The sequence below is a fragment of the Oryzias latipes genome, chromosome 3 (genome assembly GCF_053564925.1).
Source record: "Oryzias latipes strain Hd-rR chromosome 3, Olatipes_Hd-rR_3.1".
NCBI classification, from domain to species: Eukaryota; Metazoa; Chordata; class Actinopteri; order Beloniformes; family Adrianichthyidae; genus Oryzias; species Oryzias latipes.
The window spans coordinates 23,127,351-23,199,439 of NC_136239.1; the positions used below are offsets into that span (position 1 = coordinate 23,127,351).

The window sequence follows — 72,089 nt, forward strand, 5'->3', positions numbered from 1 at the left end:
AGTGCTCGATGTTTTTTCATAAAGAAGGCAATTTTTTCTAACAATCAATTACAATCCATTTCCCCCTATGTGTTAGCACTAATAGCTCCTGTCTGTGCACATAGTGGGGCATGTCTCGTAAATATACAGTGTTTTCCTTTTAAATGTCTTATAATATGCACAGGGAACACAGAAACACACTATGACAGAGGGCTGGGGCATTAAAGCTGGAGAAGCAATTCAGAGCTTCTGCGTCAAAGAACTGAGAATGGAGCCATTTGTGGCTTTTTTCCCATTAGCCAGATTGAATTACTGTGTTTTACTCTTAAGGGCCATCTGTTCTGGTTTAATTCATATTTCTAAATCTGTCATGTTGTGCACGGATGTGTGTGTATGGCAATGTGTTTGTGTGTCGAAAATGCTTCTTTGAAAAAAATGCTAAAAGTTCTTTTTGAAGAAAATCAAGAGAATGTATGTAACTATTGTGACAACTGCAAATGACATAAATGCTGTTACTGTGTGCGCTCCGTTTGTGATCAGCACATCCCACACTTCTTCTTGTTATAGCAGCTGAGAGCGATCTGTTATCAATAAATTCAAAGTACATTTTTTATCATCTGTCACTTTTTCAATATGGAACAAAACACAAAAAGGTTTGTCCCATTTCTGCTCGCATAAATAATAAAAAAGGCAAAAAAGATGGAGAGAGCAGAATGACAACGCAGACAGAGGAATGTTCTCTTAAAGGCGGGGATGCAAGACCTTTGAATACATTAAAAATGAGACAAGCAAGATGATGTGTTAAAACAAAATGTTTAACAAATATTTACTTTATGTGACTTGCATCATTTTGGTTGATGAGGTGTCTGTTGCTGTTTGGAGAAAATAGCATTGCCCCTTCAGAAGGTGGGTTACCTCTGCTGTATCATTTTTAGACAACAATCACATTATAAACTCTATTTGAGCTATCAAAAAGTCAAAAAGATGTCCCAGATGTGAAAATATGAATGACCATACAACACTACTGTTAACTTGGAAGACTTTTTAAAATATTTATAATTTTGCATAAATGTATATATTTCTTTTTTCTTTCCAACCATCCAGGATATCAAAATGAAGGGGAAAGTCCTCAGCTAAATGGTTGTAGGAAGCATTGACACACACAAACAACAGAATTGAAACCACAACCCAGTATGTAAACAAACATAAGAAATGCAGACACATTTTTCATTTTTAATCTGGTGTGTTTTTTTCACAGAAAGCATTTGACTGCTGTCATTCCCAAAGAGTATATAAGAAAGTATTGAGTTTAACTTTTGTTTTGACCAAATACATATTTTACACCATAATTAGCAAATAAATTCTTTAAAAACCAGTCAATGTGATTTTCTGGAATTTTCCTCGTTTTGTCTCTCATAGTTGAGGTGTACATACCTATGAAGAAAATTATAGGCCTCTCAGCTTTTTAAGTGGGAGAACTTGCACAATTGATGGCTGACTAAATACTTTTTAGCCCTACTGTATATTCTAGTCACATTTTCTTCATTCAGTTCATTCAGTAAGCAGATGTTTTACATTGATTTGATTTCATTTTTTCACAAGGTAAATCCAGGCCATTCCGTTTGCAGATTGTGAGGATTCATGCCTCTTTTTTGTTCTGCTACATTTCTGTTTTTTGTGTCAGGTTATTTAATTCAAGTTGCGTGTTCCAGCTGTGTTTACTGGTTTTCTCTGTTCCCCCCTGCACCATAAGCACACCTGGGTTACTTTTTTAATGATCACAGCTGCTTTTTGTTAGCTAATTATTCCTCAGTATTTAAGCCCAAACTTTTCCTTCACAGTTTCAGATTCTCTCTTTTGGAACTTGTTTTTGGTGACCTGGGTTTTATAAATGTCAAACTCCGATTTCTGTACTTTACCTTTTGTCAAGTGAAGGTTTTGGTTTTTTTCCAATAGGAGGGTCTCTTGCATTTGGGTTATTCAACCACAATTCCTGACACTCCTTCCTATTGGTTTACTTTATTTTCTTCCAGCCTGTTCCTTGTTCCTGCTCCTGCTGATATCATCATTTAAGCTTGTTAGCTTGAACTGAAGCAACCCAAAAGAGTTTATGTTAAGAGCAGAAAAAGCTGCAAATTTACCCTATCCAGAAAATGGCTGCATCCTTGTGTGTGTGTGTGTGTGTGTGTGTGTGCACATAAATACATTAAACTTCACATAAAAACAAAAAAGCAGTGAGGGAGAATGACAAATTGAATGATAAGGGGACCACTATGCATATAAAAAAGGTTTTATTAAAACTGTGATTTCTCTCTTTAAAAAGTTTAAGGGATTCTTTTGCATTTGGGAAGTTTAGGAAATAGTTCTTTTATTTTTATTTTTTTACAAATGCCTGTCAGAGTGGCACAGAAACCAAGAAAATGTGCACGAAAACATATTTAAGATTATTATCAGGGCTGCACAATGGTGCTGTGGTTAGCACTCTTGCCTCACAGCAAGAAGGCCCCCAGTTCAAGTCCCAGCTGGGGGACCTGAAACAGAACATCAATGTGGGACCTTTCTGTGTGGAGTTTGCATGTTCTCCCCGTGCATGTGTGGGTTCCCTCCGTGGTCTCCGGCTTCCTCCCACCGTCCAAAAACATGCTTCGTAGGTTAATTGGTTAATCTAAATTGTCCGTGAATGTGAATGGGTGTGTGACTGTGGCCCTGCGACAGACTGGGGAACTGTTCAGGGTGTCCCCTGCCTTCGCCCACAAGTAGCCGGGATAGGCTCCGGTGACCGGAACGGCAGAAGATGAATGAATTTTCTTATCATTGCTCTGCTTCTTTGTTAAAAGAATTCTCAATCTTTGAAGTTTCTAAAAGATTGTCAAAGACTTAAGTTCACTTTCTTTTAAATATCCAAAAAAAACGCTGAACAAGGAGTTTTTTAATACACAACCCCTTTCCCCTCAAATCTATAATTTGAAATACTTGATGTCAACAAAAATTTCTGGAATGTTTTAAAACAAATGAATGTCAGCAAATTCATTGGTGTACAGAATGTGATCCAAAGAATGAGTAGTAATTCTATTTGCAACATTAAGGAGAGTAGATGAATAAGGGGATTGATAAATGCAGAAAGAAAAAAACCTTTCTTCAGGTTTTACTATTTACTTCAAAACATTACCAATGTTGTTGGGCTTTATGTTGAGCCATTTGTCTGTATACCTATTGTCTTTTGAAGTGTGGCTGAATTTGGAAGAGTCAGTAAAAGATTAGAGATCCACTGTGAGCTGCAGAGATGATGGTGCGGCTTTGGGTGGACAAACCATTTCCCTGCCAACCGAAAGACTACCGAACAACCTCTTCACCCGCCCAGCAGTACTGTCACCGAGTCCTACGATTGAATTGAATGGTCCACAGATTACTCAATTATTTCTATACCAGCCTTCCATGGCAGACTAAAGGCCTATTATTGGAGGAACTGAGACCATAGGAACTTATTACATGTGTGACCTTTTAAAGCCTTTCACCGTGATGGATCTCAGGTGAGAATTTACTGGAATCAATTTTTATCTGAAAGCTCGATGCTTGCTCACCAGCACAACCCTGTGAAACATTCACTTTATAAGGGGGGGTTAAAAAAGCGGAAAAGCAAAAGACAAACCCTGGAAAAAAAGACAAACTGCTGGAAACAGGTAAAAATTTTAAGGCACTCAAAATGCCTCTGTCCTTTTCTCCCAAATTATAGAGACTTTGAAAAAGAGAGCTGGTGTAAGTGCAGGTGTATTGCACTTAATCAAGGTAGAAATACAAAGGCAAAGCCAGCTCCCCAAAGGTTCACATCAAAAGGTGCATTCTACTTTGAGAGCTATTTAATCAGTTAAAACACAGATGGCAGGCTGCTGCAATTAATTAATCATATATGAGGCATCCTGTACTTGCTTGCAGAAAGTGTGTCAGAGCTGCAGAGATCTCCTTTGGATTTCATTGTTCATCTGAGCTACCATAATAATTGCTGAAAATGCAAAAGATTGGCTTTCTTCCCCCCAATTTTTTTTTTTTACATTTAAAAAAAAAAACTATTCTGGAGTTAATTTTTAGAAGTAGATCCAGCATGTTCCATGCGTGTGTGTTCTCTTCTGTTGTGTGGTATAAACAGTTTAAGAACTCTATGGAGGCAAAGCCTCTTTATGCAAACAAAGGATAGACCCAAATGCCAAAAACACAAGTGCTAGACGCTTCATCACATTTTTATCCAATACGTTCTAAACAGCGCCCTCTGCAATCCGCGTTCAAGTGACCACTTTCAGTGAAAATTCTGCATAAAAGAGTGAAAATGCGAGTTTTGGACTTTTGTGTTCAAAACTCTTGCATTCACACGTTGTTATGGAAATTTGACCTTTGACTATGAACTTTTCCGGGCTTTAAAACCTACACAAATGCAGGTTAAAAGTTAAATAAGATTGAACTTTGACCAATCAGGGACTCAGATTTGGTCGTGACGTTTGGATAGCGTCCATTTTTAGTTCTCAGAAGTGCCAACTGAAAATTGATCATGAAGGAGAAATTAATGAATGCGGTTTTCTGTCCTGCCTAATTTATGACAAGTCTTTCATATATTGGAATAGAGCTGTGAAAGAAAAAGCCTGGAGCTGAATTCACGAGATTTGCACCACCTCGACATCTCACACGCTAGTAAACAGCAGAAAAAGAAAAAGAAGTCCCTCCCTGCCTGTCCAGTGTGAACTACATGGGCCATACACACATTCAAGAATGCGGGTTTAGTGCATTCAAGAACGTGGATCACACATAAAATACTGTAAACAGTCAATGTAATTTCTGATTTCCTGCAACATCATTTTTGTTCTGGTCTTTTTGTCTGAACTCTACATGTCTTTCTGTTCACCAGTGAATATGGTGGAAATGTTCAGGTACGTAATAATGGCTCAAAAGACTTCCTTGGGAGGCCTTGTCTAACATTTTCAACCTGAATAGCTGTCTCCACTTTTCCTCAGGTCGGCGTTGTAGACAGAACCCCCCCCCCAATCATCCCACTGCTCCTCGCTCACCATCTCATGCAGGGAAAGTGCATCTCCTGCGAAAACGCTCTTGCTGTGAAGTAAATGTGTGAACAGTAGCTGTAAGAAAGTTCTGTATCAAATTGTTTCTGGGTTTTTCTGAACATCCTCTGTTTTCATGATTAGAAAATGGCATTTGATCAATCTTTTGGGGAGTATTTGCTGTTAGGTTTACATGGATGCCTGGCTCAGAAATGGAGACATATGTCCTGGTACAAACATGTTGGTTGTGCCATGTTGACTTTTTTTAAGCTGTTAAACATCCACTTCAATGAAAAAGATGATTTAGGTGTTTTCAACATGTACTAGTGGCATTTGTTTCATGATGGAGGACATATTTAAGGAGAATTAAGCTCAACTGTCCATTTTTGAGTATTTCCTTTTTTCAAATAGTGAATCAGGAGCAGACGAAAAATGCAGTTTATAAAGCTTGTAAGTGTGAATATTAGAAGCTACAATTGGCAGGCCACAAGCTTTCTGCTCAGCTTCATTCAGGTCCATGTACATCTTTGTTTTCCTCGCCGTAGGTGGCATCTGCCTCAAAGCTGTATGACTGGATAGCTATATTTTTGTTATACTGTAATTTTGGGTTGGGGTTATGAGGGTCTGTAAACTAGCGAGAGAGCGTTTAAACAGATGGATGACAGGAAGTGGGGGTGGGCTTACCCAGCGTTCTGTCCTGTCCAACATTATCTATGTTCTAGAAAACAGCAGGTTGTTTTTGTTCTGACTTTGTTGTTTTGGCTAAAAACGTCATAATATCCTATAAAAAAAAACACTGAACACTTTTACAATAGTTCAAAAGATGATTCGAGGGAGACTTTGAATTAATCCCAAATTTTTGCCAATTTTGTTATTTAACAATCAGAAGGTGGATTCCTAAAAACCTAGAGATACCTCTATATGCAAGGGATCAGCCTAAAATGACCCTTGTACAGTGTTGATGGTTTGGACATCAGAAGCTTTAGGTAAAAAATAGTAAAATTAGAGTCCATTAATGTAAAACAATTGCATTTTTTTCCTCTTTTTTTGTGTTTCCATTTTGTCAGTTACAGTTACAGTTCATTGAGACAGCAACGTCAGTAATCAAACCTTCTTCAGTTTCTGTGGAGAATATAAAAAGACGAGGATCCAGACATGATGTACTGGCTGAAAGAATTCTGATTATGTGTGTTGTTGGTTTTTTTTTATCTTGCAGATTCTGACTCAATTTTATGTTTTCAGTTTTTTTTATGGCTCCAATAAAATATTTTGCAATCACCGTTGCTCATTTTTACTTCAGTGTTGTCACACTTTGTTATTGTTTGCTCAAGTCCTTTCTGTTCATCAAGTGAGCAAAAATTCCTGCAGATGTTTTAATCGTAATGTGTTTATATATTGATTTCATACCTGAAATGTTTGCGTTTCTGTGCCATTGTGTCTGTCCCTTCAAACTCAAGGAGACGGCATCAAAATTAAAATAGGAAAATAACTTGCATCCCATGCACACTCAATAAAGTACAAACATGTCTTTGAGAGATAAAAAAAATGCACTTGCAATAAAATCCAATTTCATATTTTATCCAGAGAACTACAATAAACACAAAACAAGCAGTAAATAACCTTTTCAGAAAGCTGATTACCAATGCAATTTATTGCTCACTCCAGGACTCTGCTTAAGCAAAACAGTGAAGGGGCCCACAATCCAAATCTCCTCTCCCTCAAGCTCTTTGCTTGCTATGTTATTAGCTGGGCTGCTTGGTGAGGAGCCTCTCTGATCAACTTATTATACTTTCCAACACCCCAGCTTCTGCTGAAAAGAGAAGAACAAAAAGACGAGGAAGAAAGGCTTTTGATTGAGGTCATCCTTTCATTCATCAGAATGCGGAGCTAAGCTACGCCTCCTACTGCATCAAGGCTATTTTCAATATTAGGATCAGTCACCAGACAAATCTCAACAGTCACAATCCTAATGTCATTAAATACTTGAAGATTCTTGATGTAGCTCAAAATGTTTACTTTTCATCATTCCTGTGCAACACTGAAAGAGAATGATCAACCTCTAAAGAAAGATTGCGCGGGGATGACAATGTTTCTGCTATCAGACACAAAAGGTTTGGCAACTTGTGAATATATCTGATTACTTTTACCCTCACTGACATTTTCCATCAGATAGATTAAAAAAACAGCAAATGAAAAATGCTTCATTTTTTTATTTTTGAAGGGGTGCAGCATTTTTATACCTTAAATTAGCTGCAGCTGAAGAAAGTGATGATGAAGGAATAAGCAAAGAAAGTAAAAACTCTGCATAATGTTTTGGAATATAAATTTAGGCTCTGATGGCACAGGAGAAAAAGCTATGTGGGGATTATTCACAGTTATATAATGTCAGGAAGAAAACCAGGCGCTTCTCATTTTGGTCACTTATCCCTCATTGTAAAGGTCTGTATATTTCATTGCTGGTGCAGCAGCTTAGGGGATACATTTCAAAGCAGCAAATAAAAATTGGCTAAACTTCCAAAATTAGCACTTCAAAGTCAAACATGATTTGCAGTGAGGGAAGGGGTGGAAGCAGTGTGACTGTGAAAGTGTGTTTGTAAAGGCTAGCTGTGTGTGTGTGTGTGAGAGAGAGAATGTGTGTGGGAGCTGACATGCAGAGTTCAACATTAGGCCTTAGAACCAATTTCTAGGCAAATTGGTTTCATTTAAGAATGAGATCACAGAGTAAGCAAACCTCTTTTGGGGCAAGTTCATGCATCTGTAGCCGTTTATTGCAGTTTTATATGCACTGCTTGTAGGTAGAATATGCATAATCTTCGCCATAGGCAACATTCTATAGTTAGCATGTTCACATTTACCTGCTATTACTAGGAATTTAAATAGTTTCCTTCATTATATTGCATTTTGTCAGGAAGAGCTTCACCACTAATTAAGTTTTTTTGTTTCCTGTGTGGCCTGCAGCTTTATTATGGAATCAGTACTAATCAAAGCAACATGTAATTCATCTGATTGCCCTCTCTAATCTCTTTCTGAAAACCCAGGCAGGTTCATGTAGAATCACATCAAATCCGGTTGGGTTTATTAAAAAAAATACTGCTTTGTTTTTGAAAAGTCACACAAAGCCTCCATCACAACTGCCCTCACCGGTGGATGCTGGCTGTCTACAGGTGAAAAAGAAAAAAACGAATCCTGTGTGGGGCACGCAGGTGACCCACAGGAAATTTTAAGGTTGCAGACAACCTGGTGAGCCTGTAAGGCGACAATGTTCATCTACAGTTTTCTACGAGCTTGCAGCGGCCATCAGGTTGTATTGAACACTTAGGCAACATGTAAGGGTAAGTAAAGGGGAAGTAAATGAGATGCAGGCGTCTCGTACACATTTTTGTTTTTTAATCCCCCCAAACAATGTGAAGGAAGCCCATTAGTGCTGGTAAAGTGAAAGGTGCACACTCATCTTGCATCCCTTGCACGCAGTATGACTGCTAGAAAATAGAACTTAGTAAATTAGACAGAGTGTAGTTTGTGTGAGCATCCTACGGACATCTTACAGGCATCTTACAGGCACCCGCTTATAACAAGATACCTTTCTGAGCGGTCAGTAAGGAGCCAGTTCACACACCTCACTAACGACTGGAGTGTTTTGCGGAAAGGGTGCCGTGCGACAGCATCACACATACGTCATAAGTGTGTTTAAATTACATTATCCAGACCAATACTTCAAGATTCACTTATCACAAGTAGAACAATGCTCCATTTAATGAGGTGGTCACACAAACCTCAGGGCAACTGCAAGACTTACCTACGCTCCCCTTAAGATGCAGCCCCTCCTGTCTACGGCCTTCTACACACAACCCAAAAACCTGCAGCACCAGTACAAGGGTGCATACTAAGGCTTAACTACTGAGAGAATCTTTGTACATTTGTTTCATTGTGTCAAGTAACTATTGGGAAAAAAAAGCTGAAGCTTTATCTAACAGATGGTTCCCCTGTTAAGTCTGGTTCTGCAGCGGGTTTCTTCCTCTTCACAAGGAGTTTTCTTCTGGAGCCATCCAAGCAGAAAAGAAGTGGCACAGCCAAACAAAGAAACATTAAAGGCTGAAAAGGGAGAAGAACTATTTTTAAAGAATGACAGCATTTTATGCTCTTGATAGATAATTGCAAGAATCAAGAAATCCTAAACGTTTTACCTCTAACCTTACCAGTAATAGAACCATTAAGACATCAGTTTATTCAAGAGTCAATAGGACAGAACAGCAACAGGTTATCATAATCCAACCAAAAAATGCCACAGCCTGTGCTTCTCTTTGGAGATGTGTCAACACCAGATGACCCACTTTTGAGATGTCGCCACATCCTCAGATCTTGTGGGACAATCTGTATCGTAAAACAAAATAAAACATTCAGAAAGTGCAGCACCCACGTGTCCATGACAACTTCAGAGGGCTCTACTGTAACTTACTCTGTTCTTTACAACGGATGGTGATTTATAAAATCGAGTTTAGGATGTCAATATTTCGCTTTTCATCTATGTTGTCCATGTTGCTTAGGTTATTTAGAGAACAATAAATAAAATGCACATGTAGTTTTTTTTTATGTAAAAACAAATCCTACTTCCTGCTTGTAATTGTGTAAATTGCCACGTCCTCTCCAAAAGAATTTATTCAGTAAAAAAAAATAAAAAATTCTGAGGTGGGATAGGAACAATGTCGGAATTGTGTTCTGTCCAATTCAACAGCATTCCAACATCAGACGACTTGGTGGGACAAAGAACAGCAGGTGTTTTGGACATGCTCATAACAATGCACAGTCCAAATTGTTGATTTGAAAAACTATTTACATCATAAATAAACCTGAAACATATTTTTTAAACCAGACTTTACATTTACATTTTGTTGTTATAAAATGTACGTTTTTGACATCAGGTTAGTGGGAATTTATTCCGTTTTGGTACCTGCCTTTAGTGGTCAATTCAGGTTTTGCAACATTATGTACTTATTGGTTCACTTCAGATTCTGGAAGCTAATAGTGCAGGTTGATCCAGCATGACTATTCTGACTGATTGCAGTGGTCTCCTAATCAAGTAGTGCCTCTTTTACTTTGGACTGCTGCATGACTGTATTGAAAACAGGTTTGTTATAACAAGCTGAAACTAAGACGAGGGAGCATCCCACACACTGTCTAAACCAGGAAAAATTTACAAAACTACAAAAAAGATCATCATGTACAAGCACATTCACTTGCATTTTGCAGGTTTACATACATAAAAAGACAACTTTAAATAGCTTGGGCCACATTTGAAATCTCAGTGACCAAGCCTGTTTTTTGTCATGGTTTGGGTTTCTTTGTATTGGTTTTTGCTTTCTGTTTTTTTCCCATCATGTTTGAGTTCTGTTTCCTGTTTTATTTTATAAAGGTTTACTGTTATGTCATGGTTTTGAGTTCTACTTCCCTAGTCTCAGATCTCTCCTGATCATGTTCACCTGTGTCTTGTCAGTGCTGTTTGTATTTAAGTCTTGTCTGTGACTTCCTCTTGTGCTGGTCCATTCCGTCTCTTCCCTGACCGTCTTCTGCCATGTTTTCTTGTTTAGCCCACAGTAAGTTTAGTTTTGTTTTCCTGCTCTGCAGAGCTTTTGTTAGTTTAATAAACCCCTTGCCCTGGAACTGTGTGCCTTCTGTCTCTGCATTTTGGGTCCTTAATGCTCATCAGCCTTCCCTACCTGACAGTTTTAGGATTTAAAAGGTGATATTTTTGTTTTGTCTTTTTTATTTTTATTTTTTCATATAGTTTTTTTTTTTTTTTTTTTTTTTTTTACAAAAACACATCAAAAATTGTTACAGGAGCTCAAATGTCTAAAATATGGTATTTAATGCAAATTTTGCAGTTGTCTAATGAAAGCAGTGGTACCCCTGCTATGCTAAAGAAGAGACCTCTATGCTTTCCAAACTGGTAATAGAACTGTTGTGATTAGATGGGAGCAAAGGCTGTGGCAAAATTTTAGAAAACGTTGAACTAAGGTCAAACAAAACATTTCAGTCTAACATAGAAGTTCCATTTCTTGTAACCTGGTCTGAAGTGTTGAAAACAGATCATCTGAAGCAGCTTGTTTTGCTGCGACTTTATAAAGTGCTGTGCGCAGCTAGATGGGGGGGGGGTATTTTGTTTGTGATGCCATGCTGATGACCTTTATCAACTAAATGCACTTACTGTCGCTTCAAAAAGTTGTATAAACTGAGATTTTAGTTAAGACATGTCCAAGCATTTTTGAGCAGTTGAGCATTTTCATGATCAGTTTTCTATTTGGACTAGTTTTTGTCCTTTCTATTGAGGCTTCAAGACAAGTTCCAACTGTGGCCTATATGGGTAAGGTGGATCTCTATTTTTCTGTTTGCTAATTGGTTGACAGGATTGTCACTTCTGATTTTTCGGTGGGGGAAACAAAAAAAAATGCCATGCTGAGATTTATGAGCAGCTGCATGAAAAAAGAAAATACCAGCAACTCTGTTCGGTTTTTGTTGTTGCCCTTACCTGATCTGTAATATTTATCGTTAAACTTTGAGGGTTTTGTGGAGTTGCACTCTTGTTACTAACACAGATTTGTAAATGAGCCAACTTTTCAACACACTTGAGCCAAAACAAGGCTTTGTATTCCATCCAACCCAATTGCTAGCTAATGTATAATAGCTCTACTGCACAAAACATGACAAATAATGCAAATCTGTTATGATTAAACATGAAAAAGCATGCACATTTTTACTCATTTGCACAATGCATGAACACATGTCTGCAAGTGTGGATTTTCTAGCTAAACTATTGGGAGTTTTCAGTGTTTTTTACCATTAGGACATAATTTCCTATTGAAGCTCTTTAAAAGAGGAAACACTTCCAGACTGCAGTCTCAGCCTCCCACCAAGAAAACTGATGAAAACATTGTTATGCAGCTAATTATCAGCATTTTTCATGTCACAATAATTAGATTAGTTCCTCACCGAGATTTGGATTACATTCTACTTCAGAAAATAATCTGGTACACGATTTTATCAGTATAACCTGTAGTGATCAAAAATACATGCTCCCCTGTCATTTCATTTTTTACCCCCAAAAAAGCTCTCAAGCACAAAATTAAATTTAACATAATTGGAACTGCTGTAGTGCTGATGGATCCAGAGTGAAATGCAGAACCATAGTTTTGCTTAAAGAGTTTGGCAGCATTTCTACCAATCTTTTTTTTTTCCTCTCCTGCAGCTCCTTTTCTGTGTGCACCCTTTATGACCGCACTCTGCTGACAGTCGCCCCTATGTCAATATGAGTGCCTGTCAAGAGAGATTATGCATCACATGTATCGAGGCAGATAATGAGCAAGAAGGAAGGGCACTTCTTAACACCCCCTTGTGTGCAACATATGACACCAGCCAAGCTAATTGAACAGATGCCATAATGCAGTAATCGGGAACACCGAAGAGGCAGGAGAATTCACAAACTTGAGTCATAACAGCGCAACATTTGGTGCTTAAAAACTTCTCCACCAACACAAACAGATGGGAATGCCAAGCTGCATTGCAGGTGTGTGTACATAAACCGCAAGGGTGTGGGTCATGTTTTTTTAATTGCTGATCTGCACATGTCTTTATTGTAATCTTAGTTTGCATTGCATTGCGAGCACATCATTAGAAAACGCACACACTGATATAAACATACACCCACATATATGTGTTCGAGCTCAGGGGCAAAGCAGAATATTTGAATTGGTGTCTATCTGTGTGAGCCTAAAACTTGAACAGGGTTACCTGTTTTGTTGGGGTTTCTCATTATTCCATGGGCGAATGAGCAATCAGGCTTACTGCATGAAGCCTGATTGTTCCCCTCTGTAAATCAATTCGGGAATTGCAATTAAAATGTTCTCTTATGTGGTATAATTGATGTCTACCTAATCCTTTATTTGCACACCTGCCAGTGAGTCTGAATTTTTAATGAATTTCTAATTAATGCTCTTTGCACACTTAATTTATGTGTTGGCGAATTATATTGCCTTTCTGTGTTCTGCTGGCAGGGAAGCGCTTACAGAATGTCACACCTGGGTTGAAAAATTAAGTTTGCTCTTTTTTGTCAGAATAACACTTTTTTTTTTTTTTTTTTTTTTTTTTTTTTTTTTTTTTTTAACTTGTCCTGTCCAACAGCTAGGCAAACAGATGAGAGCTGAGGGCCTCTTGTGTTGGACATATTTTATTTTAACAAGAGGGGTTATTCATCTTCAGACAAACCAAAGGTATGTCTGAATAAACCCCTTTTGTAATTGAGGCCAAAATTTATTAATTTCAATCATGTTTGAAAATCTTTGGTGTTGGACCGGACGGAAAGGGAAAGAGGGGAAGAAGAGAGAGGGACGTTAGAGAGAGGGGGGGGTAGGAGGGTGATAATAGGAGGGGAAGGGGGGTAAGACCATGAAGCAGCATAGAGCAGACAGGTTTACTGGTTGTTTATCGTTACGGTACGGTTCAAATGTAGTACAAAAAGGGCGGGGCCTGTTCACACACACTCAAATATTATCAACACACCTGCTAGCCGCAAAAATGTCCACATGTCAACATGCACACAAAACAGATAGTGTTCACGAACGCATACCTATGCCTTTAAACCAACTAGTGTGAAATCTTTCATTCATTCAATCATGCAAACTATTAGTGCAAAGGTGAGCTAACACCTGTGCTCAGGTGAGTGTTTATGTTCTTCTAAAATGGATGGTGGAATGTGAAAAGAAGGAGGAGGAGCGCCCAGCCACCCCCACACCCATACCCCCGCCGCAGCAGCAGCGGCAGCCGGAATTCCCCCAACGCCACACGGGAACAGGCAGGGAACAACCGCCCCCCGGGCGACCAAGACCGCCACCCAGGCCAGGGCCAGCCGGACCGCCGCGAGGCCCCCAGAGCCAGAGAGCAGGGAGGCGCAGAGGGAAAGAGAGCGCCGCCCCAGCCCAGCCAGGAAAGCAGCCCCCCGCCGCGCCGGAAGAGCCCAACGCAGGGCCCCACCGGAGAGGGACGCCCACAGCCCCAGACGAGCACCCCACCACCACCCAGGAGTTCCGGGCATCCCCCCGCCCCGACCCCAGGTACGAGCCAGGACCCCCCAAGGGAGACCCGCTCCGCACTCCAGGCAGCCACCCACCCGGCCCACGGTTGGTCCAGGTAGGAGCAAGGCAGGGGCCCGCCGCCCCCGCCCAGGAGGGGGGAACCCCGGGGAAAAAAGGGCGGCCCACAAGGGATGTTATAAATATGGCCCGACCAGGCTCGGCCATGTTGGAAGTTTGGCGGGGCCCAGCGCCCAGGGGCAAGGACCAGGACCCACCCCCCAGGGACACGAACACCCCCGGCTCAGGTGTAATATGAACCCCCCCACCGTGCGGAGAGAGCACCGCCGGGCCCAGGGAGCCGGCACCCAAGGGACACGGCCGCCATCGCCAAGGGGCCCGCACCCCCCACCAGGGAAGGGGTAGGGGACAGATGGACCCAGGTCCCACCTTCCTTGTAAAATGTGTGTGCGTGTATGGGTGTTTGAGAGGGTGTTTGTGTGCATGTGTGTGTGTTTATGTTTGAATGTATATATTGAAGGGGGAGGGGTGTGTGTACTAAGGGGGGTGCAGTTAAAATTGGCGAGTAGGGCACTAAGGGGACATCTCCTGATTACTCACAGTGATGTCCCCTCACCCTCCACACCAAGGGGCCCTAAATGTCTAAGGTGCGGTTAAAATTGGCGGGTAGGGTGCCAGGAGGACATCTGCTGCTTGCTTGCAGTGATGTCCAAGCACCCCCCCTACCAAGGACCCTACATGTCTAAGGTGCAAATAAAACCGAAAGAGGGGGGGCCCACTCCATACGGCAACCATAGGAGGGGGGCCACTCCCAAGTAGCCCCCCCCCAAGGCGCATCGCAGGCTAGACCCCCCACCCCCTCACCCTAATATGAGGTTATATAAGGAAGGGGGTAAGTTGGGGACAGCTGGTAGACTGTCCCCCGGTGGTCAAACAGCCGTCCCCCAGCCCACCCCCAGCAAAGGGGCCAGGGCCACCCAGCCCAGGGGCCCACCCCCGGAGGCGCCGACACCCCAGGCCCGGCACCACCCGCCCCACACAGAGAGAGAGGAGCCAGAAAGCGTCGCCCCCCCCCCGGAGCAAGCCCAGGCCCCCACCCCCAGACGCCGGCCCTAGAATCAACACTTTAACACTTTAACACTTTGTTGAAAAGTGCAGAGACAATCTATGAAAGCCTTACAACACTTCTACTCAAACAGTAACAATTGCTCTCATTGGACAGCTGTGAATTAGGAGGTGGAGCAACTGACCACTGAACGTGAGATAGTTGTTAGTAGGGCGAGGAGATGAAGACATGTAGTCTCACCAGCCCTAGAGGCCTGGTTTTGCACACCCCTGGTCTGCAGAGATCTCTGCAATTATTGAAGGCTGCTTTAAAGGGGTCCATCAAATCCTGTAACTGTACAGCAAGCCCCATAGAAATAGCTTAAAATTTGAGAAATGTTTATTAAATATGCAAGAAATTCTGCCAATGGGGTAAGAAAAATTCTCTTGCCAAGAATTTTGAATTTAAGAAAAAAATTCCAGTCACTTAGGTTTTCTTAAAACAAGATTGTCTTGCCACTGAAAAAAAAAACTTTAATAAGATTATTTCCATAAAAAGTACCATGTAAGTACCCTGAAAGTACCCAGTAGTTACACAATAAGTACCATGTAAATACCACTTAAGTGCACTGTAAGTACTGTACTGTAAAAGAAAGCGTTACCTTTTTTTCTTGTAAGACATAAAACAAAACCCTTTTTCTACATCTACATTATAGATGTAATATATAACAATATAACAATTCTTTGAAAAATCTGCAGATACAAATATTCTAAGAAAGTAACCACCTGTGATATGCGTAAGGGACATGTGTAATCATGTTTTTTTGCTTAGCTCAACTTAGCATTTTCTGATAATTTTTAAAGCTAAAATTAAAAAACTTTTCAAATTAAACATTTTATTGATGGATGAGGTGCAGATTTGACAGCTCTACTTTACTTTTTTCCACTGGCTCTTTGTCTGCGTTTTAGAAAAAAACTCGTCTGACAAACCGACATGGCCACAAATCTCCATTAACGAAGCCTTCTGGGAAAACTGCAGCTCTGCACTTCTGTGGTTGATGAGTTTGAATAAGTTTGAACTCAATGAGCATTTATTTTCTCTCATTTATTTGCTGTTTCATTTCATTTCCGAACCTCATAATCAGATGGCAATTAGTGAGGCATGAATCACAGAGCAGCTCATGGTTGACACCTGCATGGTCTAAGTATGAACTATTGACAAAGCTACTTTTTAGTTCAATAAAAAGCTTTACTTATTTTATTTTTGCACAACAAAACTGATTGTAGATCTGCATAAAAGCATCTTAAAAAATTTCAGTTCTTAAGTTGACTTTTCAGCCAAACTCTTTCCACAACTTTGGCTTTAATGGAAGAGAAAAAACAAACAAACTGTGAACATTTAAGAATCTTTAATTCACACTAGTAATAAAATTGCATTACATTTCATAAAATAAATGTTCCGGTTTATATATACAGAGAAAACAGACTGTACATACCCTCCAGTGAACCATTTCTTCAAGAAAAGGAAAAACAAACCTGAACAAATTTCACAAAACATACAAGCAATACAGTGCTCAGCTAAGCAGGCACAACTGTACATCAAAATTTGTAACTGCTCAATGTTGGGGGCAAAGGGATGACGGGGGCGTGGGAGGGGCAAAAAGTTGAACATTTACAATACAGTCCTTAAGGACTGATAAAGGTGTCTTAAAAAGTATTGCAGGCAAGCAGACGGACGCTTGTCTTTTTCTAAGTGCAGCAGAACATCCATCTGGCGTGTAAGGTGTGAAGCCGACTGTTGCTGCATGAAGGTTCCAACTATTGAACCTGCGTCTCAAAGCTGCCGTTCAGTTGGCCTTCTTCATAGTCCATTTGACACAAAATCATGTTGTTTTTTAGGAAAAACTTGTCCCCCACGCAAAACCTGTTGGTAAACAAAACAAGAAGCCATCCTCATTAGACACAAAACTACTGGAATTAATTAAAAATGGTGTTCGTGTGTGTGTGTGTGTTTGGCAGTAAGAGCAGCAGATGATGATTCTGTTTGACAGTACAGAGATGTTTCACATCACACAGACCACAGAATCACAGATTCAAAGCCCGTTTTCATGGTCATCATGAATGGGTGACCTCAAATAAAACTATTTCAAATGACTTCAAATAAAAAAAAAACGTCCTATTTGAAAGCAAACAGACACGACCATTGGCATCCAATGAAAGGCAGGTCAACTCTCTTTTTGGCTTGGTAATACGCTAAGGCGCCGCAGGAGTCTCACAGGAAATGGTTAGCTTTTTTACACACCAGTTTAGCTCGAGTGCTCAAAACCATTTTTTCCCCTCTCAAACTCTAAGTCAACTGAAGAGGGAAAATAACCCACAGCAGCCTGGCACCCCCTTTTTATACTCTGCTGTTTGTGTGACACAGTGGACACAGCTCCATAATGTGACTTACGGAGAGGGAAGATAAGAGCATGGCTGAAAACAGCTTGCCTCAGTAATATGCCAAGCTTATAACACATTAAAAACAAACCCAAAAAGCTGGTAACAGCCACAGCCATGGCAATGCTCTGCCAGATGAGCCCCGGCTGCATGTCTGCCAGCTGAGAAGAGAGACAGGGGTCATAATTCCCTTACAGCAGGTGTTCACTATGGTAACTGAATCTAGACTGCACAAGGTTAATGGGCTTATGCTGTGTGAAGGAAGAGGGTCACAGCACCCCTGACAAGCATGCAAAGGATGCTCCGCTTTGAGACCAGGACCATTACCTACAAAATATTAGGAGTCAAAAGCAAAATTCGGATATGTCATATTCTATAGATGTCACACCATTGGCTTTGTGTTCTCTGTGGGATTTATATTAGATACTGCCCCTTTGGTAAAACTGTACTATAGCTGTGAAGTTCTTTTTTTGTCCTTTTGTTAAGCAAGACATATGTTTGGAAGTTCAATCCAACTTTGAACTTCATTCCTGCCTCATATAAATTAATTTAAAGACTCACTCTAATGAAAGAGTGGGTTTTTGGTGTTTTTAACTTGTTCTTCTAGCATTTATCTCATGATGGAGGTCATATATACAGATTATTAAGCTTAAAACTGCATGTCAGAGTATTTCTTTATTCAAATCGTTGTAAATCAGGAGCAAATGAAAAAAATCTGTCGGAAAAAGCTTTTAGGAGGGACACAAGTGTTACAGTTGGCAGGCCACACTCTCTCTGACTAGCTTCATGTACGTCATTGTTTCCTTGTCCGAGTTGGCATCTGACTCATAACTGTACGGCTGGAAAGCTCCAACATGGCCCCCTTATTTTTGTTGCAGTGCTAATGTTAGATTGGGGTTGTATGGTGCTGTAAGCTAGTGGGAGAGAGTGTAAACAAGGGGATGATGGGAAATGAGGGCAGATTTACGCTGCCAATATAGTCCCTCGCAGAACTTTAGAGCCAAAGTATTGATGGATGCCTGCTGCTCTGCAGAAACTACTGTATATCCTAGAAAACTACAGTTTAAAAAAATGTTTTTGGCTGAAAATATTTAAAAGACCACTGGGAATGCTTTTACAATAGATCATCGATGATCAGAGAGGAACTTTAAATGTATTTCTTTTGGGTGTCACCACATGTGTTATTGCAAAATCTAAAACCTTAGTTTTAGCTGAAAGAATGAAATCCAGTTACAATTTTGCTCATTTACTTGTATAAATTGGCTTAAGGGCAATACCAGCTTTAAGTCCCAACATTACGTTGGTAATTATTTGTTTGCCCTTTAATGTTAACTATACCTTTATCAAATAAAAAAAAAAAAAAAAATCCTACAGATCTGGTATAGAAGCTACTAGCCATTTCTTTTCTTTTTATTGTTGATTTAAGCGACCCATTCTTACCTCTGGTTACAAAGCTGACAGGCAAAACAGTCCAAATGGTAAACATTATCTCTGGCTCTCATCACCATTTCAAAGGCTGGGATCAATTTACTGCACGCTGCACAGTTCCCTGTTGTACCAAAGAGCCTGCAAGGCAGAAAGGAAAAAGAAGTCAGAGATCAACCCACCTCTTTTTACTTGTTTTGTAATAAAAGAACGAGCCGGTGTGGCACAGCAGCAGCGACAGGGATGCTAAAAACATGTATGCATGTTAAGGAACGTCAAAAACAAAATTTACAACTTGACTAGTATTTTTAAAAAGTTATTTTAATTTAAAAAAAATGTAGTTTTTTGCTTCACGCAATCATCAGAAATACATACAAAACACGCACAAATTGAGACCAAAAAAAGCCAGTTAAAATTTCACACACATCTGTAATGTGACTTTAATAGTGTAATAATTTTTTTGGCATCAAGAATTTTTAATTTCGCTGTTGCCAACAATGAAAAATGTTAAAAAAAAATTTAGTTTTCACTCTGAGTTACAATTTATTGGTGCAAAAACAAAAATACAACAGGATTGTAAGGGAGGAGGCAAGCGAGGCAAGTGTTAAAGGTCAAAATGCAAAAAGAAAGATGGGATAGAGCTTTTCTCTCCCCAAAGCAGAGCAAATTCACAATTCTTTTCCCAGCCAGATTTACATTCTCATTGTTTAAGCTTCTGTCTGTGTTTAATTTGGAGATTTGGGATCACAGATAGATTTATATATTCTGCAGCAGGAGAAGGATCGCTTCACAGCTTTGCATGAGGCGATAAGGCAACTGCAGATTGTCATTCCAGCAGTATGTTAAACACTTTTCGCCAAACTTGTGTGGCTTTGACAGGAGAGCCGGAGTGTTGATATTCTGCCTCGTTTGTGCTTGTCCCATTCAGCTCCCTTCACCTTGTTAAAGGAAACGTCTATCCAACAGCTCTGCTTCTAATTAGGGGCCACTGCCCCATAGTTGCAGTAGAGACAGAAACAGAGAAAGCTTGTTATGTTTCATGAGAGGGATTCACAGGGTGTTAAACTGAGACATTGTTACAACTTGTTACTGAATCAGTAAAAGAAAGGAAGAAAGAAAAAGAAAAGCTGTGTTCTCATACATTTGGCATCTGCCACCCCAAGAAGACTCAGTTATGCAGGGAATGTGTTTTTTTTTCCCCTTATGAACCCAACAGCTTTTGCTTTTACCAAATGTCTTATTTTATCAGATAACTGCACCAATTATCTTGCTACAAAGCTGACCTTCATTTCATCGTTTTCCACCATTCATCCCCAAATGTGTGAATTCTTAAATTGTCCTTTTGATTTTATAACTCTTGATTTACAATAAACAACTTTGTGTGGCACTAAATGTAACCTGCTGCTCTGGATTATCTGAGCTGTATACTGGACATAAAAGCATTTTTCTTTCTAACTGAAATTATCCCAGACAACCTCATAAATGAGCAAACAAATGTACAAACTCAACTATCTGCTGTCCTGCATTTTTTTTCTTTAGTACAGAAAGTAACCATTATTTAATTTGGAAGTTAGACCATTAACACCGGAACCCACAATATATCTAATTTAAATAAAAAAAAAAAAAAACTTTCAGGTCGTAACATGGGAATCTAACGATCTAATTATGACATGCATGAAAAATTTCTTGACCTAATATTTAATGAGACACTGATGCTCTTTTAATGGGAATTTACTGGAGCCAGAGATGTCGGGGTGTTTTTCCAACAGAGCAGTTGACCCATCTCAGGATTAATCCTTTCTGATTTGACTGCCAAAGCACTGGCTGCAGGCCAGCAGAGAGTTGGTGCAACAGTGGTGCCAAAGAACTAGTTGCATGGGGAGGGGGTCTAGAAGTGATGGAGACCAACCAGAACTAAATTTGTAAGGACCACATTGTAGCCTGAAGAGTATCATTCCAGATAGAACTTTCAGCATTATGTGAGTTATTTATACACACTGCCATGTGACTTATTTTTCTTTACAGATCAATTTCAGTATTTCTGAATAGAATTGAGTGTCTAAATCATAGGCTACCAGCATATTCAGGATTTTTGTTTAAAATGATGAAATAGAACAGCGATACAGGTAGATCATCTGTATTTACATATTTTAACACTTAGCAGAAATCAGAAATACAGACCTGATGTTGATTAACCGTAACTTTAAAGACCCACTCCAATGAAAATTGTGTTTTTGGTGTGTCTAACATGTTCTTGTGGCATTTTTTTGATGATGGAGGACATATATAAAGAAAACTAAGATTAAATTTGTGTTTCTGAGTATTACTTCATTTAAATTGTTATAAATCAGGAGCAGATGAAAAAATGCCACAAGAAAAAGCTTGTAGTAGTGACGTAGATGCTACAATCGGCGGGCTACAAGCTTCATTCTGATGCATTACAGACAAATGGATCCATGCATGTCTTTGTCTTCCTTGTCTGAGCTGGTATCTGGCTCAGAACTTCACAGCTGGATAGCTCCAATGATGCTCGCCATTTGTGTCGCACTGCTAATGTTAGATTGGGGTTGTGAGGGGCTGTAAACTAATAGGAAAGGGTGGGCTTACTTCACGCCAACAGTCCCCCCCCACAACTCGAACGCGAATTTCTCATAAACTACTGCTACTGTGTAGAAACTGTCCTACAACAGTTTTTTGATTTTGCCTTCACAAAACATAATCATAATGATGAAAACACCACTGGGAACACTTTTGCAATAGATCAAGAGATGATTGGTGTGGGACTTTAGGTAAAGGAATGACTCAACAGCCCAACAATGGTCTAATTTGCACTTTGCTTGCTGACAAGTGATATGTTATTTTTCTTATAATAAAATTTAATTTTTATATAAGGCATCTACTAAATGTCAAAACATTCTTCAAGTAATTGTTTTGTGACTATGATTATGTAGAAGTAGTGTAATCTGCATAAAAACATGAAAATTAGCTAAAAGGTTTACTGTGGACACATGCCTTTAAAAACGGAAATGGCTTAATGAGAGCAGACGTGGATAATTCCAGGTTGCATTTAGTCATCATCACTTACTAGTGTTTGTAGTTCACATACTTTTTTTTTACAATAACTTAATAAATCGTAAAAATGATCAGATTCCCCAAAATATTGCACCTTAATACAAACCTAACCCTTTGTTTACAGGAATCAGATAAAACACAAATTGGCATAAAACGTAAAAATGAGCAAAAAATAAAAATCCTTGTTGGTATATCTGCAATGGAAAAAAATAAATATATATTGGGCATTAGACATCTTTAAAGGAAAGGTCAAACTATCAACAAAAAAATCAAATATCCCGCAAACTGATTATTTTCTATGCATCAAAATCTTTTTTTTTTTTATTAGTGACAGAGCTGCATCATGACTAGTTGGTTCATACCAAGAAACTCTGCCATATTTCACCAAATCTTGGCTGACAGGAGTCCCATGTAATAAAGTCCTTTTTTCTCCCTCTCATAAAAAAAGAGTCTATTAAGGAACTGAACCAACATTTGTCACCTACATAGACTGGTATTCACACTCCTATAAAAGCTACTAAGATTATCGTAAGCTGTCATTGTAGCCTGTCTCTATCATTTGAGGCTGGGCTGCAGACATAGTGCTTAACTGATGCATACAGGTTGGAAAAAATGACTGTTGAGAAAAGTCCAGTTATAGCTGCTGACTCTAAGTTCTACCTTCCAGTAAAGCAATGTGTCAAATCACTGCAAAGGTGTCACTGTACCTCGTCCATATTTGAAAACTGGGTTCGCGTTTTTTTAAATACTGCATTTTATAAATGGTAAAAAAAAAACTCCATAAAGGGCTCAGAGTCTGAAAATAGAAAAAAGGGGTAAATGTTGCACCAAAAATTCAAATGCTTACGTTTGCAAAAAAAAAAAATAACTGCAAATATTCATGCCCTTGGACCACAAAGTTACATTTAAGGCAAAAGTACAACATTTGAATGTATCTTTTTTTGTGTGTGTGAGCAAGTCCTGCTCAATCACCTACAAATCAAGCAGCAGCCCACTTCTTTCCTGCAAACATGATTGCCTTATCATCTATGTGATTTACAATCACAGAAAGAGATTTGGCGCAAAGAAGTTGGAAGAGAAGGAAAAGGCCATGGACATGGCAATGTCCCATTCACACAGTTCCCCAGCCAAGCCTTGAAGCGTCTGGGTTTTAATGGCAAACTAACATATGGCTTAATTAAGCTCTATGTGTTAGGAGAAGATTACAGCGTGAAGGACTCACTAAAACACAGTAGACTTTTTTTTCCCCCTTTGCATGAAGTTATTAGTTATTAGGTGAAGAGACCCTCTGCATACCGTGTAAAAATCAGGTGAGAGCCCACACTAATAAAAAACAGAGACAAATGGAAATTGGTAGATGGTTTTGTTCATTTGAGCTTTTAGATGAGTAGGACATATATATATATAAATATATAAATTCCTGGATAATTGATAAAAAGTCATCATAGACAACTTCAAATCTTCATTAACACCCAGTACATTTGGGATGTCTGAGGTTTAACTTAAGGTCAGATTGTATTTCCTGTTTACATGCTTTTCTCTCAATCAGATTATCCACCTGTGTGATTTGTCTCATTTTCCAGCTATGCTGATGACATACTGATATACTTTCCTTCGATAAACTGTGACCTTAGACTCACTGCTGTGATGACAGCCTTTCTCATGGATAGGAGCTGTTGAGCGGCTCATAAAGCTCAAAATCTGAACAATGGAAAAGGTTATTCACCAAATTCTCAAAGCACTTGCATGACAGCCAGACATTTAAGCATTTCCTTCTTTTCAAATCCCACATAGTGAGTGTGGTCTTGTTTTATTTAACTTAAAAGTTCTCTGAATTGCCATATTTTCCGCACTTAACATACCCCCCCCCTTTTTGTTTAAATGACATTGCACCTTATTATCCAGAGCACTTTATAAATTGATTAATTCTGGTTGTGTGTACTGATGTTGAAGCGATTTGGAGAGGCACACGTCGCTCTGATAATAAAATGTTAGTACGTTTTTTTTTTTACAAGTTGCAAACAATGTTTTTTTTTTTGTAGAAATGCTATTGCAGCTAACGTAGCAATATCAGACACACAGTAACAGTAACGTTTGTTTTAGTGGTTTCAGTCTGTTGTTTTTTGCGTGTTGCAAACAAGGGGTTACAGGTATTGTGTGACTAAGCTAATGTGTAGCATGTCTCAAATGAGTTCTGGAGTTACTGTGAACGCAGGTGATAAAGGCTACGTTCACACTGCAGGGCTTAATGCTCAATTCGGATTTTTTGAAAAAATCGGATTTGTTTGCTATACCGTTCACATTTCCAAGTAAATCCGAACTTTTGTGATCTCCAGTGTGACCGTGACACGACCCAAACGAGACCCGCATGCGCAGAAGCCAGAAGAATACTCAACGGTGAACGACGTCACTTGTTGTTTGCGGAGCAAACGTTAACAATGGATGTCAACAACAGTTTTGTCAAAAGCGGAGCTCTTTTTGTAATATTACATTTATTTTCACGAAGGAGCAGCACAATTACAATCTTCTCATTTTAAGAAGGCAATGGAGTCGGGAGTCCCTCAGAATAAATGCTATGGACTCTTTATTAACCCGTTCTGGAGAATCTAAGGATCAGAACAGGGAGGAGGAGGAGGATCGCCTCGGGTCCCCCGCGCTTCTGAGCACGGTCGGAAAGGGGAGAAAGAAAAAAAAGTCATCGCGTGAAAGGTTCAACACCACGCTCTGCCATTTAGCTGGAAATTTTTTCAAAAACCGCCCAGTTGCGATAAGAGCCCTGGAGTTTGGCCTGAAAAGAGCAATCACCCCAAATAATAATCCATTCAGTGACCTCCCTTCCCTTCCACTGACGGGTCTCAGCAGCATCGTCCACCATGGTTGATGTTTACGTTCTCGTTCCAGCCTACTTCAACGCAAAATGATGACGTTTGTTATGTCGATGACGTACGGTTCGGAATCAAGTCGCCTGGCCGGTCAGACGGCGGTCGCAATTGAAAAGATCGGCTACGTTTCGGAATCAGGCCGGCAAACCCACGGGCCTGGGTCGCATTTGAAAAGAGCGGATCTGTGTCGTTCAGACTGTCATGAAAAGATCGGAATTGGGCCGCTTAGGGGCAAAAAATTCGGAATTGGGTCGTTTCAGCCTGCAGTGTGAACGTAGCCAAAGTCTGACTAACTGATCTCTGGCTCTTTTATCTCACTTAACGCGCGCCTTACATACAACATGAGTTCAAAAATAGACCATTTATTGACGATGGTTGATATCCTTTTAATCCAGTGCGCCGTATAGTGCAGAAAATAATGTATCTCACCAAAAGCCATCTAGAGCGAGTCATCAACACATTTCTCTGTTTTAGAAAACTGTAGCTCAATTTTCCTCTCGAATCCGCTACAAGTCTGCAACTAGCTGGAAGTGCAGCACCTTGTCTCCTCACTGGTTAACAGATGACACCGGTATTAACACAGGTTTCCTCCCATAGGCTACCTGGATTGTGTATGTTCAGTCTGTTAGTTTACTTTTAGATGTTTTTTTTTTGCTATTTATTTAAGTACGTAAGTAAATAGTTTAAAAAATATTTATAAAAAGTTCTGTCTGTCATAAAAGCAATGTTGGCTCAACGGCTTAAGTGTTTGCTGGATCCTTTCTTGCTTTAGTTTGAATGTTTCTCCCATGTGTATGTGGCTTTTCTCTGTAATGTACAGTATAGCCCTTTGATGGGCTGGTCAACTGTTCAGAATGAACCTTGTCTTCTTCCTGAATGTTCCTGGAAAAGACTCCAGTAGACCTCAGTAACCATAAAAAAGGATGAGGAGTGTAAAGAAGATGAATATATAATTCAGTCTGAAACAGCAGCCGTAGCAGAGGAGGTGGAAAAGGCTGATTAGTTAGGTTGCGGTTTAGCTCCGGGCTTTGAAAGTCTTCAGAAAGCATATCTTTAAAACTTCCACATGTGAGCTACCAACTTTATAAAGTAAATGCATTACAGTATATTCTGGTTTTAATGTTTTTCTGAAAGGATTAAAATAAATTTAATTTTAGCTGTAACCTGTTTCTGTCACGATGGAGTGGAGATAGTTTTTTTTAGCATATACAAAACTTTGATAGATCATAAAAGGTGATTTTGTTTTTAAATTCATAAAATAGTTGTTTATATGTTACAAATCTTTGCAATTTAAGTTTTTTCTACATGTACGCACTAAGCAAAACTGTATCTTAAAATAACACACAAAAACAGCTACTTTAAAATACAAGAAACAAAGTAATAAAACAAGAGAAGAGCATAAAACATTGTGAAACAGTTCTGTGTCAGGTATTTATAAATGCTACATATGAGTGTGTTATGGCTCTAAAATATGGCTTTTAAAAATCAGTTACTTTTTTTTTAAACCGTCATTTCTATTTTAAATAAGATATTTTGAAAGACATGAATAGATTAATTTCGGTAGAATCCCCACATATTGTTCTGACGTATGAGGTGCATTGTGGGAGAGCAGTGGCTCATGCACTTCAATTTCCCTGGTCATTTGGATTAAATAAACCAATATTCTCCAAAAGAAAGTAGAAAATTATCAACACATTCTTATTTAAAAAAAAAAAGAAATTCCAAACTGTGACTTAATGAATTTAATTGTATTGTCCACAGCTGTTTGCAACATTTCCCTGCTCCAGTTTGTAAAACATTGATGAAGTGTACGTTGAAAAGTTGAAGTTGACTCATGAGCACAATCGTTCCAATTTTAAGATTAAAAACAGCAAATATTTATAAAATATTTAGTTTAATGTTGGAATAAGACATATAATATATGAACACAGCATGCATCCTGATGTAACCCACGCCTCCTTTTTTTTTGTTTTATTCCACACAGCAGAACAACAGCACTCATTAAAAGACTTCTTATTTAGGAGATAAAAAAGTATCTGCGAGAGCATGAGTGGGATGTTGCAGGAAGACGGACAGCAGCAGTATAAAGAAGCTCTCCCTCCCTTGTTATTGAGTTATTACAATGGGTCTTCAGAGAAAAAGAGGGCCTTCTTTAAGTTCTTTCAACGTGCTGCTTTGCTAACTTCAAACCTTCAAAGCTCCTGCAGTCTATCATCTGTCTGTATACTGTTTCCCCTAAATTGGGCTGTAGCTCTTCGAGGTAATTTTTTTTTACCTGCTCTCTAAGTTCTTCTCAGCTTGCGCAGGCCTTTTCAGATTTTATAAGAGGGAAAGCTGTTAATGCATGCGTTGCAGGGTCTGACCTTTCCTGACAGTTGTGTCATTTTCGTAAGTGTTCGTCTTTTCTTTCTCTGTTCTGCCCCCATCCCCAAAAACAGAAACTTTTGGGTTTTTTATTTCTAAAAAGGGTACAAAGAGGTCTGACATGAAAATTGGTGGTATCTGTGCGGTGCCACCCTCCTCCACCTGCGACTTCATCGGTTTGTGGGAAACTTAGACTGTTCATTATCTTCAACACGATTTCCTCTTGCAGCTAATTATAGCTCGTTTTGATAAGTGGAAGTCAATTCCAGTATGTCCTTTCTACTATATGAAATGGAAGATTAAATTATATCAGTCTTCGAGTCCTGCTGATCACACATTGGGCATATTGGCCAAAGACATAAAAGCCTAATTAATTTGTTATTCCCTTCTCTGATGGAAGAAAGTGTTTAAGTGCCTAAATAATGGCAAAAAGAGGCTGTTATAAAAAAAAAGAAAAGTGGAGTATGCTTATGAAGGGAGAAAGAGGACAATAGAGGAGGTGTGTAGAGGCATTTCTTTTGTGTTTCTTGAAAAGGAAAACTCAGACATGTGTAAGTGCATTCAGGTTGTTAATACCACTGAAGGACAGTCACAGATGGAGCTCCTATAATAATTAATGTGAGCATGGCAGACTTCCAAATCCTGGGAGATAACCCCAGTGTGTTTGATCCACTGCTTTTATTTAATGAAGTGCTGGTGGCTAATTTTGTGGAGCCATTTAACTTCAATACAGGATATTACATGTGAAGGTGGACTTACGTTCCGAAAAGGAGAAAAGAATCTGGGGGGGGGGGGGGGGGGGGGGCACTGGAGACGTACGGATGCTGCATCACCCACTTTAGATTACTCTGGTCTCTTAAACAGCCTGTTCTTGAGATGCAAGGCAACAGCTTTAATTTGTTCCGTAATAGAATTCATCTCAAGCATCTCCAACTTTAAGTGTTCTGCTTTTCTCCCAGGCTGAGGACCAGGGTGTGGGATAAATTTCTCTCTATAATCTAGGGAATGCAGAAAACCTTCCTCCTCTTTCTTCTTTTCTTTTTTTTTTTTTTTTTTTTGGGAGGCGGGATGTAGCTCTCGATTTCCTGTCGTTATCCTTTCTACAGAACTTATCATCTCAAGAAAGCTTTTCCTCGTCCTTTTCCTGTGTTGGCTGCACACTTGCCGCCTCTGGGCTGGGGTGGCTGTCCCTCCAGCTGATGCCTTTTATCCATTGAAAGTCCAATCTTCATCATTTCTGCACTCTCTTGGTTATTTCCCCATTAAAAATTACCTCATCTGCACCATCTGCCCCTTCTATGGGAAACATCAGGTCTTAGTGGACCTTTCACTGCATCTTAAAAGCATTAAATGTGGGTGGGGACTGATGGATGGTAATGGCCTATCTAAACGGAGCGTCCCTGAGCACCTCTCAAGTGGGCTACAAGCTTCTGCTGGGTCAGAGAAAGACCTGAGAGGAAAACGAGGTGTCACTGTGAGCAAAGGAAGAAGCAGGAGGAAAACACAAGGTGGACCTCATCTTGGTGCGCACGGACAAGGGTTCACGAATTATAAAAGTGATCTGAAGAGAACAGAAAGCTGAGAGACATGTGGACAGAAGGGAAGTAGGAAAAAGGGGGAGGACAATGCAGAGAAGGAGCTTTTGAGGGGAGGGTGTAAAGGGGGGTGTGTGGGTATAGGGCACCGGCATCCCTCAGTCAGCCCCTGGGGGATTCCCTCTCAGATAAATGGTAGGGAATGTGACCTAACGCCCAGGAAATGGTCATGTTTAATTTAACAAGCAGATGGCGGGGGCATCTGAAGAAGGAACGAGGGGGGTGGGGGGGGGGGGGGGGGGGATAGGGAAGCAACAAGCCTGCCTGGAGAATTCTCACAGCCTGCAGCTCTGCGACAACTGACAGCTTTCATGACTGAGGTCCTTCATGTTCATGTAAACACAGAGATGGGCATGAAAGAGATGTATCAACAACGACAAAAAGAGACTCATTTAATGTGATGCCATGAGTGAATAACTAATTAGTGAACTGTTTAAATGAGCCAGATAACTAATTAGTTTTTCACAGTCAAAAGGAAGTTTCAAAATAAATGTTTGGCAAACACTTATATCTATTTTTTTTATTCTATTTTGAAAGCGGTAAAAAAAAGGGCATAAAAATGTGCATTATAAGTATTGTTAACAGCTAACTAATTCAAGTTATAACTAATAGTGTGTAACAAGAAATAAAAAAATCAAACTGCCATTGTTTTTCTTTGTTAAAACGCATGAACCTTTGTGTATTTTTGGCTGTGGTGACATTGAAACTAGGAAGAAGCTCTTGGAATAGAGAGACTTTTGTATTTCTTGAAAGTGAGGAAAAAAAGCGCCGGTTCTTGCCTTAGGTAGTCTCTACGACAGAGGATGAGGTTGGCTTTCGTGTACAGGGTGGAGCCCACCTCCCCCAGACGGCAATCGCAGCAGGCACATTTGAGACAGTCCTCATGCCAGTATTTGTCGAGGGCCTTGAGCAGGTAGCGGTCTTTAATCTTGCGATTGCAGCCAGCGCAACCCTTCTGTTTCCCTTTGGGCTGGACGGAGAGCATCGGCACACCTGTAGTGATAAGGAGACAAACAGCCGTGCGTGATTTACGGCCTGGGAACACGAGTGACTTTTCATGTTCTCTGCTTGATAAGTCGCTCGCTTCTCCAGGCATCTTTGCCTGGCCTTGGACATGTCCACGGCACACCGGCTCGCTGTTTCATATGCATTAGAGAAAACAGTCTTCCGTGTAGATAGGCATGCAGGTCACATTGGACTACAGAGTCTGGATTCGCCTGATCCAATGGAAACGCACAAAGTGACACCGGTAGAGAAGCAACAGGGTCGTTTCTGCTGGATTTCTGACAACAACAAAAAAAAACACACAATATGCATTTAACTTAGTGCTGTATTTACAGCAAGCTGTGCAGTATGTTACTTACCTACCATTTCATCAAAGCCCATTTGGCTGAACTGTCCACAGCTGTAAAAGCTCCTCTTGGGCTTTGTTTGGTATGGATTAACATTAACCTTTTAAAAAGCCTCTGACCACAAAAACATTGCTACCAGACCCCAGTGAGATATGTTATGGCCTAAGTGCTCTTTAGCATACACTCACTCTGTGTGTTTCAAACAGCAATGTGCACACAAACACAGGAGCTCGTGCAAACACACACTCAGAGCGTTTCCTCCTTTTACACTTATCTGTACTCATGTGTCTGCGACCAACAAGCCTAAGTTACCAAACTCACAAATTGCCCTGCTGTCACGCAGGTCCCCTTTAAGTGCGCCTTTTAGCCTCCTAAAGGACAAATAAAGTCCATTTAATAACTGCACTAAACACTAATAGTCTATGTGTGCTTGACATTTGTGTTTGGACTAAAAGCCCCCCTCAGGCCACTGCTGGTATAGAGGCAGGGGCGCATAGCTCCCCTCTGTAGCACTAACAGGTCTGCCACAGCTGAAAGCACAGGACAACAGCTCTTAAGACACTCTCTCACACACTGAGCTATTGATCCATCTAAAAGAACACACAGTGGACGCCACTTGCCACTCTACTTTCCAAACGCATTTTTCCCTCCTTTTTAAGGGAAAAGAGGCATTCTTCATGGCGTGGGACTAGTCCAACATTCTGAATGTCTGCAGTGCTGTAAAAAAACCTTTTTAAAACACTGTAAATGTTACTTATTATTTTGTACAGACCAAATAAAAGTTTTATTTTGTATTTATTTAATTTTATTTGAGCCCAGTGTTAAGGGCACTGTGTAGTCAGAAATGATTTGGCTTTGCTAGACAAGTAAACACAACCTCAGCTGGCATCACTTTATTCTTTCTGCGTTTTTTTTTTCAGACTATCAAACTTGCTTTCCTTCACAAAACCTCACCCCATATTCAGTTGTTTGGAACAGAAAATCCTCCCCTCCTCTATCTTCCTGTCTCTTTCACACACAAATAAAAGAACTCACGAGGTGGCTTATCGGGTCCAGATTTGCTCAGCAAATTTTGGCCATCAATAACACTATAAGTGTAACATAATTAGCATGTCCCCTTAAAAAGAAAAGAAAAAAAAGAGGCGTGTGAAACAGGAGAGCTTGTTAGTCAAATTTATGGCTCTGGTATATATGTCAGTAAGTACTCCAGTGGTGTTGAGCCATCTTATTTCTTTATCAGAGGTAGAAGGGAGAGGCTAATTGGTCCAGTGCCGGTGATGGGAGCCATCAATTAGTGCTCCGCCAGCCCTCAAGCTCCCACATCTCCCTCCTTCCACCAAACAGACCCCTTGAAGCTGCCGCATTAGGATCACAAAACCTGCTATAAATACCAATGTTCAGTGTAAATGAAGCTAAAAAGCTTCAAATTCAAGCCACAGTGGATAAGGGTGGACTCTTCTACCTGTATTTCACGGCTTGTTAGGGGAGCTCTCTGCAGGTACGCCAACAGCGCTCGTCTGACAGGCTTCTACAGAACTAAAAACAGTCTTAATGAGGAGAGAGCCTTTGTGTACGTGCATGGGTGCGTGCGTGTGCTTCAGCATGTGCAAAAAGGAAAAGAAAGCAGCAATTCCCTCAAGGATGACAAAAAAAAATTTAAGTTGACTTTTATGACACCTAATTAGTTATTCTACTCAAAATCTTTGCTTTAAATAAGAGAACTAATTACACAAAGAGGTTGTTCCTCCACCTCATGAGAATGACTTCTAATTGGTTGAGACCAGCACCCCTGCACACACTCCTTAAACACATCATGTGTGCTTTACACCAAATTTGAAAAGGAAAAAAGCTTAACCTATCCTAGAGCTGCTATATGCTGCTCACAGCCAACACTTGAAGCCTTGCACGACACCATTAAAGTGACAGTCGTTTGTGTCTAATACGACCCGGGCTCTGTGTTTTGCAGTTTGTCTGACATCCGTTTCTACGAGCAGGAAGCACTGGTCCCTCACTCCAACATTTAGATCTGTTCCTTTGCTGGAACACCTAATATCTGAGGAGCGATTTACAAAATGCCTCTTTCTTGAGATCCTTGCAAGGGGGTAAAAAAGTGGGTTTCGACCTTCTATCAAAGCAAATACAAAAATAAAAAAAGCTGTTTTGATGTTACTGCAACAAGCAATAGGCCAAAGCCAACAAAGAGCTGCGACATACAGGAAGTGATTGTAAGGTAAACGTCTTTTCAATTCCCTCAATGCTACAAGACATTTTCTAGCACCTGTCACCACTCGAGGCACAGAACCTCCATGTTTTGCCACCTCCCAGAAAGAAAAGCGGCATTATGAAAGGAAGAAGCCGACTAGGAGGCAACCACCACTTAATCCATTCCATTTAACAGATACAAGTGCCACTGACCTTCCAATGTCATTTGATGTCTCCAAAAGCATGCCTTTTCCCATCACATTTAGCCCACAAAATGGAGAGACAGCACTTGCCCTGCCAAATATCCTTCCCGAGAGGAATTTAATTTGCCATTAGCACTGTGTGTAAAGCCCTGTCATATCTGCCTTTCTTTGAGATTCTATCTTTTAAGAATATGTAGTCAGTTTTACTGAGCCCAAGAACTAGCCTGTCAGAGCATGTGTTTTCATTATAGATAGCATCCAGTTTCTCTCACCACATTTATTCTTTACTTTATTCTCTCTTTAAATATTAAAAAAATACTATATATATATATATACACACACACACATCAGGTTTGATGTTTAATTATTTTATCCAGAATAAGCATTTGCCATATTCAGGGGCTCTAAAATGCTAATAATTTTGATACAAAGTAAAATACATCAAAACTGCTATATATAGAAACATAACACTGCAATAATTCAATTACTGGGAGTATTTAAAAACCAATAAAAAATAAGGCTTAGTGGGCACAAAACTTTAAAGCTTTTTTTTAACAGTAAAGTCGGACTTTGCTGCTCTCACTGGGTTTGAGTCTGTAACAAACTGGACCAAATGGCTCTTTTAGCATTAAAGGTTGCAGACCCCTGGACTGAAAACACATTGTTTAGGTTTAAAGATGTGGGGCATCCTTATTTTATCCACAAAATTCTTGCATGTTCACAATGAAGCAGAGGTACAAAAGTACTCACAGAGATGTTTTTTTGGCCCTTTTTAGACTGTCCATAAGCTGACGGTACATAAACATGTGTTTGCAGTCTGTTGTTATTTTCCTCAAAAAAGATACTAGAAACAACATAGTACACATATAAAGCCATGTGATTTGCAAAAAAATTAGAGAAATGGATCATTTTCCAATGAATCTTCTTTGCAGAGCTGAACAGATTTTTTAAAATATAATTTTAAATAACATGCTAACAAGCTACAGCAACTGAAATCTCTCTGTATGTCTTATGCTTATATTCTGGAAAAATAAGGTTGAAAAGTTGGAATCAGCAAACTCCAATGACAGTCACAGCACTGTTTGAAAATGTGAATTTGTTTATTTATTGATTGTTAAAATCCCAAATTAAACACCACTGGGAATTACTAAATAAAACTGAAAAATCTTACTAATGTGGAGTTTTTTAGAATGTAAGAATTCTGAATGACAACAGGAATAGGACTGCAACATTGCTGAATATTTAAACATGGTGGGAACATTTCAGTTTTTACTGCAGTTGTACAAACTTTTTCAGAATATTATCTAATTCAGATCAAGCTCTTAACTTAAATTCAGAGTGAGTGGTAACATAGTCAAAGCTCAAATTCCAATCTGCTCCTTCTGAAAGAGGTGTGACTTATTAGCTCAGTGCTGCAGTCATTCTGGTTCCTTGTTAAGCCATGGGCCACCATTAGCTGGCCTGCACTTCCTGTGCAAGCTAAAGGATGACTGTGTATTGATTAAACATCACCTGCTGCTGTCATAATCCCAATCATCCGAATCATCACACCCTCGCAAAACTGACATTTTTCTGCTTATAGTCTGAAGTCCTTCTGCAGCGATAAATGTTATTCAATGCAATCTTCAACTGATGATGTAGTCTTAGAAGAAATAGTTTCATCTGTTCTATTTATTGTACTAAATTCTGTAGGCAAATTTATAGGATCTGTCAACGCGCGCAAGGACTCCCAGTGGAACTCTCGTAGGCACTCAGCCTTTAATGGTAGAGCGAACAGTTACATCTGCTTCCATGTTTTTCTTAATGCCTTTTGATCAATTAAAAGCCCTGACGCCATGGTGTGATGCTGACTTTCCTGGTTCACGGTGGGGGGCGGGGGGGTTGGCGGGTGAAGGATCCTGATGAGAATCACTCAGCTATTATGATACCAGGCTGGGGGGGAGGCGGTGCGTTCAGGGAGGTGTGAGTCGACCCTGGGTGGGCGACTCTCTGCAGGGCCTCTTATAATTTTAGCTCCCAGCTGCACTAAATAAGAAGTCATCATGCTGAATCGACAGTGTGAACGAGCCGCCTAATAACACAATGCAACTTTAAATAATTGCATTTAGCTTTTAAAGCACTTGTTATCATCACTTATTAAGCATCTATTAATTCAAACAAACATCAGTTTGACTGTAGATTCGCTTTAATTACCAAACTACTAAACCCAAACCTTTAAAAGCCAAATATGTCAAACAATTGTATTTAAAGGAATAGATTTGCAGGGAAGGTTCTGTTTAACGCTTTCACAGAGTCTCATTAGTTTACAGCCTTGAGGCACCAATTTCTCCAGGTCTTTTGTGTTTGAGCCTCCACTGTAAATGCTGTGGCCATGGAAATCCCAAATAAAAATTGTCCTGGGGCCAAGGACTCCTCCGCTAAGGTTAATAGAGATCTGATGCAGATGTCTTGCTATTGTGCCGAGAAATTGGCTCCTTCCATGCCGCTTCCATCATCCCAGCAATTGAACTCAGACTCGATTTTCTGTCGCCAAGACTAAAAGGAAAAAAAAACAAAAAAACAAGACATCTGGTAATAATATCAGCTGTAATACACATGTCAGCTGCAAGCAGCCAGATGTGCGAATTGTGAATGATAAACAAAGACCACTGATTCATGGCCCTGTTATAAGAGCAAAAAAAAGAAAAAAGATATGCATGATCACACACACACACTCACAAAGAGACACGTGCATAAACTCTTCTCAAATTGGGCAGTCTCTCTCAAAAGCCAAAAGTCAATATTACATTTCAAGCTGACTGTGTTTTCCCTTTTATAATTTACTATAAAAGCCTTCTTTATTACTGTACTGCATGCTACTTTTCCAGATGGCAATGTTTGAATGCTGGGGTCTGTGAGGTGATTTCTGGGGCTGCATGCCTGCTATGATTATGACATAATTAACACCCACAGTAAGTGGGGAGAGCAGACAGGACCGGTGCAGGGACTGTTCATTAACAAGATGCACTCCCTCAAACTTTGCAGCTTGGTATGGCTAATAAGCCCCGCTGAAACTGAGCCCAGCCGTCCCTTGCATTGACCCTGGCACTGGCCGGGATAAGGGAGGGTTTTGTCTTCTGGAATAATTGCTCTTTTCACATGTTACAAGTGTCCTGACCCCCATGGTCGGCAGCCACTTTTCCTACCATAATTACTCCTGATCCGCTCCAAATGAGTCAGCCGCATTAGGGCTGCAATAACACTGGCCCGGCTTCAAGCGCGGCATGGGGAGTCTCAGCAGAGCAGCCTGGAACAGGACTGCCTTTTCTCTCAGCCCGCGGTCATTTCCATCACGTCAGAGGTGCATTTCTTACACTTGAAGTCAGCACGAAGGCCCTGGGTTCTTTTCTGAGGCGCACAGAAGGCATTGTTAGCTCCTGGTGCTCCCCACTCACTGTAGTTTGGCTGAATACTCTATTCCAATTAACAGAAAACTTCATTAGGGTGTTTTTTTTTCCACACTTTGCAGCCCCCTATTATTTTTAATTTATTCACATGGGGTTAATTAAAAGAAATGCATCACAGACATGCAACAGCCTTCTAATTAAATTCATTGCTCTTGTTTTTTTCAAGATATGGAACTGGCAGAGATTCCTTAAAATTATTAGTATTTTTTTTACATAAGACTACTTGTTCCAGCACTTGGTTGCTCAGTAAAAGGTCGAGACTGCATCTTTGCAAGGTAAGCTGTCGAAAACAGATACTGAGTTAAAAGAAAATTAGAGTAATTGAATAAGATTGAACGAGAGGAGGACAGGCGGCACTAAACATTTGGGAGACTGTCTTTTGGGTTTACTATGAAACCATGAAAACAAGTGGCGACAAAGTATTTCCATTTAAGATGCCGTTCTTTTTTTTAAAGCCATCTAATTCAAGTGAAAAATATTAAGTTAAAGCATCTTAAGTTCTCCCAATATATATAAAAAAGCGTATAATTTATTCCGATTTTTCGAGTGGAAGATTTAGTCAAAGAGGCACTTGTCTGTCACGTCACGATTCTTATCAAAATAAATCAATTAATAAATAATAATAAAAAGGTCCATTAGACCTGTCGTGGTCACTTTCTGCCACCCAGAACAAAATGCATCAATATTTTTTCTTTTTTCTTTTTTAAGTTGGCATTAAAAATGCATTTGGACGGGAATAAATGCAGTCCTCTAAAGTTTGTGTCGCTCACAAGGTCAGGAAGTGATGTTAAAATCTTTCCCACTCCCCAGCAATTACTGCGCACTTATTATTTGAAAGGATATTCCAGGAGACAGGTGTGCCATTCAGGGTTCCTCTGCGTGTTGGAAATGGATGGGAAGGAGGAACACCCATACTGGGCTGCACTGTGTGAGGTTCTTTAATCTTGAATAATGCAAATTCCCCACGGGGGGCAGTTATTTGGCAGCATGGGCCTCTAATGTCATTCAAGTACCCACTCCCACACCTGATGGGGTAAGTAATGAGGGTGGTCGCACAATTAGAGTGGAGGCCTTTATGAAAATTGGCTGTGATGTCATGCGGCAGGGTAAGCTCGGACGTGTCCGACCAAACAATCCTCCGGAGAGAAATACCATTTAATATGCCATTATGAATACAGCTGTAATGAATTCACCTTAACACTATATATAACCTCGTATGAAGATTGACTGGGCTTTATTTCCTCAAGGACTAATTCTTGTTATTGGCAAAAACCAAATGGCAGTTTAGCCAAAGACAGCAGCTTGAATGAAATGAAATTGTGCTTTAAGTTCACAGGAGATGCCATTTGCATCCAAATCTGTAGCAACAAATATCACACTTAAACACTGATTAAATCATCAACTTCCATAACCAAAAAATCTAATCTAGCTGCCCCAGAGGGGCAAAGAACAACTTTCTTTAATCACAGGATTTAATTAGCTACTTAAGATTTTATAAACTAAAGGTCATCCAATAAGAGGACATCTTATTTATGAGAAAGCACTCTGGGCTTTATTTGTATTTTTCATTTTTTTACCAACGAGACAAATGTAATATATTAGACATTTGAAACCCTTGTTATCCTTCCTTAAAGACCCACTCTGATGAAAATAGCGTTTTTTGTGCGTTTTTCCCATGTTGTTGTGGCATTTTTCTAATGATGGAGGACATATGTAAAAAAAATTAAGCTTCGAACTGGATTTCTGAGTATGTATTATTCAAACCATGGTGAATCAGTAGCAGGCGAAAAAATGCGGTTGGAAAAAGAATGTACTTGTAACGTAGAAAATACAATGTTTGGGCTACAAGCCTCCTGCTCTTCATTTACTTGAAGACGACTATATCCATGTACGTCTTTGTTTTCTCCATCTGAGCTGGACAAAAGTGTATGGCTGGATACCTCTGCAGTTGCTCGCCATTTTTGTTGCACCAGTAATGTTAGGTTGGGGGTGGGAGGATCCTGTCCACAACTCAGACGTGAATTTCTAATGAATTAATGTTGCTCAGCAAAGACAACGTCCTAAAAAAATCCCATATTTTTACAATTTTAGCTTAAAGCGGCACAATCATTATTGAAAGACCGGTTGTACAATAGATCAAAAGCTGATCGGAGGGGGATTTTAGTTCCTGATTAAAAAAAAAAAAAACTTGTCCAAATACCAAAAACTAAATTTGTCATTTTTTTAAGTTTTCTTTTGATACAAGACAACAAAGACTGCTGGATTTCAACATACATGTAGTTTTTCTTGTGTTCAACAATATTTTTACCAAACTCTGCAGGTAACAGTAAAAGTCCAATAAAACGTCAGTGCTGTCTGCGATTAAGTAAAAATGATCAAGGTGCGGTTTTAGTCAAAGTTACATTTTTGACATCACTAGAATATTGAGCCCTGGAGTACAACTTTAGCAAAAGGATGTGTAGCTTCTTGTGAGACAGTTCTGGCCTCAGCAGCAATCTCTGGAGGCTGAGCTGCCCCCTACATCCACAAGAGCAGCGATCAGGCAAACAATATCATTCAACAGCAAACGACAACAAATCAAAAACTCCTCAAATGCATAATAGGGCTCTCAAAAAATTAAAGGAAAATGAGCTTTTGAAAAAAAATTGAGATAGAAACATGGACTCAGGGATTTGAACAAAAAGCCACGCTCCAGTCAACACTTAAAGAATTTTTATTTTTACTAGATTTCTGTTCTATCTGTGCACATGTTCATGCTGATAACATTCTCAGCTCTAAAATGATCTACTCCAACTTTAAGAAGACAGAAGTAACCCACAGATTCTCAACTTTCATCAATTAGATATCACTATAATAAAATATATATATTAAGTCTCCAAATTGCCTTTTGGAATAATTACATCATTACAAGTTGGTTATGTAATCACCAGCTTCCACTTATGAACAATTTCCACAGCTTTGGCGCATGCGCTTCTCTTTAAAGAGAAGCGTTTGACTTCATCTTGATCTCATAATACAAATTTCAATCACTGTCTCCTTACATACCAGAATTCTTCCTGTGTTTGGCATTTCCTCCACTTTTTACCACGACCTCTAACTTGTAGACCAAAAACAAGAATTATTTTCTAATCCAAATTTAAGGACAAGTCGATTTTTATAGAAATATTCCCTAAAGGATTCATTTCTACAGATTATCAGTGGCTAAATTTAGTAATAAGTAGTGAACTGTCAGATACTGAAACTTCCCAGGTGATGAAAGAAGATCTGCAGGAGTTAACAATTTATTGTAAGTGCCATATCTACTGAAGTCAGTTAGTTTGTTGGGTTTTCAGTCTCGCTTTTTTTTTCTGCGGCTGTCCAGAGAGAGCATCAAGGTAACTAAATTCAGTTTAATCTACAGTCAGAACATACATAGAGTAACCAGTGGGTGAAAAAAACAAGAGAAAAGACTTTTAAAAACTGTTAGGAAGTAAATGTTATTATTTTAACAGAGATTTTTAAATGCATCGTTAATTTTGCTGCAACAACAACTTATGGGTACGTTTTGAGTTAGTTGGCTAAAAGGCTCATTGCTAAATATTTGTATTGGATAAATATAAAAAATTATACTTATTTTTGGTTGTAAAAACTCTCAGTTCATCACAAGCTGTCTTGAATCTCTCTTTTATTCTCAACCAAAAGTTCCAAAGTAAATATTTCCTTCAAGTTATTTTTTTATGGATCCATAAAAGACTTTAAAATGTTGAAGGTGAGGTTTTGAAGTGCAGAAAAGCAGTGATTGTGGGGTGCTACAGTGGGGGATCTTCTGCTCCCTGTGCTGCCTGCTGTGGACGCACTTCTTGTTGCAGGAATGTGTATAACACGGTGAGGATGTGGCCTCTAGCAGTAATAAAAGGGATGCTCTTACAGCTGAAGAGTGCATAATTGAGTTTGTGCGCCGCACTGATGAGTGCAGCCATTTACATGGAAGGCAGGTGGGCGCGCTCGCCAACACGCGCCGCTTAAATCTCAATTCAGTCCCTTTGAATTCCACTTAGATGGTGGAAATGATACACATCTCCCACACTCATGAATGTGAAACGATCAGGGCTGATAAGAATCTAGAGGTTTAGTGGCGACAGGAATTTTCCTCTAGTGTGAATTCTCCATTTGGGAGATTTTAGACTCAGATTAGAAGAAATCAAACACTCAGGACTCATGCTGAGATGTGTGAAGGTTGCACATATAACCATCTCCCAGACAAACTCTGTTTACAGAAGTGAGGTGGCAGAGCAGGTGCCTCTAAAGCTTAATGACTTCTTTTTTTTTACAAAGTCCTGACTTCAGAGAAATCCTACATGGAAATGTGTTTGTAATATTGTTCAAGGCCTAGAGCATAAAAGCCAGATGTAATTTCAATATTTGAAATGGGAAAGTTTAATTTTGAGGTAGGAGCAAACCAATAAGATGAGGGAAATGGCAAGAGAGCAAATTGCATTCTTTTGTAAAAGTGAAAAGACTTAAGGTACATATAAAAAATAATATCCAACTGGAAATTAGAAATCAACCCTCAGAAACCAAATAACAGAAAAGAAATATTACTGTCCATTTTCTAAATCAATATAAGATTGCTACAAGACAGTATTACCATGGTAACACTGGTAAAGAATGAAGCAGTTCTTATTATTTCAAAATAAAAATTGCTGCCTGAAGCCCAAGTTTTATTACAGCAGCTGACAGATCGGCAGTCTGTGTTCATCTGGAGCACTGCTTTTCAATCACATGCCTTATGAATGTACAAACTTTACTGGACAGGGCGATAATGGGGTCTTCAATGCAGGAGCAAACGGGGCCAGGAATTTAGCAGGAGTTTGTTTTTTGTTTTTGTTTTTATAGAGAAAACAGGATTTCTCTTCATGTTCATCAAAAAATATGCCTTTAGCATGAAATCACTTTCTTTCCCTGCTGTAAAAAAGAGAAAAGGGCTGAGTTGATTTCCCCCCCCCCCTTTTTCCCAAATTAGCCACAAATTGGAAGCTGGTGAAGTAAAATGTTGACGCAGAAAATTTGAATACATGTTCATTAATAACTATAACTTGCATTTTTGGTTGTTTTACAAGCAGAAATGTAGTGGATTCACTTTATGAACCTAATTATTCACAAAAAAGTGACTAGCTAAGGTGTCTGCCGTTTTCCAACAGCTGCACAAAACAAACACCCCATCCTTTAGGCGAGGTATGAAGATTAAAACTGTCTGTTTCAAATGTTATGTTTTCTCAAAGGAGCCATGATAAGGTGTCACAGATTTGTCTCCTGTAATGGCTTCTGCAGCGCACGCTGTTGCAGGCTTCTGAAAGTCAGACTTCAAATAGTCTGCCTAACAGACAGCAGCGCTGTTTTCTTGCTTCCATCCTATTTAAACACAACAGATGATCTGCCTCTGAGAGGGTCACAACATTAACACTTAAGGTACTCATGCAAACCCACACAGGCATAATCAATCTGGAAATAAAATAGACCCCAAAACACCAACCAAACCTCTCTCGCTGCATGCACACATCACTTTGTGCGGGCACTTAGAGGATACATTAGACAAGAGGGTTGAATTGACAAGCCTATAACTTTAGAGCCAATAAACGTTAAGAGGCACAGCAGCGTAAGAGACCAGAGCCAACCTGGCCAAAACGCTGGAGCTGCGGGTTGGACCCAGCAAATAAAGGGTGAAGCTTTTAGGCAATGAGCAGCAGGTGATCTCAGCTTTTCTGCAAGTCCTAATGCTCCTAAAAGCCTCTCTCCCTGGTTCTGTAATTGGGCATCAGTAGTTAATGTAGTATTGACTGCATTACATGCTCCTGTGCATCCTTTCCCACTAATGCCATTTGCATCACCTTGTACATTTACCATATTGCTTAGCCAATAACTGTTAAAAGCAATCTGAATCATGAATCATATGGGAGAACTTTTAGAAAGACACACATCCAAAGGAAGAAATCTACAGTTGAGTTCATTTGAGTGGATTAGCGGCTGGAGCCAGACAGCCTCATTTATGTGTGTCTGTCACAAATTTGTTTTTATTGGTTTTTAGACATGACATGTAAGTGGAAAGATGTGGCACTAGATCAAATGAAATATCCATTTTTCTGTCATACATAATGGCTTTTAAAAACTCATTTTTTGGATGGAGAAGACCTGAACAAACATAATTTTACCCAAAAACTTAGGACGATCCATAAATACTATCCATGTGAATGTCAGCAGGTGGACACTGAAATACTGTGTCCAGACTGAGTACAAAAAGTCAGATCTACTTTCAATAGATCCACTAAAGTCCTTTGTGAAGCTTGACTTAAATATAGGGTAAAATCTGCATGAATCTGTGCTGCACATCCAGCATCAGTTTGATACCAAATGGGGCGTCATTTGAGGCGAGTTTGATTTAAATTAAAATTAATTAGATTGCCTCACCCATTAACCTAAATACATTGAAATAGATAAGAAATGCAAGTAGGCCTATTTTGATGGAAAGTGAGCGAACGCGCGGCGCTATCCATAATTTGCAATCAAGCTAAAAGCACTCTGCTGTCATCTCCCATCCCGCGGTGATGTCAAAAAAGGCTGCCTCGCCAACTTCACAGAAGAGCAGAAAAAAAGAGAAAAGCACTTAGGAGCCACACGCTCCGCAGTCTGTGGAGGAGTGAGTACATCCAAACTCCTGATTACGCATCAAAAACGCACAAATGGTGTCGAAATGAACACATCTCCCTAAGGAAACCGCGTTTTTAGTGGCCGTGGAGGGGGATTTTAGGGGATAACTTCCAGAAGCATCCGCACAACATTCTGTGGAAAAGCCTGATGATGTGTAAAAAGGCTGTGCGTGAAGCGCGAACACAAGGGGTCCGGGGTGACGGGAAACAATGTGGAAAATGTCAGTACTTTTCGGGTTCTTGCTGCCTTGGCTGTTAGAGGATGTTACTCACCCTCTTCCTTGTCCAACACCATCGTCCTGAGGAACGAGGAGTCCTTCCCCGGGCGATCCGTCCTCGGCTCCAGCAGGCTGCTCCGCTCGCTCGCTCCGCTCCTGGAAATGGCTTTGAAACGCGCGGCTGACTAAGGCTACGCCTCGATCAGCGGGAAAAAAAGAAAAAAACCTGGAAAGACGAATTGGCTTCTGAACGTTTCCCCCCTTTCTCCTCCTCCTCCTATCAATAACAATATTTCATACGCGGAATGCGGCGATAAACACGACGAGGAGCCGCTGTCCGGGCTGGAGCGTAACGCGAAGAAATAACGATCGGACCGCGTTGAATGCTCCTCCTGAATTCCATGCGAAGAAATATTTTTTTAAAAATCTGCAAAAAATGAAGAAAAAAACAATTAAAAGCGATGTAAATGTGGAATATCTGTGGAAGAGAGCGCACCGCACGGTGGGATCAGACGCTCAGACTGAACGGCTGAGCTCTCTCCTCCTCCCTGTTAATGTTCTCCCTTTCTCGCTCTCATTTGCTCCCAAACAGCAACTATATTCAAACAAATCCAATTGCAAATCTGACAACTGCTAAAAGCAAACTTGCGCCGCCTCTCTTCCAGTTTGTGTGGCGCGCTCGCCTCTGCTGCTCCTGAATAAATGCGCGCAGTTTCCAGAGAGCCTCGGATTCCCCTGTTAATTAAATCAATTCATTATGCTCAGATCTGATTAGCAGCCCTTCCCCCCTCTTTGAATCAATTATTCAATACACAAACATAATTGCTTGTGCCAGAGGTGTCTAAGTATTAGCTTATTTAACTCCAAGGACACTAATTACCCCTAGGGCAAGGGAACTTTTCTCATTAATTCTGACAAAACACAAAAGCACAGCTAAGGGAGAGTGAGTGCGCGCGCGTCGGGGAGCTGCGCGTGCGTCCGAGGGCTTGGATGGGAGCGCACGCGCGCTCGGGCACGCGTGCGCCACAGAGGGGAAACAGAGCGCGCCGCTCCATCGGTGCCTGGTACAGTTTGAGTAAACACAAAAATGCGCTTATTCTCTTCTTGTACTTTTCCTTGCAGAATTTCAAGCGTCTAATTGGAGGTTATTTAGCAGTTAATTATCGTCCAGACACAGTTATCACGCGCGCTGCAGATAAACAGTGGCTTCAAAAGAGACAGCACAACAGATGGGCCCCGTTTTTGATTAGTGGGGGAGATGGAAGGTTCAGTTTCGGATCTGGTAATATAATTGTTGCCTGTTATTGCCAAGATGAAAGTGTTGCTGTTTCATGGTGGAGCCTTTAAATAGCACCACTTTTACTTGCCCTGCGGAGACTGTTAACCAATTAAGGGTGAGATCCAACAAAGATTAGCCATTTAGGAGAGTGGAGTGGAGTGTAGCTCCAATAAGGCTGGTTTGTCAGTGGCCAGCAGGCTGTCTATGGTGTGAGCTTGCTCAGTCTGTCCCTGCCTTCTGTTACAGTTTGCACCAGATATTACATCCTCTCAGTACATCATCATTACTGCTCTTCTAATCCAACAATCTGAGGAGAAATGAAAAACTGGTTCCAAAAAGCTTTCTTATTAAGGAGCAAAAGCTAAATATTTATGTGCAATTTGACCCCTCTTATAACTACTTTTCAGATCTTTTTATTATTATCTTTTTTTGCATGATCCTGCATTACAAATCTAACATGTACAGCTGGCCACATGTACACATATGGATTATTTCAGTTCTCAAGGCAGCCAGCTTTGGTAAGATTGGGTTGGCCCCGAAATCAATGGGCTGATCCCTTTCGGTACAGCTTTCTGGCTGACATGCTTGACTTTTCATCTCCACGGTCACATAGATTGATGACTTATGGCCGGGAAATGTATGTTTGTTGACCTCTAGCAGTGAGTGAGTGACACATAATTAATCCAATCACGCAGAAAGAAAAAGAAAAACAAAAAACGAAACAAGTAAAGGAAGAAAATGCTTTGGAACAGCTATGGCTCTGCTGCAAATAGCCATTTGACATTTGAATGTGGAGGCCATTCAGTGGAACCTGTTTGAGAGCTGTGTAATAACAGATTTGTGCGGTGAACTTGCAGCAGTTACGTCATTTTTTGTTATCTGTAATAAAATAGTTTTTTTGAGTCCTAATGTTCTTCAAATGAGATTCAGATTAATATTCTGCATTAGACAGTGAGTATAATCTGCTGTATCTATAACAAAGGTGGTTTCTCAGCAGTCTCAGCATGGCATGCGCCTGGTGGGTCATGGTGGACCTCTAAGACTCTCAGATTGTCTTGGGTGCGCACTCCTTCCCACTCCACGCCCAACATCTGGGTCAGTGTTGAATACTCGAACCAAGCCCCTGAGTGCGGTTCTCTCATACACTGTTTAATTAGAATTCATTTCTGAGCATGCATTAGCTCTGCCCATCTATTTATGGGCAGCTCTCAAATGCAGCCACTACAAAACAGTGCTCTGTAATTAACCCCACCTAATCAGATAGCGCACTTGTGTTGTGTTCCTTTTGGTCCTCAGGCACACAGCCATTGGACAGAGGTTTCAGCAAGAGGATGAGCCCATTCTATAGTTCAGAATGGCTAAGCAGATTAAAACCTCATATCAAACATGATATTTACAGGCAAAGCTCATGGGAGAGTGCTCCTTTTATGTGGGATGGGGAGAGACTTCAGGGCTGGGCTTTTAAAGCCATGTCCCTTAATTGTATTCTGGCTAAGTGGGATGAATGGGCTTTTTAATCAGAATCCTGATGAAGCTGCGTGTTGTAAAAGTATAGAGGCAATGTCTGATAGATGCTGAGTGGGATGCTTTTATTCCATTTCTCCCTGCAATGTTTTAATGCATTCTGGCATCATGCTGACACCTGCAAACATTGCTGTGATCTTCCCCCTTGTTCCTGTTCAGACTCAAAAAGAAAAAAAAGTTACATATAGTGGTTTATTTTTATAGAGTTTATCAGGCATTGCTGTTTTTAATGTAACCTGCTGCACTTTGTTGCACTGAGACTCAAGGCTTTGCTCCTCCTAGTGGCAGGTTTTGGTTATTTTCCCTTCAGAGCTGTACACAAACGGCTTTGATAGCAGAGATTTAACACATCACATGATAAGTTGTAACCACTTTTCATTCTCCTCGTTTGTAGGCCTCCTCGGATGGGGGGCGGAAAGAAAAAAAAATCTGAATTTTTGATGTAACCTGACAGGCTCACCATATAGGAAGTAATGAAACCTGCATAAGCCCTGCTGTTCACCTCGTCAATTTGAATTTCATGACCAATCAAATGTAGGCAAGGTGTCATTTGGCGAGAAGGGGAGAAGGGAGAATGAATCCCTTTCCCAAACAGTTAATCCAACTTTAATCCTAGTCATTAGGAATTAGACATGCCGAGCTGTCCGGCCGTGCCTCTAAATTACAATCAAACGGTTACCAATTACACAAATTATTGATGGTAGATTCTCTTTTCAACTGCAAATTAAGGCTATTAAGGAAGGCTCCTTTTTAATGCAAAAGCGACTAATTAACCAGCGGATAGGAAATCTGCTGCCCAGATATCAAAAAGTTCGTAGCACACATTGCAGAAACACAAGGGAACCAATTAGTTTAATTATCAAAACAGCTAATTAAAATTGCACAGTTCCTAATTAGTTCTTTGCTTTCGCCACTAATTGACAGCATGGAGATAAATGGGCTGCCGATGAAAATGGGGAGAGGAGAAAAACAGGAGAAACTTCGGCAGAATATTTATGCTGACTTTATCTCCATCTGTGTGGCAGCCCTTGAAAGTGGAAAATTAATGACCTTAATTCCCAAACTGTTTTTCCTCTAACGGTGCTCCCCTCTGTGCTCTCGGTGCACGCTCCTTTGTATAGGCCTGCCACCCTGCCAACTGCTGGAATGGGAAGAAGGGGTACTCGGGGGTGGGAAGGAGCCACGATTCTCATCCTAATGTGACAGCTTCTACCTAACAATGGGGAAAGATGAAAGAATGGAGCAGATGTAACCACTGGGAACGTTGCATCATGGGACTGCAACTCTGTTGCAGTTTTTTTTTTTTTTAAAGCGCCCCTATCATCTGCTGGGACAATGATTTGTCCTGCAAAGAAAGATGAAACTCTGCTGGGACAGAGATAAAAGAAATTCAATTTCCCAGAAATACTTTAAGGTTTCTAATTAGAATTTTAAATTTATTAACGCAAAGCAAAAAGCAAGTCAGCTGCCTTTGAAACTGAGCATTTGGCTTTTCTGGATTTGCCTTAAAACTGCAGATACACAAAACAACCTTTTGTTGTGCGCCCTACATTTATTGTTACAGTTCTCACTCCTTGTTGGTATCATGTTTTTTTTTTTAAGGCCCTTGAAAATAAAGGGGAAAGATAGATCCTGTTTGACAGCCTGGTTACACTTGCAGACCTAAACGAAGCTCATTTTCCTCAAAAGACTTGATGCTAGACACCGTGCGTGCGCTCCTGTGTATGTGCGCTCCTGTGCATGTGCGCTCCTGTGTATGTGCACATGGTCTCGTCCTCCTTTGCCTGTCCTTCTGGCAGACATTGTCTCTTTGTCTGTGCTCCTGCAAGGCCGGCCTTGTCATGTGTAATCCTGTCCCTCTGCCTGGATGCAAGTGACATGCAGGGGCCTCTTGGCACATTAGTAGATAACTATCAACTAATCAGTTTACTTTTGGGACTGTGTTAAAATGTAAATTACATTAATGCTCAAATTATGCATCCAACTACGCAGATAGCCCAGACCAGAAGACACATAATGCTGGGATCATTCGGTTAGTGCCTTCTACATGCAGTGTTAATGCAGTCTGATATGTTTTTTCCAGCTCTGGTTCAAATCCCGGGTAACGCGTCAGTCGGTCGGTGTGTGTCTGGGAAATCAGCAGCGTTTTTTGTGAGGTGGAGAAGAAAGTCTTTCTGTGCAGAAAGCCCCCATAAAAGGCAGAGCTGTGAAACTCTCCTGGAAGATTTCTTTGTTTAAGTCTATGGGAAGAACTTTTTGCAGCATTTCAGTCGACATACATTTCTGTGTAATCTGTACAAACATTCAGAATGGGATTCATCCAAACCCATCCCGTATCTTACGGAATAACACTCAGTGGAGGCTGGGTTTCTTTTTTCCACAAAGCCCTGGCCTGGAGGACCATGCAACTAACAAACACACACCTACTACTAATTGATTGTCTTGAGCTTTATTTATGGTGCAGCAGTAATTAGTGGACAGCATAATGTAAGCCATTCATTAGCACCTGGCTACTGCAATGGATTCCAGTGCTTTGTCTCAGATGCACACATCATTAGGGAGAAACAAAGGCTGGAATTTATTAGCATGACTCCTTATAAATATTCTTCAAGTCAGTGTGCCTTTAAGGAAGAACGCAGGCCTGTAAAACTTTTGTCAGTGGTTGCTCGTCGATTCCATTTCCTGCAGAATATGTTAAGGAAGAGCAGTATAAATTTAATTTTAATTGTTTTGTACACACGCCAGTGAAAAGGAACTGATTGGATACAGTTCAGAGACAGTATATTAATACGTTATTTTCACATGTTAATTGCTTTGCATAATCTCCCCCCTTTGCTTGCTTTGGAAGTACCTGGTATTGAGATGGTGACGGAAAAGAATAGAAGACTGCAATTTACATAAAACCAACTCCTTTGAACATTAAATAATAATGCATTGGCAAGTGAAAGGTGTGTTCAGTTAGCAGAAAGCACATCTTTATAATTTATTGTCCAGCTGTTTGAGCGTTTTCAGGTCCATTTTTCCTCCCTGCCTGCTTTTAATGAAATCTTGTTACAGGAGAATTGACTCGAATGAATAGAGATTTTAATCCCATTGACATTCTGGCATGGAAATGCACACGGGCAGGAACTTATAATGGTAGGGCCTGTAATTAGAAGACACTTGTATTCAGTCCTCTGCAATAATGAATCTCATCAAATGTTAAAGCTTGGGATGTGTGCACGAGGCTCAAATTTCAAGGTTTTTGACCATCCCCATTTGAGGAATTCCCGGGGGACTGTGTGATTACTCAAGTTTAACAGTTTATTGCCTCATCTTTCAATAGCCACTGAAGCACAAAATTCTCATCTAGGTTGCTCTTTTTTTCTCCACTTGAAGAACAGGCCAATATAGACTGCAGAACAGCTGCTCGGATCCCGAGGAACTGCTTTTGGCACCGCAGTGTTATTAGCTGCCACCGTCATCGCCCATTCACCGTGTCAGTTAAAAGAAACGAGGACTAAATTTCCTGACTGGTGGGATTTTAATAACAAAAAGTTGGTTCATGTCCTGCTTTTCTGTTTGCCTCTCTGCCCCAACATTTTAATAGCTCTTAAACAGACCCATTCCGATCTTCTTTTGATCTATTGTAAAAGCATTCCACATGTTTTTTTAATTATGCCAATTATAGGCAAAATGTGAAACAAAAAAAACTGTCTTTTCTAGAACAGTAGTTCAATTCTTCTCTGAAATACGGGCGGGACTGTTGGCGTGAAATTAGCCCGCCCCATTTCCTGTTACCCATCTGTTTTTCATCGGGCGGCCGTGGTGCACGATCGTAAGGTTGCAGGTTCAATTCCCACCTTGCACGCCCATGAGTTGAAGTGTCCTTGGGCAAGACGCTGAACCCCACCTTGCCTCTGGGGGTAGGCGGGTGAATGTGTGTGTATTACTGGGTGAATGGGTCGGTGACTGTAAAAGTGCTTTGTAGAAATACAAGTGTCTTGTAGGTAGAAGCGCTCTATACAAGTATACGCCATTTACATTCTTTCCTGCTAGCTTATAGCCCTCACCCAACCTAACATTACTGGTACAACCAAAATCATCACAATCATCAGAATGGGCTGGAGTAGGGAGCCTGTGGCCTAGATGATAGATAGATTTGATTGTCATTGTTCATTGTACAATGTAATCGAAGCATCACCATTTCAGTGCAAAAATGACAAAATAACAAAATATAATATTAATATTAAATTATTCTATGTGACAAACAAGCTTTTTTTCATACAGCTTTTTTCCAGCTCCTAATTCACAACAATTTGAATAAAGAAATCCTCAAAAACTACAATTTTAATCTCCTAATTTTCCTTATATATGCCCACCATCATTAGAAAAATACTAGAAGAAGATGTTCAAAACAATTTTCATTGGAGTGAGTCTTTAATCTGACACTGGTCATCTAAAAGGAGGGGTGAAGTATTGTGCTAGCAGTTGGATTTAAGAGAAAATGAGAGACAGTTGCCCATTTTTCAAGCAATTAGTTAAGACACATCTCATATCTCCCAAAGTAGCAGAGTTATAACATTATAAAAGTAATTAGTTATTAGAGAATTTAACCTCCCTCATGACTTCAACTGACACACATTGGTTACTCCATGACTTGCTTTGAAGATGTTTCCACTTTAAAAAAAAATTCACCTCATTGTTACACTTAATAAAGTGGTCTTTTACATTACATTTCTAATAAGTCGGTTAGTGGTTACTTACTGAAGTGACCACTTAATTTTAAACGTACTTCATCAAAGACGTTGTAGTATTTCTCTTGGTTTGCGTGTAAATGCTGGTCTGCATCTGCCTTCATGAAATGTTATTGTTTTGTCTCACCACTGCCCCTCAAGGCAAACTGATCGCTGCGACTTCAGTAGAGGATTTCATATGTGTAAACTGTTTTTAGAAATAGCAATTGTCAGATTAGGTTATCAGTAAAACTATCACTCTAACCAATGGTAGGAATAAGATTTGCGGTTCATCTACAAAACTTTTTGTAACTCATTGCAGTTTTAAATTAAACACACAAATGGCTATACTCTTTTATGAGCATAAAAGGGAAACTAAATATGGCCGAGCACATAAAAAGCAATTTAGGGTTCAAATTCACTGATTTTAACACCAAGTTCCATTTTTAAAATTCTTTTTTCTTGCTCCTTTAAGTCTCGGCCCTGGAGAAGACTGGAGCTGGCCGCATGGGTTGTGAGTGATGTGATGCTGTTTTATATTTGAATGACTAAATGTGACCTTTGAGATTAGAGGAGGAGCGGCTTCTCGGGGGGGCTGAAGAGAGTCCCCACTGCTATGAAGCTCATGTCCCTTTGATCCTGCTGTAATGAGACTAACACTAGACGTTTTGGTCACTGAGCACATTGACACACCACCGGAGAGCCAACAGCTCCACTGCGAGCACTCCAGGAGGTGAGTGTGTGAGTGTTCAGGTAGTACTTGGAGACATTCGACACATCCACTGGGGTTTGCTGTTTGACTACAGTCCACATCCTCATGCACTTAACAAAGCAGGAAATTGATGTATTCAAATGAGCACAATTTGTCATGGCAATTTGAAAAAAATAACATCCCATGTGGAACAAACGTTCTAATCTGCACATAAAGAAATTTAGATTAGCAAATAGAGTTTTATTCATGTCAAGTTAAAGGAACTTTTCACGTGTGATATGTCACACTCTAGTTAGAGGGCATTGTCTCTGACCTGAACACCACTCTAGTGAAACCCAGCTCTCTTAGACGTCTTTTAGAGATCCACTGAAGATCAATCATGAACGGGGCCATCCCCCACGAGACCCTCAGTAACAACCGCTGATTGCTTTCTGTGCAGGCCGTTAAGTGGAGCCTGGCAATGGGGTCCTGGACAACACTTAACAATCAATCAGAGGACACAACCACTTCTCATTGCATCCCAGTTCTTCCCCTGCATTACACGCAAACAATAATTCAGGTGGACACAAGTGACACTTAAGAATCACAGCCACCGCATATCCTGTGGTTTGGCTGGAGAGGGACACACTGGACATCGCTGAAACCCCAGCTCCTGCATTTACATACAACCTGAAACAGAGGGTGACTTCTCTAAAATTCATACAGCACTCTACGGTTCAAGTGCTGTGCCACTCTGAATGCTGAACTACTCTGTGAATTCAGATCCTAAAATGTGTTGTAACTTAAAGGATGAATGAAAAATGAATTTTCTTTTCTACTTAGCTAAATATCTCTTAAAAAGCTATAAGATTATGAAACATATTTGTCACAGCTTTTTTTTTTTTTTTTTTTGAGAAAGGTTCACACATTTTGGTGTCAAGTACCCTGATACAAATGGTTTTAATATTTTGTAAGATCAGCCTTAGCGAAGATAAAATGTACAAAAGGGAAATACAAAATAAACTCCAATAAAATGAGAGTGAGGCTGTGTGCTGCCTTCTCTGTGTAACCAAACATGTAGCAGAGCCTTCCATGAAAGCCCGAACTTAAACTTTGCCTATTGATCAAAGATTCCATTGACTTAATGAACCTTCAACCCTCCATCAGACGACTGGCCAATATAAGCACTAATCTCTAAAACGGATGAGTGGCTGTGGTTCCTTTTAAATGAATTGATCTCCTCAAATGGGGAAATGGGCAAGTATTGATATGATTCGGGGACACAGTGATGGATGTGTGTGATGGGAAAACACAAGCTACGTGGGAGAGTAAGCACAAATGCGTAGAAAGGCCTCACATTGGCTCTCTGAAGACAAAGAGATGGGATTTTTATCGCTGGCAAACCTCAGCCGTTTTGCTTTCAGAAAGTGACTAAATATTTAAAGACCCACTCCAATGAAAATCGTATTTTTGGTGTTTTTAACATATTCTTGTGGCATTTTTCTTGTGATGGAGGACATCTAGAAATTTAAGATTAAAATTGAGTTTCTGAGTACATGTACCTTTATTCAAATTATTGTAGATCAGGAGCAGACAAAAAAATGCAGTTTGAAAAAAGTTGTAGTTGTGTAAAATCTACAATCGGCAGGCCACAACCTCCCTGCTCCTCTCCATTCTGATGCATCCACTTTTAGAGGACTAGATACATGTTTGTCTTTGTTTTCCTTGTCTGAGCTGTCATCTGGCTTAAAGCTGTACAGCTAGATCCAATATTGCCCACCATTGTTGTTGCACTGGTATTGTGAAGTTGGGGTTGTAAGGGGCTGTAGGCTAGTGGGAGAGCACGCAAACGGAGAGTTCTCAGCAACAAGAAAGAGATGGGGGGCGAGGTTGCTCCTTTGCCGATGATTTTGTCCACATCTTAGAAGGAAATTTATAATAGACTACTGCCTCCTTGCAGAAACTATGTCCTGGAAAACGACAAAGGTTTCTGATTATGGCTACAAAGGGCAAAATTATAATTAAAAAAACACTGGGAACACTTTTACAATAGCTCAAAACATGATTGGAGTGGACCAGTTTTAAACTCAGCTGTGGTCTGTGTGAAACAGACAAAAATCATGACACTTCGTCATGATTTGAGCGTATTTCTTGCTCATCATTGAGCAACACTGTTGACACAGTTTCAGTAACTTAGGCAAACAACATTTTTTTAATGTAAAAGTCACTTAAAGACTAAATTTTCTCTTTCTGGTAGATGGAAGAAATCGCAGCAAGCTTCACAAGAGCCTCACAATTGTTTTTGTGTATGTTCAGACCACATAGCAAATATTTATGCGAGTCATATTACACCCACTGGAGACACAGATGTCTGCAATCCCTGTTGCCTCTGTTGTTTTCCGAGCTAAGAGAAATGCACGGGATCATTGTTCTGGCGCAGGTTACAACTTCTAGCTGTTTGTTTCCCACAAAAGAAAAAGCCATTGTTCACTCTCTGCACAATAATAAGCTTGAGTGCCATGAATAATCGCCAGCGTGTCAGCAAGCTGTGTTGTGATCCACGGCACTGGTGAGCCTCAGATGGCATCAAATAATTTTCCTTGTCTTCTCCTCTGAGAGTTACGCAGTCAAGAGTGTTTGATGTCCCTTCACTTCATTTCAATAGTGGAAAAGCATTTTGGAAAAAAAAAAAGAAATGCCCCTTTTCTCCCTCTGATCTTCCTCGGCTGTGCCGGGTTGTCAAAAACATTCAGCCTTTCTTTGACAAACGGTAATGAGTCAGCAGTGTGGGTCAAAGGCCGTGATAAATTTGAGCTCTTAGTGTCGAAATTAATTTCGTGTCACAAACTACTCTGATGAGGAAATAACAAATCAAAAATGCATTTGCTGCGACCTTAAGATTGCTCGGTAAGTGCTCGTCAAAAACATGAAATTTTAATTATGGACAGGAAATTGTTCCAGGGAAGCTCTTCCATTTGAAATTAAGCAAAATGAACCATTAAAGAAGGTAAACATTTACCTGGGAAGCTGTCTCTGTCTGACAGCGTGTCACATTCTTCTTTTCTCCCTCACAGAAGAGCTATTGAAGGTTTTGGGATAATCAGGAAGATGTTTGCTTATGTCTCACTTTTTTTACAAAGTCAAAGTACTTTTACTGTCAAAATCTGCAAGAAGTCTAACACATGGGGATAATTATATATGGCACGTTGCCAGGGCTCATGGTGCGGCAGGAATACACACATATACACAAGCAAACACACACCAAGCACAAAAACCGACAAAATGCAACAATAATACACATCCATACAATGTAAAGTTATGAGTGATGGTAAACAATGATATACGTATGTGTCCAACATAATTTGTGACAAAAATTATTTAAAAATTGGGACTTGATCTGTTGGAAAACTCCAGGAAGTACAATAGCAATCAACACCACTTGGTGGTTAAGAACCTTACAGGTCTCTCTTTTTTGTACTCTTAAGTGAAGACTTGAAGTTCTCTGATTATCTTTTAATCTATTGTAATATTTTTTCCATTGTAATTCCAGGTGGGCATTTAATTATTATTGTGACGTTTTTATCCTTTTTCTAGAACATAATTTCTGCAGAGTGGCAGTAGTTCATTAGAAATTTGACTCTGCGATGTGGGCGGGACTGTTCGTATGGAGTATGTCTGCCCCCATTACCCGTCATCCATCTGTTTACACTCTTTCCCGCTAGCTTACAGCCCCTCCCAACCGCAGTGCTCTTTAACATTGGGAGTGGGGTCGTCTAGACCCCACAAGACAGTGCGCTGAACCTTTTTTCTTCAATGATTAGTGATCTTCGCTGGTGTCCATGGAATACATGAAATCCTCTCCACCTTTATCCACCTTTGTCATGGTAGGGAGAACACGTCAATGTAAGGATCGGGTCATCTGGACCCCATAGGATAGCACAAGGGTTAACATTAGTGTTGCAGTAAAATTTCTGAGCAATATTAGAGCTGTCCAGGTGAACAGTTTTGAGCCAGATACCAGATAGGAGGAAAATAAAGACGTAAATGAATCTATTTGTCTGTAAGTGGATGCATCAAAATCGAGTGGAGCGGGGAGCTTGTGGCTCTTCGATTTTAGCAGCTACTTCACAGTCACAGTCTTTTTTAAACTGCATTATTTGTCTGCTCCTGCCTCTTTAACATTTGAATAAAGAAATATTTAGACACACAATTTTAAGACAAAATTCTTTATATAAGTCCTCCCTCATGAGAAAAATACCACAAGAACATGTTAAAAACACTGTGAGGGTCTGTCGCAGTGGGTCTTTAAGGCTTTGGTCCACAAGTTTAGGTCAGATGTAATGATGGTTTTCTTGTTACTAGAATGCTAAAGCTTTAACGCCACAAATGCCCTTATGGAAGTATGCAGGGGGAAAAATGGGCTGTGTGGGACATGCAAGTGGCCGGCATTGTAGCCCACTCAGTGCCCAACCTGCCCATAGAGCAAAACTCTTCATGCACATTTTTCTACAACAGGTTGTTGTGAACGCTTTTACAAGGGTGAATAAGGGGGAAGTAGGTGTTACTGATTTTTCTTTTTTCAACCCCTCCCCTCCCCCAAATTCAGCGGACTGCACAAGAGGCTCTCTTTATAAGTTTGGGTTCCTTGCATGCAGCCTAACTGTTAAAACTAGAAAATGAGACAATCAGAGTTTTGTTTGTGTGGCCTTCCTACAGGCGTCCTATGAGCACTTACATGTCACATCCACAACTCAAGCGTGTGGCATTTGCCCAGGGTCAGAAAGGAGCCACAGAGAACAAATACAGTGTGGCACCATACGATAATGGCACATTCCATTTTTACGATGTCCCTAGAGGATGTCGAACAAGCCTTAAAGGGACTGCCGGACACACCTGCACTTCCTTTAACATGCAGCCGCTCCTTTCCATGACCCTTAATGGGCCCGGAAAACCTCCTGCACCCATAATGATCAACCTACTCTGCATGTGTCTAAGGCTTTAGTTGCAGCCAGTGGGGGCACAATACTGCCGTGCAGGTACGGCAAGCACAGCTTTGGTGCAATTTCAATAAGGAAGTTCTACCTCACTTCCATGTACACTGGGTTGTTACTTCACTCTACCTGCCATCATCAATTAGACTTTCATTTTCTTCTAAGTCAATCACATTGGTATTTTTGTCTTAAAACTCATGGACGGTTGTCGCTCTGCACTCTAAACAGTTTCCTCATCCCTCCTTCCCCCTGTTCTCCACCTAACAGTGCTTTGGCCTTTAACTGCTATCAGCATCATGCTGTTTATCTAATGAACATTTTTCTGTTTCACAACTCTTCACAAAGCATTTTTACCTCACCAAATCTGATCCTCCCTGCCAAATGTTTGGACATCCCTGAACTGCTTTGTCTGCCTTGTCACAAATGCTGCACAGTATCATCATGATAGAGAGCAGATATTGTTTATTTAAGCCAAAATAAAAATAACAATAAAAACTAAAGCAAAAAATACTTAAGTTAAATTAGTAGGGGGAGCCCCAAGTCTCAAGTACCTGCCTGTGCAACTCTAGTCCAAGCCCTTGTTTCTGCCATTGGTGAAGTAGATGAGGTGGTAGAGGGAAAATGGCCGATAGTGTGATTGGATATTTTAGATTGAGACTCACTCCCTTCATTTTCTTCTTTCCATGTGTTGTTTTGCTTCTCACAAAAAATCTAAATGAATTTGGTGATGCAGCGGACTTGTGGACAGCTGCAAAGAGACATGACATCACAAAGGAGGGAAGCATGCTGAACTGCCAACATTTCACCCTTGTGCTATCCTATGGGGTCAAGATGACCATTGACGTGTTCTCCCTACCATGACAAAGGAGGATAAAGGTGGAGAGGATTTCATGTAATCCATGGAAACCAGTGAAGATCACAAATCATTGAAGAAAAAAGGTTCAACGCACTGTCTAGTGGGTCTACATGACCCAACTCCCAATGTCAAAGTGCCTAGGATAGCACAAGGGTTAAAGGGAAGCTGGACCATGCTTGGTTCTCCTTCTTTTCTGGAACTCTTCATCTATTCTCTGGTGTTTGTTTCACACAGACCACAGCTGAGTTTAAAACTGGTCCTGTTTTCCAACACATTTTAAGCAGATGTTGTGAAGGTTTTGACACCACTGTGTATATACAACCAACACTTTTATATTTTTGTCAAGATCAACTTATAAAATATTTGATTTTAACATTTTTTCACGCTTTCTCTACACAAATTGAGGATTTGGTGTCTGATTTGATAACACTTTCTCTGATCCAGAGGTTTGTTAGTAGGTCGGGGGGGGGGGGTCACAAGAATGTCTGCTCACACCACCAGCTTGTAATTAGAGACGATGTTCATTTGTATGATTCCAATCACATTACTCTCTCTGACAGCTGTGATGAACGCGTTGACAGCCAGAGTCTAGGAGATGTCTTAATACAGCTATGACTCACTGGAGGGTCCTGCCAGTGTGTGATCTAAGAAAGCCTGGGTTCTACCTGGAGAACAAGGATTGAGCATTAAAAACCACCTCATTCACAGAAAAAAAAAATAAAACATGGGAGAACGTCCATCTAATCTCAAACCAGCAGGTAGTAGCATTTACAGCTTCTAAAGCACTAGAGTTCATGGACTGCAATCAACTTTCATCCAAATCATTAAACTTGATACGTTTTTTCAGGTTTGACCAGGTAGGTTTTGGGTCAGATTGTAAAAGTTATTTCTCGATCTGTGAACTTATTTTTTACAATAAAAATGTATTTTTAATTTAATAATTGATAACCTTTTTAGCAGTTTTAAAAGTTAAAGACCTTCATTTAGCAGCATCTTTAAGCAAGTACTCCTTTTAGAAAAGGACAAAATAAAATAAAAAGATTTGTCAACAAGCTAGCAACTTTTCTTTTCTGAGTGAGCTTGTAACATATACCACTAACTTAGTTCACATTTCTTGCTGTCTGCCAAAGTGACTTGCTTGTAAAAGATTTGGGAAAACGTAATGACCCATGCGGTGGGTGAAGCTGTCCGTTTGGGAAATAGAGTTGCTGTATCACACATGATATTCAGGGACCCGCTCACAATTCTTAAACAGCTTAAGCAGCAAACATAGATGGACCATTTCGTCAGTGTGTTACAGAATTATAGAACTCATTTGAGTTCATTTGTATGGTGATACCAGTCAGCTGATCTCCACTATAGCAACTAAATTACATTAGATTACATTGATAGAATGGAAAAAAAAAGTTCAGGCTACATAATTTCACATATTGGGCAAAAACGGGAAAACAGTTAAAGTGCAATGTAAATTTGTGCTACTTTTTAAAGTTGAACAAACTGTGAGCATACTCCAGGACAGCCTTATTTGGGATAACGCTAGATGATAATACTGTGACTTCTAACTTGCTGTTAGCTGTTTTATTTATTACTGGTAAAGTGGCTCATCTTACCAGTAAAGCATTATAAAACATCAAAGCTTGGTTCTTTGATGTATTTTGTTTAGAAATGATTCCGTACAATAAATAGAGGGACAAAATCTAAACTTTGGCGTAAGTCAATTATTGTCCATTGAATTGCTGAATTGTGACTTTTACGTTAAACATGAAAGCATTAGTGGCAATGTATGCTCAATTGCGCTCCAATACTAAACAAATGCATTTAATTTTATTGCCAAGACTGAAACTGAAACGTGCACCAATGTTGCTTACGCAAAATTTTATCAAATGAAAACATGTTGAAGTCTTTCTGCAGTTTTTAAACTGGCTCCTAATGTACAAGAAACGAGTCAAACTTAAATTTCATAACTGAAGTGTCATAAATGGTATGTTGTTGTGAAAAGGTTTATTTGTTTTTACATTTTAATTATTCTCTTATTAACTTGGATCACTACCTGGGAGAGAAAAGAAAAACCTTTTAATGAGTTAATACAGAAGTAGATCATGTAAAAAAAGACAAAGAGTGCAAGATTTTAATTACTAAGCAAAAGGTCAGTAAGTTCAGCGTGTGTGTGTGTGTGCTTTTGCTTACAGCATGCTGAGGTGTGAGCCATGTTCACAGTGATGTCACGCAGGCTCTTCACAGACTGGCTGAGTACGAAGAACAACAGAATTTCAACTGAAGAGATCAATTATAGATAACAGAAAATGAATGGGGAGAGTAATTAAATAAATTATTGAGTTGATGTCTTATATCATCTAGAAAAGCAAATGAAAAATTAGATTGTACATTTGGATGAAGTTGGATTTAAAGACCTTTGGAATTATATTTAATTAGACAAAGAAAAAAATAGTGTCATGGTTATATGAAGTTTTGTCAAGGAAAAGTAAATTAATGATCACATTTGTTGCTGCAAAAAATTATGAAGCAACTCAGAGAGTGCCTCTCAGAATGAAGCGGTTTGTCCTTTTTTTAATCTTTCTTGCGTTAGATGGATCAGTAGTATTATTCCATTTGGGCTGGTTTCGACTTAATAGCAAATGGTCATTGCATCACTCGTACTGCATCCCTGCATAATCGTGCAGTCTAGTTCACACTAAGGTTGGCCGGTTTCACATGTGACTCTCCACAAGAACTGAGATTAACTGGCATTTATACTTTTCAAACCCGATGATGCGATTGTCTCCAGTGTTTTGGTACTTTTTTTAAAGGGATGTACAGGCATCTCTGATATTCAGTTTTTATATCTAAAGCTTTTTTTTCATATGCAAAGTTTTTCCCAAGATGCTTATATATAGCAGGTGGTTCATCAGGGTTTTTCTTTTGTATTTGAGGAACTTCAAGGTACCAATAACTGTACTTTAAAAAAAGGTTAAATTGGAAAGTATTTACCACCTGCGCCATACCTTACATGGCTGATGTTATAGTTGCATTAGAAAGTAAATAGGCCTATGCAGTGGAAAAAAAAAATCTTTTTTTTTTTTTAAACTGTGTCAAATTGAAATAATGTCTTATCTTTGAAATCCCGAGATGTGGAAACGACAATTGTTTGGATCGACTTTACTCTGCCATGGCATCTTCTGATCACCCAAAACAGTTCAGGTTAAATGGTGCGACATGCATGCAGTTGCACAACGGCCGTAAAATTCTATTCGCGGATGATGTAATAAGCTTGAGTCAAATTTTGCAGCAATTGGGGCAATTTCCTTTCAATGGCCTTGAAACCAACACAACCCGAGCGATTACAAATTGCTATGAAGTGTAAAACAACTCTAAAAAGACCAGTCTTGGGAAGGGAATATGACCTGCTTAACTATCTCAACTAACTTGCCCAATCTCAACTGTTAATGCAATAATTCCTTCTCTTTAAAGCCAGTTTTTTTAGTAAATGGAGTACACAAGTGTAGTCAAAAAACACTTTCAATTGAAAAAATTATGGCAAAACCCATAGCATATTTAGTTAGGCAGATTTAATTTAACAATCACAAGAACAGCTTTGCAAATTTACCAACATTTTTATTCCTTAATGTGAACTAAGTGTAGGACAGTTATGTTTCCACAAATGTAAATGTGATGAATTCAATAATACAGCTTTTAGCAATTTTTGATTTGTAGTGACCTTTAGTAAACACTATTGTTCAGTCATTCCACTGAAACAGGTGAAAGTATTAAAAGTTGATACATCAGGTCACTATCTGGATTAGGAAGGTAAACAAAGGCTGCAACTAGGAATGGATTTTTGTTTTAAAAGTTGGGTCAGAGTATCTCCTCATATTGAATTGTAAGAAGGGTTAGGGAGCAGGAGTGGGACAGGAATATGAAAGGGAGGTGGGAAGAGAAGGAGAATGAAAGGACTAATTTATGTGCGCGCTTCAGTAGCGTCTCTGGGATGCTGGATCCCTCTCGACTGCATCTGCTGGTGTCTGGGGAGGCAGAATGCAAATGGGGCAGGTTTCTTGGTGAGGTTGGGCACAGTCACAAGCCCGTTGCTGGTAACTGGTTATGCAGTTCCTAAACAAGTGGGTTTTTTTGTCGTCACGCTTGGCCCCTGGGGCTGAGCCAGGCGCATCATTTGCAGCTTTGTGTTACCTTAGCAAAAGTACCAAGTTTGCAGAGTATTTTTCAGATGAAAGACCCTCTTCAGGCAAAGTCAGGATTAGTTATTATTCTCCCAATTAATTCCAGTTGTGTTCACTTTTTATCAGCCCTGCATTTACTCTCTAGAGAATTATTTTGTCTGAGTTCTGTTATTTGAAAGATGATAGGTCACAGTTCAAGAAATATGTGAATTTTTCACCACCTTTTGTGTGTCCCGCAATAACCCAGCTTTCAGAGAAAAAGATGTTGAGTAAATAAAGCTTAAATTATTTCTTATTTCTTTCCGAATTAGCTCAACAAAAGCCTTCTCATGCATCTTTCTTCTCTCGTTTGCATTCATTATTAAAGATAAGATAAGACTTAATTGATCCCCGGAAGGAAATAAGGTGCCTCTTGATCATTTAAAAATACAGCATTGACTAATTGGTCAAACTGCTAAAAAGTAAAAAAATAATAATAATAAAAAAATAAATAAACAGAGTTCTCAGTGTAATTTAATGTGAATCATCATTTATCTATAGATGTGTACCAGACATCTTTATTGAATTTCTTCCCTGTGCCTTAAGTATGCTGGAAGATGTGAGCCAATTTTTTATGAGAATGTAAAAATCAACTCAATTTACTTTCATGTCCATAATGTGATGTCTTATAATTTCAACAATCATGAAAGTTCAGTACTTACATTTCTCTTTTGTGTGCAGAGAAGAGGGGGGAGAAAGCTGCATGTCGCCAGGCAATACTGCTTCCAGCCCTGGAACAGAATAAGGTGCTAATAAAAAATGTGTGACTCCACTAATGAAGCCAATTCTGCAATTCTGCAACTCAAGCACTCAATTATAATAAGACATTTGCTAATGTGCTCATTCAAATGGGCCACACTTTGCTTGGAATAAACTGTATGGCTTAATGACTTGAGAAAAAGAGTCTGATGACATCCTGTTCTCTTATCAACACTTCCCCAAGACTGGCGCTAAAGATGCTGTGTGCATTTGATCAAGCTAGCCCATATGTGAAGTCTTTAAAATTAATTTGTGTCTAATATGGCTATAGAGTCCCTGAGGTGTACCATTTATCCAATACTTTTTTTTTACAATTATCCATATTTGAGTGCAAATCAAGGAAGCTGGCAATCCTAATGAAAGCCACCCCTCAGATCTAAAGAAAAGGAAATGATGCGGCTGCTCTTTGTTGGAACATCTGCTCATGAAAAGACGTAAAAAAACACAAATGAAAGCATTTTTTTCTCCCAAGTGCCTTTTGCTCTCAGTTTAATATAGGTCTGTTCTGAAAAACCAACATCAAAGCAAGTCATTCAAGCTCCATATGATCCATCCATTAGATGTACACTCAACTTCCGTGGCATTAATTGCACTTTGTGCATGCACATGCAGCCCCTTCATGCACCTGCTTGTGTGCACGTGTGTGCAAGTGCTGCACACGTGTGTGTGCCCACCCACACACACTCAAGCGGGGCTGTTCAGACAAGTGGAGGTGTAAAATTAAATCCCTTAGTGCGGAGGCATGCAGATGATGTGCTTCACTGGCCTAGCTGCTCTTTGCATCATTGTAATTGAATAACCTACAAAAAAAGTCTTCACATTCCACCCATTTGCTATTCCCTCACCACATAACACGTAAGAAAAAAAAAACTCGCCTTGTAACTACCTGGGAAAGCAACCCATCAACAGTTGTTAGAGCTGACTTGAAGGTTAAATATTAGGAAGGAATCCAATTTCTCTTGTCTATTCAGCTCAGCGGTGTGTTAGATTGCAGCTGGACTGTGCTTACGGAGTGTGGGATATGAAGTGGGCTAATCAATCCCCTCTGCTTCATTCTCAAATTCCTCTCATATCAGGTCCCTGCCCCCCGGGCAGGCCTTCTGCTTTCCGAAAGCCAATTCCACACGAAATAAGAACTGTGACCTGCAGCAAGAGGGTGAAGTTGAGTTTTCCCTTCATGATTAATCTCTTCTTGGGTGGTTTTCACAAAAAAGGAGAGGGGGAGGATGGAGGGAAAAGCAAAAAAAGAAAACATGCAAGTCGCTGCGTTGTAACCTGCAAGTTTTTTTTTTTTTTTTCTGAATGCGCCCAGTGCACTGGAGCCTACTTATCTCCTGAGAGAAAAACAGAATTCATTTTTTGACAAGGTTTCATGTTGACACTGAGAAAATGAACTGGCTGATTCTCTGATTAAACCTGGCCTGTCATAATATTCTGAGCTGTGCTAACCAAGAGTTGTTGGAGGTTTTTCCAGACTTCCTGTTCGGAGGCTTTGAGTTCATAACGTTGGTTTAAACTATGAGAAATGTTCTTCTGGGATCCAGCAAATGAGGATAGAATTATACAAACAATTACATAGTTTTGTTGGAAAACTGAAGCAATTGCCATCTAGCCAAAAAATATATAAAGTAAAAAACATCTGTGTATAAAGATTTCAGATAATACTGATGTAACAAAAACACTTAGAAGCAAAAAGTGAGTTCTTCTTTTCCGGCAGTTCATTTGCTGTGGTTGAAGCAGGTAAAATAAGTGTGAGGATCACGTTTTCCAGGTACTAATGGCATCTGTCACTAAAAGAAGACCTGTCAGACTCTACTTTCACGTAGCTGAATTGCTCTAAATGGCTGAACCTCCTGATTCAGACCCACTTTTAGATACAAAATGATGCCAGTCTGAGAAACAGTGACATTAAAGGAGAATTTAGTTTTTTTTTTAAAAGGCCTTGTCTTTGTTTTGGCCCTTTGCTCAGCTTCCATCTTTGTTAAGGAAAAGCTCCCATGGGGACCAAAAAGTCCTTAAATGGTCATTACTGAAAGTGCCAGTGTACAATAAAAGCCCCCACACTGGGATTCTAGAAGTGTTTACATTTTTAATGCCATCATGATGATACCACATTCAATGCGCATGTTTTACTCACCCACCCAGTAAATGTTTTAAGTGTGTAAACCATTCCACTTGGAGAAAAACAGGCCATTCTCCCACTACCACCTGCCAAACAAATTGTAGAGAAACAACAAAGTTCAATCTAAGTCAGAGTTTTTCTTTGTTTGTGTGTTTTCCCTCTCCGTCAGGGCACTTATAAAATTGTTCCTTTGCATCACATGTAAGGTATGTTGGCCTACTGGGAAGTGAAGGAAAGTGGGTTTTCAAATATGTGGGAGACCAAATTCCAACGGCTAAAAGTACCTCTGCGCCAGGCTAAACAGTGGGCACAGGCCCTGACACGCAAACTAATGGAAGAGTTAAGTAGCATGTGGTGTAGAAGTGCAGGTTTAGACAGAATAACAAGGTTGTATCCACTGATGGTCCAGGAACCTCTTCAGTTAATCATCAAACAAACATGAGGGTCTTCACCAATTCTTGTTGCATCAATTCCTTTTTTCTGCAGTTGAAATAGACTTTTTTTTTTAACAAAAACATTTTACAACCAAACCTTTAAGTTAAATGCTAACCTTAGCAACAATAATCTTCATATAAGGTCAAGAAGAACTTCAGGTGTTCTTTTTTTTTGGATCTTATTATTGTTTGTATCTATCTCACTGATGATATTTTGTCATTTGTGTCTAAATTTATGTGACCTTTTGGTAGTGTTTGGTTTTTGTGTTTTCGCCTCGTCAGTCACACCAGGTTCAGGTTGTTAACTATCTATAGTTATCTTCATTTCAGTAAATCATCCTCATCTGAGCATCTGGTCTCAGTTCACTAGGCTCAGATCATCTGCACTGCTCCCTTAGTTCATGGTTTTGTCAAGATTATGCTTCTACCACCAGCCTGCTCTAGAACATTTTGGTTCCATCATCCACCGCTTCCTGACAGCTTGGCAGCATAGTATGAATAGCAAAAATGACAGTCTGATGTTTATGCTTTTTTATTTAAAATAAACTCACTGGATTACCTTCTATGATAATGAAAAACGACAAAATTGGTTAGCCATAAAAAGAAAACAGAAAAGGAAAATTAGGTCTTAAAGCCCCACTCCAATCATCTTTTGATCTTTCATGAAAGCATTCCCAGTGTTTTTTTTAGCTATGATTATGTAGTTTTTGGCCAAAATAATAATAATAAAAGAACTGTGTAGTTTTCTAGGACAGTTTCTGCAGAGCAGCTGTGGTTTATTGGAAAATTGCTTCTGTGTTGTGGGCTGGACTGTTTGTGTGGAGTAAGCCTGTCCCTACTCCTTATTGTCACCCATCTGTTTACATTCTTTCCCGCTAGCTTACAGCCACTCCTAACCTCAACCTACCATGACCAGTGCAACAAAAATGGTGAGCAGTATTAAAGCTATCCAGCTGTGGAGTTTTGCGCCCGATTGGAGTGGAGTGAGGACCGACTGTAGCGCCTACAAGCGTTTTCAAACGGTGCCTTCTCGTCTGTATCTGATTCACAACGATTTAAATAAAGAAATACTCAAAAATGCAATTTCAATTTACATTTTCTTTATACATGTCCTCCATTATGAGAAAAAATCCACAAGAACATGTTAAAAACACCAAAAACAAATTTTCATTGGAGTTGATCTTTTAAGACTTTTCATAGCCCGATCACTGATTGGGGCTGTTTGTAAGTTGGGCAGATCTGACTACTGGCATCTGGGGTAAAAACTGTAAAACAGATGACAATACAATATTTAAAAAGGGCTCATTCAAGGTGGAGCAGCTTACTTGCTGAGCACAGTTACCATTTTCAGACAAATAGGAGCAACCAGTGTTGCAATTTTAAGCAAAGAGCACCTGAATTAATAATGCAGAGACTCATTGATGATCATTCATTCTAACAAATAATGGCAACGAGAGTTTCCTTGTCGGTATGAAAGTCTGCATGTTGTGCATAGATGTGAAGTTCAAGCGCAAAATAACGACCGAAGTCTGAAAGCTGCAAGTCTGGCTGCGTTTGTAATGGCTCAATTGATGATGTGGAGGACTGACAATGTCAGATGTTTTTACCACAAGCATGCTGGCCAGAGACGCAGCCAGAGTCCTTCTCACCTCATTGTCCGTATGCAAGATAGAGGATAGAGTGCCAAAGCCCCCTCTTTACACCGACTGCAACTGTCATCTCATTCAGAGCTCCGCAGCACTTAGGGCCCATTTGCTTTTAAAGGATGTCTGACAGGACAGCAGCCACGTATGATCAAACTTTACTTTCACTGTGCACTTGTGACAGTTCATTGAGAGAGGCTCTAATGTGCTGTCAGCAGTGCTCTCTACTCAGCTGCCTTGATTTACCTTCCCCATCTGTCTCAGTCAAAAAGCACTAAGTTGAGAAAGATTAGAAGATAGGGGGCCGTTCAGATCCACATTCTAGAATTTAGCAATAAACACACTTCACAGGAACCAAAACTAATATTGCCTTCAAATCCATCAGGAAAAGTTTCAGTAGGCTTCATTTGGAACTTGGTTTAAAGATTAAGGAAACCCTTTTCAGCCATGAAAAAAAAAATTGATTTAACAGCGGTGCAGCATTAAGCCACCAATCTTAACTGGATATTTGCTATGTTTCAAGATTATGAAATACTTTACAGTGTATTTTATTTAGCAGTCATTGATGTTTACCTGTAAATCAAAAGTAAAACCAAGTAATGACAAAATGAAGTGGACAAACAACAAATCATTGTGAAACTGACAAGTGCCAACCAGTTTTTTTTTTGTGTCCCCTTTAAAGGAAATGGCAGAAATTTTTATTAACAGGATCACTATATGAGCCCATCCATCCATCCATCCATCCTTCCATCCATCCATCCATCCATCCATCCATCCATCCATCCATTTTCTGAACCTGTTATATTCTTGTTGGGATCACGGGGAGCCTGTTCAGGCTATTAATGGGCAAATGCGTGGTACACCCTGGACAAGTCACCAGTCCATTGCACGGCACACAATATGAGCCAATGTAGTTATTTTTTAAATGTTTATTTTTAAAAGGAATGAAGTTTAGTGTGAATGAGTTATGGTTTGGTCATGCATCAATAGTCCTACTTTATTTTTGCGATTGGTTGTTTGATTAAACCACATGTAATCAATAAGTTTAGTAATCAACAACAGGAAGTGATTGCAAGCAAGGTCAAAAAATGATCCTATAAATACTTTATTGCATAGATGAAAATTTTTCCCTCTGCACTTGTTTAATTTTTTAAACAGATGAGCAGATTTCAACAGGTACGGTTCACTTTTGTGATAACCAAATAATAAAACACCTTAAAGTCCCACTCCAATCATCTTTTGATTTCTTTTCAATTACTTTCCAGACATCTTTTAGTCATGATAATTACCTTGTTTGGCATATCAAAACCTGTGTCATTTTCTAGGACATAGTTTCTGCAGAGTGGCGGGAGTTGAGAAATTTGCCTCTGCATTGTGGGCGGCACTGCTTTAATTTCCCATCAATCCTTTGTTAACACTCTCTCCCGTTAGCTTTCATAACTGATGCAATAAAAATGGTGAGCAATCTTGAAGCTATCCAGCTGTACAATTCTGAGCCAGATGCCAGCTCAGATGAGAAAAATGAAGACTGTCACAAAGACATACATGGATCGACTGCAAGTGGATGCACTAGAATGGAGCGGAGCAGAGAGCTTGTGAACCGCAGATTGTTGTTTGTTTTTAACAACTACAAACCTTTTCAAGCTGCAATACTCCTGATTCATCATGATAAAGAAATACTCAGAAAAGGTTTTAATCTTAATTTTCTTTATATGTGTTCTTTATCATGAAAAATGCTACAAGAACATGTTGAAAACACAATTTTCATTGGAGTGGCTCTTCAAAAATGTGTCTGATTCCTGCCATTTTCCCTTTGTTCAAATGTTGTTGTCATGCGATCCTCAACTGTCACCGCATAGTGTTGGTTCAAACTGCAAGGTTTAAAATTAAATGTTCATCCACCCTTGAGGTTTTTTATTTTTTCAACAAAAACAGAGGACATATCATGCTGAACCTGAACAAAAGATAAACAACCATGGCTTTTGAAGGCCTTGAAACCTCTCCGTCACTCATCATAAGCCGTTGATGTCTGTTCATTTTATCCGAGGACCTCCGTTCTGCTTTCTTACTATTTCAGCAGATTTTTTTTTTTTTGTTTTTGTTTTTTAGTGGAGGCTGCTTTTACATGCTGTAAAACAACTCTACTGAAAGTCTAATAAATAAGAAACTGAAGAAGTTTATTTTTTCCTCTTCTCTGTTTCTCTATCTCCTTTGATCATATCATCCCATGACGTATCCATTGTCAGCTTCTCAGCTCCTCTAGGAGTAGGCAAAGTCTAATTGGTGCGACATGACAAAAAAAAAAATGAAATCAAAGCAGGAGATAGTACTTGTTCCAAACAGAGTTTACAATCTACAATAAAAAAAACACATTTTATGTCCGTTGAGTTTACGTGTTGGCTCGTGTAATTTTTTTAATACTGTTGCTGCAAATGTATGGATCAAGCTATAACTCAACATTATGCAGCCATCCTGTGAGCTACCTGTGCTGCTTTTCTTTTTTTCTTTTGGTCCCTTATTCTAATCTTATTTAACAGTCTCTGCCTGACACACAATTCAATGCAGACCCTCAGATTGGAGAGTTTCCAAACAATCCTGAGCTCACCCAAGCTTGGAATTGGTTTTTCGTGGAACATCTCCCTCCTCCCTTTGGGCACTTTACCAATTTGACCAAATTTGTTCCATCACTGGTTCTAAGTACCAGAAGTGTTTTCTACCCACACTTCAACTTGTTTAAGCAATTTGCACGTTCTTTGCAGAACATTAACAGCTCGGTCTGTGGCAAAAACTTGCCTTTACATGTTTCATGCTCAAGTTTCTGGGGGAACAGCTCATCACCTTTCTTGTTAATATGCACGTATAGAAAAAAAAAAACAACCATTGAACTTTTACAAGCATGTAAAGTTAAGATAAATTAGGGGTTTGCATCATTAAGAGGAATTTACTTTAAGTAAGTTATGAGGATATTTTTTAGAATGGTCTCATGAACGGTTGCCAACACATTTTATTTTTAAATAAAATACTCAGACATATTTTCTTATAACAGAAGCAAAAGAGCTAAAACTATGATTAAAGTAGGCCAATAGTCAACTGGAAAGCGACAAAGCATGCGCTTCTGTCTTAGCAGAGGAAACTTGACTCTACTCTTATCCTTTTCTTCATGGACAGTATGTTTTTTTTGTTTTGTTTTTTAGCCTAGAAACACAAAGGTTATTGAATTTAACTTTACACATTCAAACAGTACATCAGGAATCCCTTTAAATCTAACTGTGCTTGCTCTGCATGAACTTGGTAACAGAGAATCCACGAGCTCTGAGTACAACTTGTGGTGTTCAACGCAAAGCAGTGGTACAAATGTAATAACAGTGTTTTTGGTTTAAGATTGCCTGAGTGGCAGGGGTGTACTTAAAAATTTGGGGGCCAGGGTCAAACAGATGACAGTCACTTTTCTTTTTTTTTTTTTTACACACTACATTCACTAAAATAATATACCTTTAATTTTTTCGTATATGCATACTTTTATTCAACCAAACTTCTAATCCAAATAAATGTTCTAACAATTTTTCCCCTCACCGTTTTGGACAACTTTTTGGCCATGATGGAGGGTTTGAATTTTGATTGATGTTCTATGCAAGAACCTGTCTTGTCTATTGGAAAAGCGTTTCATTATGATTGTGCCATTTTTAGCCCAAATTTAAAAAAAATGTGTAGTTTTCTGAGACAGTTTCTGCAGAGCTGCAGTAGTTCATCAGAAATCAGCCTAGGAGTAGTGGGCGGGACTTTTGGCACGGTGTAAGCCTGCCCCCACTTCCCATCACCCATCTGTTTATATTATTTCCTGCTAATTTACAGTCCCTCACAAACCCAACCTTACATTACCAGGGCAACAAAAATAGCAAGCAACATTGGAACTATCCAATCGTACAGTTCTGTGTCAGATGTCAGCTCAGATGAGGAAAACAAAGACATACAGTGATCTATTTGTCTGGAAGTGGATGCATCAGAATGGAACAAAGCAGGGAGCTTGTGGCCCGTCGACTGTGGTGCCTAGGTCACTAACACAAGCTTTTTCCAATGGCATTTATTTATTCTACTCCCAATTTACAGTTATCTGAAAAAAGAAATACGCAGAAAGGGAGTTTTAATCTTAATTTTCTCTATATATTTGTCAGAAAAATCAGAAAAAAATGCTATAAATACATGTTTAACCCTTGTGCTATCTTAGATGACCCCACCCTTACATTGACGTGTTCTCCCTAACATGACAAAGGTGGAAAAAGGTAGAAAGATTTCATGTAATCCATGGACACCAGTGAAGATCACAAATCATTGAAGAAAATAGGTTCAGCGCACTGTCTAGTGGGTCTATATGACCCAACTCCCAATGTTAAAGTGGCTAGGATAGCACAAGGGTTACAACACCATTTTCATCAGAGTGGGTCCTTAATGTGGTTTTAATGTAGAAGCCACCCCCCAAAAGGAACTACATTTGTCTCATTATCTGTAGTAAAAAACCCATGGAAGCCAGAAATCCTGTTGATTAAACTTATTTGAAACAAAAATATTTTAGTTAACATAACATTCTTTTGAAAAGTGTTTTTTTTTTTTTTTGGTTAGTTTGGTGTCTTTCTGCCTCCTGCCATTCAAATTAAATTGTTTAAAATTATGGATTTATTTTTGCTCATTCAAAAGTACTCATTCAAAAGTTTGCTCATTCAAAACATTTTACATTTACATCCCTTTATATATATCTCTTGTTACGTTGCTGAATAACACAACCTATACAAAATATATCATATAGGGAGATGCATTTAATTTTTTCGTTCTCATTTTTGTTCCATAAACTGTTTATTGTTTTAGTTCCCTTTTTTTCCACACTTAAAAATGATTTACTTTATCATACAGACGGATGTCATTTAGATAAAATAAGATAATAAAGGCCCGTACACACCGGGACGAATTTCGCGCGCGATATTCGCAGACGTTAAACGCCTTGTGACTAAACAAAGGGCACCAATGTGAGTGTGCACACCGATGCGAAAAACGCCACGCGTAAAAGGGTCATTTTTTAAAAAACGCCTCGGGTTCGTTTTTTTGGTTTGACGCACCGCGTCAAAAACTATACGACCAATGAGAATGGCGCTTTTGCACACATGTCTGGAGCTTCTGAAGTTACAGTAAAACACAACTTGGGGGCGCTCAAACACAAAACTGTCTTGCTGAGCACACATACGTCACGGCGAAGAAGATATACGCCAAGTAGCGTCCACAGTGACGCGAAGAAATAAGACGAAGAAGATGCACTCACTGACGGACATTCTAACGTTCGTCATGATACATTTTCAGCTCTTGTATCAGTCAATAAAACTCCCCATGTTCTTCTCATCTCGTAACTGTGGGATGTACCCAAAATCGACGTCTTTTCCGGCGTCTTTCACCATTCAACAGAACAATAATTTCTTCATCACTGGAACTGGAGCTAGAGTTACTGGTGCTGGAAATATCCATGTTTTCTTTGTATGATTCTGACAATCGCGTAAATACTTGCTCTCTTCTTCTGAGTGAAAAGCGAGTTTAAGAAGCGTAAAGTTGCGCAGCGCCACCTTGTGTACAGGGGTATTTCTGTTTTACATTAAGCGCCATCTAATGTCAGGGAATGAAATTGCATGTTCGCTCGGCTCATCGTCAGCGAAAATCGCCTGGGTGTGAACACAAAAAACGTGTTGAAAAACGCTGGCGAATGACGGCTGGCGAATATTCGTCCCGGTGTGTACGGGCCTTTAGACAAGTTAAAAAGTTTTATAGGAGACCCTGATGTTTGGGAAAAAAGCT

General features: G+C 39.7%; 1 protein-coding gene and 1 long non-coding RNA gene across 2 annotated transcripts in view; both read right to left on the reverse strand.

Moving 5' to 3' along the window:
• Positions 1-16,542: 16,542 nt before the first annotated feature.
• lmo1 (LIM domain only 1) lies at positions 16,543-43,742 on the reverse strand. The gene is made up of 4 exons (XM_004067015.5): positions 43,085-43,742; positions 29,705-29,918; positions 19,028-19,153; positions 16,543-17,072 (listed from the first exon to the last, which is right to left on the reverse strand). Exons 1-4 carry the CDS (start codon positions 43,104-43,106, stop codon positions 16,967-16,969), a joined length of 468 nt encoding a protein of 155 aa, XP_004067063.1. The 5' UTR covers positions 43,107-43,742; the 3' UTR covers positions 16,543-16,966.
• A 13,890-nt stretch (positions 43,743-57,632) lies between these two features.
• The window catches only part of LOC144991201 (uncharacterized), an 18,967-nt gene continuing 4,510 nt past the window's right edge, over positions 57,633-72,089 (reverse strand). Inside the window, exons 3-5 of the long non-coding RNA XR_013655157.1 lie at positions 61,962-62,030; positions 59,273-59,331; positions 57,633-57,750 (exon numbers count right to left, since the gene is read on the reverse strand). This is a non-coding gene — a long non-coding RNA (uncharacterized LOC144991201). The remainder of the gene's footprint in view (positions 57,751-59,272; positions 59,332-61,961; positions 62,031-72,089) is intronic.

What these genes read in the sequence shown, in the direction of transcription:
- lmo1 (XM_004067015.5), bottom strand. Translation starts at nt 43,106, where the DNA reads ATGGTGTTGGACAAGGAAGAGG. An exon ending in GGTGTTGGACAAGGAAGAGG is followed by an intron (nt 29,919 to 43,084) that starts GTGAGTAACATC and finishes TTATCACTACAG; the next exon opens with GTGTGCCGATGCTCTCCGTC. An exon ending in TGTCAGCTTTGTAACCAGAG is followed by an intron (nt 17,073 to 19,027) that starts GTAAGAATGGGT and finishes GTTTACCAACAG; the next exon opens with GTTTTGCGTGGGGGACAAGT.